Source organism: Eucyclogobius newberryi, unplaced genomic scaffold, assembly GCF_026437365.1.
Source record: "Eucyclogobius newberryi isolate DKJ021-1_F unplaced genomic scaffold, fEucNew1.0.hap1 SCAF_17, whole genome shotgun sequence".
Classification (NCBI taxonomy): Eukaryota; Metazoa; Chordata; class Actinopteri; order Gobiiformes; family Gobiidae; genus Eucyclogobius; species Eucyclogobius newberryi.
In genome coordinates this window covers 18,650,886-18,721,798 of record NW_027315801.1, presented here as the reverse complement: position 1 = coordinate 18,721,798, position 70,913 = coordinate 18,650,886, and the positions used below count along the sequence as shown (strand labels likewise).

General features: G+C 44.8%; 5 protein-coding genes across 6 annotated transcripts in view; 3 read left to right on the top strand and 2 right to left on the bottom strand.

Annotated features, from left to right (window-relative positions):
* The window catches only part of LOC140362427 (tumor necrosis factor receptor superfamily member 14-like), a 29,404-nt gene extending 14,736 nt beyond the window's left edge, over positions 1 to 14,668 (top strand). The window contains exons 6-7 of one of the 2 annotated variants that reach the window (XM_072448534.1): positions 4,341 to 4,428; positions 13,421 to 14,668. In XM_072448534.1, the coding sequence (XP_072304635.1) occupies positions 4,341 to 4,428; positions 13,421 to 13,520 (188 nt within the window). In that variant the 3' untranslated portion in view covers positions 13,521 to 14,668. Of the gene's footprint in view, positions 1 to 4,340; positions 4,429 to 4,610; positions 4,811 to 13,420 lie in introns of those variants that run through there. The other variant, XM_072448533.1, reaches the window with a different exon arrangement.
* A 7,722-nt stretch (positions 14,669 to 22,390) lies between these two features.
* LOC140363024 (tumor necrosis factor receptor superfamily member 14-like) lies at positions 22,391 to 45,983 on the top strand. The gene is made up of 7 exons (XM_072449333.1): positions 22,391 to 22,492; positions 22,902 to 22,987; positions 33,497 to 33,581; positions 35,110 to 35,235; positions 37,751 to 37,909; positions 45,514 to 45,601; positions 45,784 to 45,983. Exons 2-7 carry the CDS (start codon positions 22,964 to 22,966, stop codon positions 45,965 to 45,967), a joined length of 666 nt encoding a protein of 221 aa, XP_072305434.1. The 5' UTR covers positions 22,391 to 22,492; positions 22,902 to 22,963; the 3' UTR covers positions 45,968 to 45,983.
* A 1,994-nt stretch (positions 45,984 to 47,977) lies between these two features.
* On the top strand, positions 47,978 to 57,754 carry LOC140363023 (tumor necrosis factor receptor superfamily member 14). Its single transcript, XM_072449332.1, has 7 exons — positions 47,978 to 48,088; positions 48,252 to 48,344; positions 49,980 to 50,105; positions 50,975 to 51,136; positions 53,876 to 53,960; positions 54,813 to 54,943; positions 55,448 to 57,754. The coding sequence occupies exons 1-7, from the start codon at positions 48,058 to 48,060 to the stop codon at positions 55,507 to 55,509; spliced, it is 690 nt and encodes a 229-aa protein (XP_072305433.1). The 5' UTR covers positions 47,978 to 48,057; the 3' UTR covers positions 55,510 to 57,754.
* A 38-nt stretch (positions 57,755 to 57,792) lies between these two features.
* pex10 (peroxisomal biogenesis factor 10) lies at positions 57,793 to 66,654 on the bottom strand. Its single transcript, XM_072449331.1, has 7 exons — positions 66,313 to 66,654; positions 66,173 to 66,253; positions 64,581 to 64,768; positions 63,487 to 63,699; positions 62,745 to 62,917; positions 60,769 to 60,898; positions 57,793 to 59,225 (listed from the first exon to the last, which is right to left on the bottom strand). Exons 1-7 carry the CDS (start codon positions 66,422 to 66,424, stop codon positions 59,157 to 59,159), a joined length of 966 nt encoding a protein of 321 aa, XP_072305432.1. The 5' UTR covers positions 66,425 to 66,654; the 3' UTR covers positions 57,793 to 59,156.
* A 4,230-nt stretch (positions 66,655 to 70,884) lies between these two features.
* gon4lb (gon-4 like b) overlaps positions 70,885 to 70,913 on the bottom strand; it is a 35,326-nt gene continuing 35,297 nt past the window's right edge. Inside the window, exon 29 of the mRNA XM_072450214.1 lies at positions 70,885 to 70,913. This exon is cut by the window's right edge and continues 770 nt beyond it. The gene's annotated coding sequence lies outside the window, so the exon portion shown is untranslated.

Sequence of the window (70,913 nt, the reverse complement as noted above, 5' to 3'; positions counted from 1 at the left end):
TGACCCACAGACGTGTGTGTGTCGCTACAGCGTGACCCACAGACGTGTGTGTGTCGCTACAGCGTGACCCACAGACGTGTGTGTGTCGCTACAGCGTGACCCACAGACGTGTGTGTGTCGCTACAGCGTGACCCACAGACGTGTGTGTGTCGCTACAGCGTGACCCACAGACGTGTGTGTGTCGCTACAGCGTGACCCACAGACGTGTGTGTGTCGCTACAGCGTGACCCACAGACGTGTGTGTGTCGCTACAGCGTGACCCACAGACGTGTGTGTGTCGCTACAGCGTGACGACACTAAACACACAGAATCAGTCCAGGAGTGTTCCATCGTAGAAAAGATTCAGTTGTTTTGTCTCTCATCCAAGAGTCATTCTCCATGCGTGGCTCTAGTCTCAGATACTTATCCTACTCCAGTAAGCCCCGCCCCCACCCGGAGTATCTCCTGATAATAGCCTTTACTGTTCTACTGTTCTACTGTTCTATTGTTCTATTGTTCTATAGTTGGCTGGCTGCAGCTTCTCATCACTGATGGGTACCTGGTTAGTATTTTGTAGATTTTGTTGCCCGCAGGCTTTGTCAGACAGGAGAGGACAGGAGAGGACAGAAGAGGACAGGAGAGGACAGGAGAGGACAGGAGAGGACAGGGTGAAATGGGGAATGACCTGCACTTTAGATCAGGTGAGCATTTCCCCCCTGAGGGCCATATTTGAATCCAGGCAAGGGCCGGAGCCACGATCATTAGTGATAACAGTGACTCAATACTTTTTTAACCTTCATTTAACCAGGAAAGTCCCGTTGAGATCTGTTGTTGTTTCCTTCTTGTAATCTTTATTAGGGACAAGTCGAGACAGTATGTTCCAAAGCTGAAACTAGTTTTAAAAACAGGCGGCTGGATTAAAACCTAGGACCACATAATGCCCAGGGGCCTCATTTATAAAGCCTGCGTACATGTGAAATATGTGCCCTGTCCACACACTGCAGAGCTGACACGCCCCACACACACATCCACGTGTATGCAGGGGCGGAGCTTAAGTCCCATCACATAGGGAGCTGCCCTTAGTGTGAGGGCCCTTAATATTTAAATGTGTTTATAATATATTTTATTTTTTAGTTAAAGCAAAATATACTAGAGAAAAAAATGATTCTTATTTGCAAGTGAAATGTATTTACAGGTGAAGAAGCAACGATTCAGTAACTGGGCCTTCATCAGGTAAAAGTTGCTGAAACGTTGCCTCTTCACCTGTAAATATATTTCACTTGCAAATAAGACAGTGTGCGGGATTTTTCCCCCCTAGTACATTTAGCGTCACACACGCCTTTTTCCTATGCACCTGCTGCAGAATCTGATGTGTGGCGCCCCGCCCTGATATCTAAAGCAAAATAAAAAGGCCGTGGCTGGAGAGCCGCGGCGCGGTCAAATGGCCTCGCAGTTTCAGGGACCGCGACATTTCCCTTATAGCCCGTTATAGCCTCATGGCTAACCCTAACCCTCACGGTGTTCCCTCCTTACAATGATCCGACCAACACTTCTTGACCAAAATAGAATAATATGTCAGCCTTTGATTTATTGATTTATTTATGAATAAGCATTTTCCCTACAGGCCGATAGTGTAACAACACCTAAACTACAGGCCGATAGTGTAACAACACCTAAACTACAGGCCGATAGTGTAACAACACCTAGACTACAGGCCGATAGTGTAACAACACCTAAACTACAGGCCAATAGTGTAACAACACCTTAACTACAGGCCGATAGTGTAACAACACCTTAACTACAGGCCGATAGTGTAACAACACCTAAACTACAGGCTGATAGTGTAACAACACCTTAACTACAGGCCGATAGTGTAACAACACCTAAACTACAGGCCGATAGTGTAACAACACCTAAACTACAGGCTGATAGTGTAACAACACCTTAACTACAGGCCGATAGTGTAACAACACCTAAACTACAGGCCGATAGTGTAACAACACCTAAACTATAGGCCGATAGTGTAACAACACCTAAACTTCACTTTGGGATAATTACAAAATGGGTTGAAGCTGAAAAGACGTATTTTTTTCGTCTCTCTCTAGACCCCCTCCCCCCCAAAAGACGAAAGACTGGCTTCACATAAAATGCTAACGCGTTGATAAAACGATAGTAGCTTGATAGACCCTGCTCACCTCTAGTGAATATCTCTGAACATCCTTTAGTAAGTTTACATTTATAAGTTATGAACTCTCCAAATAATGTCACCTGTCGCACATGTTTGTTTACTCAATCCACATGGTCCAGCGCGGGGAGCGGGGCGGGTGCTCCCTGGCGCTTGCCACGGCGCGGGGAGCGGGGCGGGGCACGGGCCACTGCGCACCCGTGATCACAACGCACCGTGCGCGCACGGCCCACTGCGCGTACGCACCCCCATGCTCCACGCCGCATCCGCCGCCTAATGTTGGCCTAATGCTCGTTGCTGAGAGAGTTTTTTTAGCATTTCAAAACAATTACTGCCACAACGATGTATTGAAGCTTCAAAGCAACAAAAAGACGAAATGTAGGTTCCCCCCGTCTTTTCAGCTTCAACCCATTTTGAGATGATCCCTTAGACCAAAACCTATTTAGACCATGACACAATCCCAGACTGTCGGGACCAGAGGAAATAAGCTGAGGTTTAGCGTGAGGAGAGGCCAGCACAGTGCAGTGACCAGTAGCACAGTGCAGTGACCAGCAGCACAGTGCAGTGACCAGCAGCACAGTGCAGTGACCAGCAGCACAGTGCAGTGACCAGCAGCACAGTGCAGTGACCAGCACAGTGCAGTGACCAGTAGCACAGTGCAGTGACCAGCAGAGTGCTCACAGATAACACTTTTTCACATCCCAGGCAGAGGATGGAGAGGAACATTTGGAGTTTAGACCATTAAGACCACAGAGGAATTAGCGGGCGAAGAAAGCCATTCAAGTTTATGTGTGCAACTTGCTCATGCTTCATACAGTAAAAAATATCAATTAAATAACTCAAGCAGAACTAAGTCACTTTGACAAAAGCTCTGTAAAATAATTGATCAATGTCTTTCTTTTCTTTAAAACAGATTAAACACAAATAATATGACACTTCAAACATCTCAAAAATACATTTAACATCATAGGGAATTACAAATACATTTAAGATAAAGATTTGACTTAGTTCTCCTTTAAATGGACACAAACACGATCGCTTCTGTGGTAATGACTTCACATTTTAGCCGCTTTATTCACTCTGCCTTCATTATTTTGTTCTGTTTTTACTGGCTTTAAAGTCTCCTCAGGGGCGGGGCCAATATCTAAAAAGCTCATAGGGGCCCACACCCACGAGGTGTGGAGGTCTGGAGGGGGCCCTTCATGACATTGGAGGAAGTTCCCTGAGCCTGCGTACCTCATCTCCAAACTGATGGGGTTTGAAAGAATTCAGTTAACATGTATTGAGTAGCGCTTAGAGTTGTTAAAAATCTATCCCCTGATATTAAAGTACACTTATTAATATTGTAGTGAAATTGGTGCTCTGCATTTGACCCATGCTGGGACAACCTGTAAGAACATGCTAGGCTGAGTTTGGTCAGGACTTCCTGGCTGGAGGATTACCCAGAATCCTGGTGAGGTGAGGCTCGAGTTCTAACTATTTCAGTAGCGGTTTGTTGTTTGATGTAAAGCTCAGTGGGAATTCAGGCGTAATTGACAATTTTTTCGCCGATTTGAGAACTGAAGCGGAAGTGCACATGTGCACTCCACCTGTGCGACTTAAACAAGAGCATTGAGCTAGAAGTGCGTTTGTTTATTAGCGCGACGGATTACATCATCTCTCGTCTCCGTAGATTTCCGTCTCTTCTGAGCTCGAACTGTCTTTCTCCGTCTTCATTTTGTCCCGTACACTGAGGGAACTATATTATGATAGATCAATGCGCTTAGACACAGGGAAACATGCTGCTCCTGGGGACGAGCCGACGAGGCTGCAGGTGAGCAGTAGGTGCATTCTATGATTGATACGTGGCAGGACTAATCGGCCGTCCACACCACGAGGAAATGACGCCTTTAATGAATCAAATATGAAAAATTTTGATCTTTCTCTTTTTTAATCATTCAAATTTATTTATGACATTTACAGAATAGTTTTCCAGTAGTAAAGGGCCGCATGTGATCAAATGAATGTTCTACTTATTTTGTTGACAATTATGTTTTTCTATAGAACTAAACACATCAACATAAATGTTTTTTTCATTTTGGTATTGAAAATACTATCTATCTTTTTTTCTTCTTAATCAAGTCTGTTTCACGCCACAGAAAGGGTCTGATGTGACCTCCCAGCTGTGTCTTTACAGGCAATGCCGCTGCAGACACTCAGTGCTCTCCGTGTTCTGAGGGAACTTTCTCAAATGGGACTGTGTTCGTCTGTCAGCCGCACACACTGTAAGTTCAATATTACTTCTGTGTTAGAAAAGTACAAACTGCTGTGCTGCTCGGTGGTCCGACATGTCCTCCTTCTCTCACATCCTCCATCTCACACTCTCCTGTCTAATAAAGCCTATGGGCCACAACATCTTCAAATAAAAGAAAAGTACAAACTGCTGATTGTGATTTTGCTGTTCCAGGTGTGAGCAGAACGACAAAATTACAATAAAAGAGGGAACTTCAGACTTGGATACGGAATGTGCAGAAGGAAACTCAAACATTTTAGTCATTGTACTTGTATTGGTACTCGCCATCGTTGGGGCTGTCATTGGGGCTGGTGTGTTCATTTATAAAAAATATAAAAAAAAAAAAGGCGTCGTATGAACCACCTTAAAGCAGATGTGTGTATTATTACAAATAATAAATATGTTATACATATTCAGTTTTTTTTTGTACATTTAATTTGTATCCTGACATTGTACCAATTTTGGAAGATTATTTATGTTGTCTTGTGTCTGTCGTCTGTTAATAAGTCTTGTCAGATCATTGTGGATTAAGTTTGGGAGTTTGTGTTCCATTCTTTTGGACATAATTGAGGTGTATAAACGATAGTCCACATTCAGAATAGAAATTAGTCTATATGAGGCACAGTCCAGTCACTCCTTCCCTTCTTTTGGTGTCAGGGATATGATGGCTTATTCTAGGAGGTTCTGAGTCTTCTTAAGTGTCCAGTTCAAAGTTGTTGAAAGCAAAGAAGTGTGTCTTTTAGAGCTGTATACCACTCTGAGGTGTGTCTTTAGAGCTTTATACCACTCTGAGGTGAACCCATCACTCCTGGAGATTTATTGGTCTATAATCTTTTAATTGCACCTTGTATTTCAGCAGCTATTTTTTATTTTGCTCTTCTGACTGAACAGGCAAATTGAGGGTGTCCGGAAAGAAAAGTATATCATCTCCTGGAATATTAGAAAAATGTTTTTATAGAAGGATTCAAATGCAGATTGAATTTGGTCTTGTTTGGTTAAGATTGCATTACTTTGCCGACCCAGTATTTTAAAAAATGTTCTTTAATCTTGTTGTTTACTAAGTTTCCAAGATAGTAATTTAGAAAATGTTATACATCTCATAATATCTTTGTTTGGCAAAGAGCATTTTCTGAACTCTTTTATGTGAGGTGAGGTCATCAGCGTGTGAGGCTAATGACCTCATATCACTGTGTGTCTTTTAGAGCTTTATACCACTCTGAGATATGTCTTTAGAGCTTTATACCACTCTGAGATATGTCTTTAGAGCTTTATACCACTCTGAGGTGTGTCTTTAGAGCTTTATACCACTCTGAGGTGTGTCTTTAGAGCTTTATACCACTCTGAGGTGTGTCTTTAGAGCTTCATACCACTCTGAGGTGTGTCTTTAGAGCTTTATACCACTCTGAGGTGTGTCTTTAAGAGCTTTATACCACTCTGAGGTGTGTCTTTAGAGCTTTATACCACTCTGAGGTGTGTCTTTAGAGCTTTATACCACTCTGAGGTGTGTCTTTAGAGCTTTATACCACTCTGAGGTGTGTCTTTAGAGCTTCATACCACTCTGAGGTGTGTCTTTAGAGCTTTATACCACTCTGAGGTGTTTCTTTAGAGCTTTATACCACTCTGAGGTGTGTCTTTAGAGCTTTATACCACTCTGAGGTGTGTCTTTAGAGCTTTATACCACTCTGAGGTGTGTCTTTAGAGCTTTATACCACTCTGAGGTGTGTCTTTAGAGCTTTATACCGCTCTGAGGTGTGTCTTTAGAGCTTTATACCACTCTGAGGTGTGTCTTTAGAGCTTTATACCACTCTGAGGTGAACCCATCACTCCTGGAGATTTATTGGTCTATAATCTTTTAATTGCACCTTGTATTTCAGCAGCTATTTTTTATTTTGCTCTTCTGACTTAACAGGCAAATTGAGGGTGTCCGGAAAGAAAAGTATATCATCTCCTGGAATATTAGAAAAATGCTTTTATAGAAGGATTCAAATGCAGATATATATCTTTGTTTGGCAAACAGCATTTTCTGAACTCTTTTATGTGAGGTGAGGTCATCAGCGTGTGAGGACTCCCCTTGCATGATTTACCTCCAGCTATTTTAGTTTCTCCTGCTAATTGAGCTCTTTCTCTGAAAACTGAAGGATTTTCAAGTTGAAAAAAGTCCATGACATGAAGGCAAAAATCACAATCAAATGTCTGTAGAAGTTGGTGTTCAGTCGGCTGAACACCAGCAGTTGTTTTGACATTGCGCTCAATGGAAAAAAGCTTTATCTGCCAAGGATTCTTTCACTGCAATTCCAAATGACTGGCTACTTGAGTAAAAGTACAGATACTAGTGCAAATAATTAGTCAAAGTAAAAAGTAAAAGCATTTCATACAGATTTTGAGAACTTTTAAAGTGGTAAATGTAGTCATTTTAATTCAGATTAACTTCATAGTGAATTGTGTATGTATATCTGTGTTTGCGCAAAGCTAGGGCCTTGCATGCATGTGCTAGAAAATAAGCAAAATATATTTTACCAAAATATTTCAGTCCAGTTAAAACATGTAGTGGAGTAGTATACTTGACCTCACATGTACGGAAGTAAAAGAATCCACAAGACCCACGTCCCAGCAGACCCACGTCCCAGCAGACCCACGTCCCAGCAGACCCACGTCCCAGCAGACCCACGTCCTAGCAGACCCACGTCCCAGCAGACCCACGTCCCAGCAGACCCATGTCCCAGCAGACCCACGTCCCAGCAGACCCACGTCCTAGCAGACCCACGTCCCAGCAGAACCACGTTGCAGGCATCGTACAGTATTTCTGAAGCTGAAGACATCTTGCATGGCCCAGCTTGTGTGTCCAACCACTGGAGAAGTAAGAAGGACAGAAGTGCAAAAATGTAACATTAAAGTAAATTTTTTTGCATATTCTGGTGACATTTTTTTATTTATGGATATTAATCATTCTATGCTGTTACTACTAGATCATTTATGGGTAGAAGAAATGCGAATAAAAAACGGTCCAACACTCTTAAACTTAACGACGTTTATGCTTCACTGAACGAAACCACGTTTCCAAACCTCTGGAGGGCGTACAGAAGATGCTGGTCTTGTTCTGCTCGACCTTCATATGAGACTAAACTTACACCAGACTTTGATGCACTGGCAAAACAGGGAGATCAACAACACTGTTTCCACTGTTCCCCGGTCAAATTTTAGAACCCAATGTGGCCCTCGAGTCAAAAAGTTTGAGGACCACTGATCTACTCCAACTGTTTATATCATCAAGATTTAAATTAATGTTGGACAATTGGGACGATCTGGACCAAGCTGTCGTTACAACAACAATAATACTAATGGCACAGTATGAGTAAATTTGTCTTCGATCTTAAGTTATTATCCAATTGAATCAATCCTTAATCGCTACTGTGTGAGGATATTTGTGTCGCCGCACAACCTAAACATCAGCACTGGATTATCAACAACACATCAAAACATCAACACATGTATAATTTATTTCATCAACCTTTACTTATTTACCCCAATCATTTATTTATCCCTTTTAACATTATATTATAACTCTTTTCACCACTCCTCTCAGCAATGATTATGTTGTCTTCACAGCGTTGATATGTTGTGATGTTTGGCTCCAGCGTTCTCCTCTGATATTCTCCATGTCCATTCCAGTTATTGTCCATGTCCATTGTCCCTTTTAACAGCATTTCAGCAGCGTCCTGGGAACAAAAATAACTGAACAGTATCTTGTATCTTGCAATCTTTTCATGTAAAAACATCCTCTAAAAAGTAATTTTATTTTTTTTTGTGAACAGAATATAGATATATATAAATAAGTGTGATAATATAATGGTTAACCAAATTTAATTTAAAAAAAAAAATAATGGACTGTATAAAACAAAAACAATAGAAAATAAATGTAAAAATGTATGTAATGTAATGTAATTTACTCCTCCCTTAAACCAGAACACTCCTTCTATGTGAGTGATAGGCTAACCATCATTCATGATCATGTGCATGCATCCCCTTTAAGGAACCATCACCATGAATGATAACTCCTGTTGAGTTAAGCTAATTGACTATTAACTAATTATAAACCCCTTTTCCATTTTAGTTGTTGATGTAATAGCCAATGTTATTGCTGTTATAATAGACAACTTCATCTTTGGTGTTGTCCTAGTTAATGTTGACATCAACGTTGACTCTCACTCACAGAGTCCTCTTGTACTTAATCATTAATGTAATGTAATCATTAATACAAATATTTCTAAAAAGCACCAATCTATAATTTTGTCTTCACCTATAATTTTCTAATGTAAAACGCCATTCCTAATTTCTTCTAATCTAAATATTTCTTCCATTATTATAGAGAATATATCTTCTCTGATTATTTCCTCTTCAGCATTTTCCCTTAATTCAAGATTTCCCCTTCTTAGTCACTACTAAATTTAGCTTCCTATTTGGTTTTGGACCCAGTTATCAAATCAACTTCGTCAGTGGAAGTTGCTTAAACCCTTAGTCTAGAGATTAATTTCTGTTGTAATGTCACCGCTCTTTTCCCCATTTCAGACTGATTTGTCTGCAATGTCTGTTGATAATTTCTCATCAAATGTACCATCATATCTTAACATCTGTTTGCATCTCGTTCTATTTATTTATTCTAGCTATTGCTATTTATTTTCCCAATTTTTTCTTGCAGTATGGTAACTTCTTCTGAGACTTTGTCTCTTTATGGCACATTTCTTGATTCAGTGAATAATTATCATGTCATCCTTGTCTTTAAATGATCGTCCTTTATAAATCTTGTTAAACTTCAGCCAAATTTTCTCCCAGAATTTTCTTCAAAATTTTAGACTCTGTTTTAGTCCCATGGGCAGTCTTTCATCAATTGTAATCTTCATGAATCACTCCTCCCTCTCGGATCTTCAGGCATCTCTTAAACCTCAAACACCAGGCCCCTGTAAGGGTTTACCAGGCCTCTCTGTCATTGGGCCGGTCCGTTGTATCTTCCTCCGAACCCGCTTCTGAAACCTCCTCTGAAGTCTCCTCTGAAGCTTCCTCTTTCTTTCCTGCACTCACGGACGTAATGGCCAAGCCGTCCGCAATTGTAACATTCTGCTGAAGATTTCTGTTGATTCTGGTTGAACCTTCCTCTATTTCCTTTATTGAAATTACCTCTGTTGTAGTTTTCTCGGCCTCTATCTCCCCAAGATTGTTGCTGGTTAAAGGCTGGTTTGGTGAAGACAGTCTGTGGTCTCCATGACCCTGTCTGTGGTGGCAGGTTCTGAACCTGGGTTCAGAACCTGGGTTTGGTTGTGTTTGAGGCAATGGCTGGTTCACTTGAGGATGATTTTGTATCACCATCGCTTGTCTCTTTTCTTTCTTCTTAGTGTCAACCAAATGCACTTGATCTAGCTTTTCCATCACCTCTTGGTCTTGTACCTTTTTCCGATATAGCTCCACGTGATGAGCTATGTGGTCTGAATAACCACTATTTGTCATGCTTCCAAGGCCAACCACTTTTGCCAGTTTATTTTTTACTGATATCGGCAAGCCTTTTTGAATTTTAGCTCGCAGAATTGATTTCTCCATTTGATTCAACTCTGGATTGTTGCCTGTGACATTTCTCCACACCTGATGAGCTTTTGATACGAATGCTCTTGGATTCTCTTCCTGCCCAAGTGGTTGAAGAATGATCTTGTCTGGATGAACGTTTGTTGGAAACATCTCACACATTGCTCTCCACATTGCTCCTTTACAAGCAACGAACAGCTCTGCGTCGTACACTGCTGTATTCGCATATTGGTTCAGTCCTGCTTTGGTCAACACTTCTTGCATCCCTGCCATGCCAAGAATAGTTGCTAGTAGTCTCTTCATATCTCCCATTGCAGCTTGTGTCCCCACTAGCATCTCCTCCAGTTTAGCTATCCAGGGGTGTGCCCCCTCTTGAAGTATGGGCAGCTTTTCCATCAAATCCGACATATCGACATTTTGCCATGGTTTGTATTCCAAATTTTGTCCTTTTATTATTATTGGGCACATCTTCTGGTTTATTCCCTTTGTCACTGTTCTGTCGCGCAGTTCATAATGTGAAGGCTCTGAGAACGAAAGTCGATGTTTACTAGATGCTTTCGGACTGTTCTCCATATTTATCCAGGATGTTGAATCAGAATCATCACTCTGATCTTGAGTCTCTTCATTTGAATCCGATCCATCTTCTGACTCTTCATCGCTGTCTTCTGTTCCAGTGTCATTGTTCTCCTTTTGTGTTTTGTATGTCACCTTTAATGACTTCTTTCCTTTCTTCTCCACGGCAGCCAAAACTCTCTTCACAGCTGGATCGTATTCATTTACTGCTCCTTCTTCTTCATCACTTTTGTCATTTTTGGTGGACAATTTTCTTTGTCCCACGGTTTTTGAGCTTGTCTTTTTCTTCTTCTTTTTGTTTTTGAGTTTTGGATACATTGTTACAGTTGTTGTAGCTTTACCAGTCTCTATTACTTGTTCATTTTCATCTTCAATTTTGTATCTTCCATCTTGAGTCATCACTGGAAGCTGTGGATATTCTTTTGCAATATCCTTTAATTTCTTGTAAGGTGGAGGCATCTTCACTGTTGCCTGCGTATATGAGGATGATCTATTGATCTCTTCCATCAGCTTGTCCACTTTTGGCTTATCCTTCTCCATTTCCATCTTTATTTTCTCCCGTTTCTCTTTGTTGTTCTTTAGCCATTTCTCTCCTTCGTTTTCGAACAATTGCATCACTCCCAATTCGATTCTTCTCTTCTCTTTGCGTCTTCGTCCAATTCTTCCTTTCTTCTGGTCGACTCTGTATGTTGTAAGATAAGATAAGATAAGATAAGATAAGATAAGATATTCCTTTACTGTCCCACATGGGGAAATTTCATTGGTGCAACGCAGGTAGATACAGAGGTAGATACAGAAGAACAGATCACTTATAGGAAGTCTGAAAAATACGTAATCAATACTTGTAGTATTTTGATTACGTCCACATTCAGAGTTCCTTCAACAAGAGGGTTGTTTTTCAGCACCAATCCCACTGGAGTGATCAGTCTTGATGTCGCCATTATGCTATATTTTTTAATTATTTTATTTTGATTTATTTTATTTTATTAAATTAATTTACTCCAACGTAGTGTTTTCTCTAACACTTCCCAAGTTATTTAGCTGCTTGGTAAAAACTTCAAAGACCGTTTGCCAACCTCAGCGGATGTGAAAGAAATTGGTGTCCAATGTCAATCAAAAATCAACATTATAACTAAAGAGTAGAAATAAATCCAATGTCTATCAAAAAACAGTTATTTTTATCTAACTAAAGAGTAACAATAAACAATTTCAAAATTATACCTTATCCAATTAACCTTAAGATATGAGAAAATCAAAGCTATATTTTTATTCAATTGAAGTTAAATCTCAGCAAAATCTCAGGATATGCAGTGGACCAACTAGAAATGTAAAATTCTTAATTGTAGAAATATGTCTTATCTTATGGACAACACCAAAAATCAGAAATCAGTTCAAAGTTATTTTCTATCTGACTTAACAATACACAATTCCAAATTGTACCTCATTCGATTCAAATTAGGATATTGTGACACTGGTTATTCAAATTAGGATATAATAGGACCAACTTAATTCAAAAACTTAACTCACAATGGATCACACCAGTGCAACAGTTCTCAATTGTAAAGATACGCCTTATCTTATGTAGTTATGTGTAACCCCCAACGATCAGTCATTGCCAAGTTTTTGCATAACAGAAGTATGTGATTATAAATGTGTAATTACACAGTGTTTTTTAATGCAAGAGTTTGTGAATAGAAACAAACTGGCCTTTTCCAAGGTCTTCTCCTCCAGTTGACTGCTTGGTTTCGTCAAACTGTTCCGCTTCGTTTCCTGTTTCCTTCTGTCACACTCCGATCTCGTATGTTGTCCCAATAACAGAAAAGAAAAAACAGTGATTAGTTCACATTAATCCTTTGCCAATTCAGGTTATTTCAAACAGTTACCATAACATCATTTTCATCATGAATAATTTTCTTAATCATCCAATAAGGTATCTTATTTTTGTGATACCATTCATTCATTTTTTCTATTTTCTCGTTAATTAACGTCTTTTGATTTCCAACTTCCTCTCTTTTATTATTAATCCTATAATAATAAATTGAGTACAGCCTGTGATAAACAAACGGTTTTCTTTCTCTCCCCTGTTTCGCCCTGTTCTGCCTCACACACATGTAGGAGGAGCCAATAGCTCCGCCCCCAATAGAGTTCCTCTGCTCAGTCTTCTTCCGGTCCACTGTCTGAGCACTTCCGCTGTTTTCTCTCCGCTCTGTCTTTCTTCACACCCTGTAGGAGGAGCTAAACTCCGCCCCCGATTTTCTAAAAGCTGTCTCAAACGCGGTCCAGTTGTCCCCCTTGAAACATCTCTTAACAGCCTCCACAGAACGAAGAAAATGAAATAAAAATGACCAACAAAAACGACTCTACACTCCGGATCAGCACTCACACAAAGACAACATCTGCTGCTCAACTTAAAGTAAATTTCTTTTTTACTCAAAGTTAAACTTCAACGTTTCTTCAAACTTGGAAAGACTATCTCTGTCCTTTGTCAGACCGCACCCTGAAAACACTCCGCAAACAACGAAAAAACGCACGAAGACAAAATAACCTTCAAGTTCCAGCCTCAAAGATAACTAACCAACACTCTCTGGATTCACACACACAAAGACAAACAAGATAGCTATGTCTTATAACCAAAAACCCGCAAAATCCCACATAAAAACCAACAAACAAACAACAAACTCAAGTAACGTAAAACTTTTTGCATGCTTTTTAATCTAAACTTTAAACTTAAACGTTTCTTCAAACTTGAAAAAACTATAAACCTTTTTACTCTTTTTAACACACTATAACATAATTTCCCCACTCTGCTCCTTTCCTCTCTCTCCTTCCCCTCTCCGCAGCATGCATTTACGCACACACACTACAAGAGAGCAAACGGAGAGCGAGGGAGGGGCAGATGGCTTTAATGAAGCCTGCGTAAATTCAGCCTGGAAGACCTAACTCCATCCATCTACATCAAGGCCTCCGTGGAAGGACCCCTCTCCCCAGCGCCATCATCGCACTCAAGCGGCGTCCGCCTGTCCGTCTGTGAGAGTCAGATCCCTCACTTCACCATGGACTCTCCCAGGTTTCTGCGCTTATCCCAAAGAGGTTATGCAGTTTTTCCTGGCCAAAGAAGTAGGGTGAAAGGTCAGGGGGCGTCTGTACCATGGCCCTCGCACCTGCTCCTCATCCCCAATCAACGCTCTCAAGTGACTCCTCCCCGCTCCAATCGGCACAAGGCGGCCACATTTAAGCCCTCAGGCAGATGGCTCGGCCGCTCAAACCGTACTGCGACCCACCACCTCCCCAGCTCCTCCTCTACATTCCCCTCATCCTCTGCCTTCTCTCCACATCTACCACCACCAGTCTCCAGGCTCCGAGGGTAGACATCTAATACAAATAGATCATGGAGTGCCCACGATTGCAACGTCTTCCGCCGGGGTCTGAGCGCCAAATAACTCTCGAATAAAGCTTGCTCAACAGTCCATTCTCGTGGTCTCTTTGTCTCTCCAGGGTGAATTGCTCTTCAAAGACAAACTTTAACCTCCATCTTCTAAATCTGGTTCCGAAATGCTTCTTGGAAACGCATAACATCACCTAACCACCCGTTATACGTCTCCTCAGCATCCTCCTTCAATTCATTTTTTCAATTTAACTAACAAAACTTCATTTCAACTTTAAACTTAAACCTTTATTGTCTAAAATCTGGTTCCAAAATACTTCTTGGCAGACGTATCATCACCTAGGTACCACAAATTGACAACTTAAAACTGTGGCCACAGACTTTTTTTGTCTATACTTCTCCTGTGGATATTGATCAAATTATTGTCAAGTCTGTGTCCTACTTATCATGAGTCAAGACGATCTTGCTGCATATGGGTCACAATGAACTATTCTGTGTATTTTAACTATTCTGTGTATTTTCTAATCATCTGTGGACTAGTCTAAACAATCTTAAAGCGGACGTCATAGCGAAGGTCAGGCCATGTTTATCAGACCCAAGCAACAGCAATATAAAACACAGCTAAATCTTGTGAAGAGCCGAATCTCAGCTGCAAGACGAACAACATGCCGCTGTTTTGCCTGTTTCTCCCTGTTTTCATCAAATAAAGAACTTGAGAACGATCTTCGCCTCTCGCAGTCTGTATAGACTAAACTTCGACACTCCTCAGTATCCTCCTTCCATTTATTTATACCAATTCAACACATTTGAGACGCGTTCCCCTTCTCCACACACCTCACAGAACATCTCCCGCACACCAGTTCTTTTCGGGACAGGCATGTAGGACAACAGCACTCACACAGCATCAAACCAAAGGTCGAAAGGTAAAAACTCACCCTAGGCCAATGATTTTCTGCTGATTAGAAGCTTAGATCCAGTCTGCAAATCCGTCCTGATTTCGTGGCGCCATTTGAGGTGACTCGATTGACGTTCCCATGGGGTGGTGTGTGGCAAGAAGAAGTCGCGGACACTGACTCTTGTACTTTCAAAGGTGTTTATTACAGAAATCGCCGTGTCAGATCACAGGACAGAAAACAGCCCCGGGTCTCCAGATGATCAGAAGAACCCCGTCTCTGGGCGTACCTCGCCTTTTATATGTCTACTTACACAAAGACCTCTAAATAATAACTTGACAGCTATGATATCATCCATGTACAAACGGTTTAGCCAATAAGAGAACAAGATGTAAAGAATATCCATATTTGGGTAAGACCAGAGGAAAGTTACAGAAATGAGATCATACGTATGTACAGATGTTCAAACATATATTTCCTTCCTCGGCTTATCGCTTCGCCTGTTGCTCGTCCTAGTCATAAATTAACACAGGCGCCGCTGTCACACCACAGACTGTAGAATAGTTAAACAAACCAAGGGGGATACAGAGAACAAAATGTACGAGGTCAGATACTTCAGACGGAAATCTGAAGAGAAGAGAGATGATCGTCCTAATAAACAAGCGCACGTGTACAGCGGGGCTGTTACCATTACGAGGTTTGATGGGAGGCGGCCTCTTGGAAACAACTCTGCACAGTGGCAAAGGCGGTTAGCGCTGTTGCCTCCCAAGAAGGAGATCATGGGTTTGATTCCCGGACCAGACCCACATCACATGATCTCTCTGGGTGGAGTCTGCATGTCCTCCCCGTGTTACCGTGGCGTCTCTCCGGGTTCTCCAGCTCCTCCCACCATCCAAAGACATGCATGTGTGAGGCAAAATTGGTGACTCTAAATTGGCCCTAGTGAATGAATGTGAGAGTGAATGACTGCCTGTAATGTCTATGTTTCTGCCTAAGGCCCAAAGTCACTGGAATAGGCTCCAGTCACCCGTGACCCCGAAAGGGAACAGGCGGTAGAAAATGGGTGGAATTTTTTTTTTGTACATTTAATTTGTATTCAGACATTGGGCAGGTTTTTGAAGAAGATGTGGGCAAATGGTTCCAAATACGAAGCTAACTGGAGAGATGTTTGACCATTGTAAAGATTTGTATATTTGAAAATAGTTTTGCACTTTATATAAATAAGGCCCACTAGCAAAATCAAAAGCTTTCTCTGCATTCAAATTAATTGTTAATCCAGCTTTGTTGTATTATTTTTGTATGATGAGTCATTATGTGTAAGGATCTTACGTTTGTCATCTATGAATAAATCCTGTCTGATCATTGTGGATTAAATTGGGAGTATTTGTTCCATTCTTTTGGACAGAATTGAAGTGTATACAGTATACTGATGTAGTGGTGTGGCGTCGAGCGCCACTGCATTTTATCCAATCAGCTGTAGGGGGCGCACTATAAAATGGGTCCGCTTTCCCTTACCTGACCTCTCCCCTCTCTGACGTCACATCCGCCGTGCAGCGCTCGTTGCTAGTAGCAGAATAGTGCGAAGTTGTGATGCGCCGTGTTGGAGCGTCAAGCCTGCGGTTGCAAGGCGTAAAGCCAGCTGAGAGGGCATTTCGAAAGAGGAAAAACACGTCCGAAATGCCCTCTCAGCCTTTGGTTACCCCGTTTAGGCCCTCAACAGAGTGAAGAGTACCAAGAAGCAAGACAAAAGGGAAACTGAACAGAGAAGGAAGTCTCTGGCCTGTCGGAAAAACTGCAGAGAATTTTTAGACAACACAAAGTCCCTCTTTATTTTAAACCAGGAAACACTTTAAGACAAAAACTGGTTCACCCTAAGGACAAGTTGCCGACTCAAAAACAGAGCAATGTAGTTTATTCGATCCAATGCAGTGAAGAAAGTTGTAAAGAACGTTACATAGGTGAGACTAAACAGCCTCTACACAAGAGGCTCTATCAGCACAGAAGAAATACAAGTTCAGGACCATAGAGCGCCGTGCATCTCCATCTTGAAGCCTCTAATCACTCGTTTGAAGATGGTGAGGTGAAGGTTTTAAGCAGGGAGAAAAGATGGTTTGAAAGAGGAGTTAAGGAAACTATTTTTGTTAAAAAAGAAAAACCTTCTTTAAACAGGAATGGAGGGCTAAAATTCAATCTTCCTGTAGTCTACAATGGTATACTGAACCCCTGGAGAGGTAGAGGACCAGGACCAGGACATTTAGATGCTAATCAGGTACTCAGGGTGGGTGAGCCAGGGTCTCACAAAGACAAAGGGGGTACTAATAGCCCATTAAAGGTTTGAATAGTCTAGCTCAGTAGACACAAAGAGGGTAAGTTTCTGTTGAAACAAACAACTCTTTCCACTTCAGAAAGGCTCCTCCCAATGGGCTGGACTTACCACAGAATAGTACAAATATCGGAGTTCTCGACCTAAATTCTTTTATTGACAATGACTCTTGGATGAGAGTTGAAACGTCTAATTTTTCTAACTTAGTCCGGATGACTACAACTGAAGCTTTTTCTACAATGGAACACGCCTGGATGAATGAGGGATTACACCGACATATTGTGTGTAATGTGTTTATCTGTACTCAGAGCCCCGGCGCTGCCGCCTCCCCTTTTTCTCTGGACCGCTTTTTCTTTTGGACCGCCTTCTGCACCGTGTTACAGACACCTTTTGTTTGGACCGTGTTACGGACAGCTTTCTCTGGACCGTATCGCGAACAATCGCTGTCTGTACATCATCACTGTGGCTGCGGGTCGGCTGCAGTTGGCCAAACTTTTGGAACAGGAATGGGATTGAATGTGTGACTCATGTGAATCAATTGATTTAAATCATTGCAATTATAAATAAATTAATATAGTAAATCTATGCCTCAGTACTATCAATTTTGCTCACCTGTGCGCCTTATTTTAGCCTATCCATTTTAGGTCCTGAGCCTTCTCTCAGGTGGCGTTGTTGGTTTTTAATTATTATAGTTTACGAGTACAATTGTCCTAGCATTAACCCTCGCCTGCCACACTGAGTTTAGAGAAACGTTTTTGTAGAAGGATTCAAATGATTGAATTTGATCTTGTTTGGTTAAAGTTATTATACTGCATAAGATTCCCGGTCTTGCACCTCTAAGTGCCTCTGTACTGTCGCAAAACGCAAATATGCTAACACTGCGAGTGTGCGTGTGTTTGAATCAGTCGACCTGTGGCCACTGGTGGAGGTTCACAAGAAAACAAAAAGGAGATAAAAAACTTTTTCTTGTCATACCAGCTAGGTATGTGGTTCTGTATGCAGTTTTTTGTACATTTTGTCCGGGCTTTATGTATAGTAAAACTAAAAACGCCCAATAACCATATTGAGCACACGAGCATGAATGATAATGGACAATAGCATTCATTGCCAAAATCAGATGTTATCCCGTCTGAAGAGTCCCCTTCAGTCAGAGGGAGAAGAAGGAAGAGGGGGTAGGTGCAGGGGCAGGGAGATGTGAACTCCTGACGACTGCCCTGGAGAGTACCACGATGGACGTACACATCCGAGATGCAGAGGTTTTTCTGTGTGGAACAACATCTTGCAGTTGATGACGACCCAGGACCTGGTGTAGAACAGCGTGCAAACCGGCATACAGCTTAGATATTCCATGCTGCTGTGTTTGGAGAACAACGGTAACTTATCCAGACACGATGGGACAGTACACACAAGTGAGACTTCTTCTTTGACTCCACTGAATAAAACTTTTGATTAATCCAAAGTCGTATTTCTTATTACTTTCATAAATGTCACTGCAAAGTGTATTGCTAAAATTAATGTCCAGTATTATACACCCCAATCACTTACAAGGCATAATCTTACGAATACAACAGGATATTTTACTAGACATGAAACTTTATTTTTTTTAAAAGAGCCTTAAAAATGCAGTCTTCTGTATGTGGGCCCACTGCTCCCCTTGTCTTGTGCCATGCTGTGGGTACCTCAGAAGTCCAAAAGTCCAAGACCCCTGGGATCATCCTCCCTAAGGCTTCTTCTTCACAGAATCAATCAATCAACCTTTATTTATAGAACCCTTTACAACACTCTACGTGACCAAAGAGCTTCACAATAAAATCAAGGCAGTACAAAACATAAAACTAAGTAAAAACAAACTGGACAAAATAAAGTGTAATTACATTGTGTTAAAAGCCAGTCTGAATAAATAAGTTTTTAGCCTTGATTTAAAAAGGTTAAAATCTGTCATGGTGCGCATGTCGGGGGGCTCATGTCGGGGGGCTCATGTCGGGGGCTCATGTCGGGGGCTCATGTCAGGGGGCTCATGTCGGGGGCTCATGTCAGGGGGCTCATGTCGGGGGGCTCATGTCGGGGGGCTCATGTCGGGGGCTCATGTCGGGGGCTCATGTCGGGGGCTCATGTCAGGGGCTCATGTCAGGGGCTCATGTCGGGGGCTCATGTCAGGGGCTCATGTCAGGGGGCTCATGTCGGGGGCTCATGTCTGGGGCTCATGTCAGGGGGCTCATGTCGGGGGCTCATGTCAGGGGGCTCATGTCAGGGGGCTCATGTCAGGGGGCTCATGTCGGGGGCTCATGTCGGGGGCTCATGTCAGGGGGCTCATGTCAGGGGGCTCATGTCGGGGGGCTCATGTCGGGGGCTCATGTCGGGGGCTCATGCCGGGGGGCTCATGTCAGGGGGCTCAAGTCGGGGGCCTCATGTCGGGGGCTCATGTCGGGGGGTTCATGTCGGGGGGCTCATGTCGGGGGCTCATGTCGGGGGGTTCATGTCAGGGGGCTCATGTCGGGGGCTCATGTCGGGGGGTTCCTGTCGGGGGGCTCATGTCGGGGGCTCATGTCGGGGGGTTCATGTCAGGGGGCTCATGTCGGGGGGTTCATGTCAGGGGGTTCATGTCAGGGGGCTCATGTCGGGGGCTCATGTCGGGGGGTTCCTGTCGGGGGGCTCATGTCGGGGGCTCATGTCGGGGGGTTCATGTCAGGGGGCTCATGTCGGGGGGTTCATGTCAGGGGGCTCATGTCGGGGGGCTCATGTCGGGGGTTCATGTCGGGGGGTTCATGTCAGGGGGCTCATGTCGGGGGGTTCATGTCAGGGGGCTCATGTCGGGGGCTCATGTCGGGGGCTCATGTCGGGGGGTTCCTGTCGGGGGGCTCATGTCGGGGGCTCATGTCGGGGGCTCATGTCGGGGGGGCTCATGTTTCAGAGTCTGGGACCAGCAACAGAGAAGGCTCAGTCCCCCCAGTGTTTAAGTCTGACTCTGGGGACGTCCAGTAGAAGTAGATTTTTTTTTTAATCTTAGAGCCCTGCTTGGGTTTCGGACAGAAACTCAGCCAGATAAGGTGGTGCCAGGCAGTTTAGAGCTTTGAAAACAAAAAAGTAAAATTTTGAATTGATGACGTCTGGTTTGTTGGTTAGAAAATGCGCTTTCAACGTTTTGTTCGAGCTGAAGGCGACTGAGGGCGACTGAGGGCGACTGAGAGACACAGATATAAAGTGCATTGCAATAGTCTATTCTTGAGCTGATGAAAGAGTGGATAGTCCTTTCAAGGACTTTCACGATTCAAAATGTAAAATTATTATCAGAAACGATCGGTTTTATCACGGAAGACAAGTTATCGAAATGAGACAGTTCTGGAGCTCAAGAATGTGACTCTACGTCTTGGCCTCCTTCAAAGCATACACACTCCAGTTTATTGACTTTACATTGTAGTACCATTTGTACCTGCAAAATAAATTGAATTTTGTTGCTGGACATTATATTTCTACATTAGAAAAGAAAGTTCAAAATATTATTTTTTTTGTCCATCTTTGTTGCGTGCAAGACCTCGGCCGTTATGGTAGTTGTAGTCTATAGCTGCAGTTGTAAACTTTGGGGCTGTAGGCATAGTGCTTTACAGCATACATGAGTATGTGATTCTGAAGGCTCTCCAAATCAGAGGTTATTCTGGGAAAAGTGGTGGAAACTTAGAGTAATTTGAAACAAAATATAATGTCTAACCTGAATAACGTACCTACATGTGAGAAGTAAGAGCTGCAGAAGTGAGGTCCTACACAGTCCCACCCGGATTAACCCACCTCTTAGTACCATCATTATGATGCCATAGCTCTAGACACTATACATTTAGACAGAAACGCAGTTTGACCAGGCGTTGCGTCGTCTTGAAATCGACATTTCTATTCAGATGATGCAGGGGAAGAGTACAATACAGTACAGTTCAACTAAGTTCAATATGCTTGCCCGCTCTGTTGCGGTGCCCTCGCTGCGTTGCCCGCGTTGTTGCCCTGCTCTCCGTCGTTGCCCTGCGCGCGCGTTTTTTGCAACACAACACATGATGGCTGAATATGATTGGATAAAAGATCCACCATAAAGACCAGCCCTCCAAATCTCAACCTGGGGCAGAAGCAGTGCAACCAAGAGGAAAGCCATGAAATGAAGAGTATAACTCTTACTCTGGGGAATCATCTAATGCATATTTGTGGGAAAATATATATATATGTATGTATATGTATATGTATATGTATGTATATATATATATATATATATATATATATATATATATATATATATTTATATTTAAATTATATTCTGATTATATTTATGCCAGCAGAGAAGGCCTTGCACATTTATTGTGTACCTTGAGTTGCTCCTCAGTTTCAGCTTGTTGACACATCATCATCATCAACTGACCCAAGGCCAAAGTGGAGATTGGTCCTTCCCTTTTGCAGCCTGAATGAAAAAAGGTTCACATCCATCCAACTTCTTATGCTTCCGGATCGCAGGGGCAGCAGTCTAAGCAGGGACTCCTAGACTTTCCCCTCTCCAGACACTTCCTCCAACTCCTCCGGGGGATCCCGAGGCGGAGGTCTCCTTTTGCGGCCTTCATGACGCACTTCACATGATGGTTAAGAAACCTCATTCTCAGCTTTATGTCTTGTTTGGCCCAGGTGATGTGCTCTTTCTATTGTAATGGGCAGGACCATAACTCTGGTTCTGGAACAATCAAAATGAACAATTACTTTGAGTTTTAAAAATATTTCAAAACTCAGACACAAACAAGCCAAAATACTGCGTTTGGATGAGAATCTGGCTCTGGATGGAGAGATCATGTACAAGCGACAGCTGAGGCAAGTTGATTCCAGGTGATTTAATTTTTCTGGACACGCTGGGATTCAGTTATCTGGCCGAACACAGTTCAAATGAACAACATAATAAAAACATAATTTTAAAAAGTAATATAACGATAGTCCAACATCAAGAATTAAAATGAATGGTCACTTGACTGACTCTGCTTCACAGACAATGTTCTATTATATCTGACCAAACCACAAATCTCCATGAGACATTATAAGACACTATTTCTTTAAAAAAAATGGTCTGGATACAAACTAAATATAAAAAAAAAAAATTCAATTATATATTTGTGATCCAATCCTCAAGAGGGCGCCAATGTGTTACACACATGGATGGAACTCCCCCAATCACATACAGAGAAGTGTCTTTGATCGCGCCGCGGCTCTGTAGCCACGGCCGATAGATCCATGTTTTCTGTACTAACAAAAGTGAAAGCTAAAGTACAACACGGATTCTGGCTCCTCTTCCACTGTAAGATCTGGGCTACATTTAATCTATTTGTATTCGTTCGTTTCAGTCGTTTTAGCTTCATCATTTGAGAAACGTTTCCTAAAAGCGAATGGTGCATTCCAAGGAGAGCTGTACTTGGATAAGGATTATAGAATCTGTGGTCAGAAGTTATCGGCAGCCGAAGTGGGAAAATACATAGCTATCCAAGACCTGGTTCTAAAACGCGTGTAATTCCTGTATTATATTAAGAATTGAGATTTGTAATCTGTATAATAATTCATGGTGTACTGTATACTTTTGACAGTAATACTATATTCAACTGCGACATTTAAGCTCTTAAGTGAAAGTGAAACAAATGTAGATGTTATAGATGTGTATCTTTTAAATGACATATATGTATATTTTAATACATGATACATTTATATTTCAGATTTGATGTTCAATGTTTCACAAAAGGACTTTACACCATGAATACGACTTTCCTTACGCAAGATGAAGAGAGTCATTGTTTTCCTGGTAAGATATTGTTGTATCGTGTTTTGGCTGGAGCCATGGGTTTGGCACTTCCCTTGTCTGCGGGGTACGACAGAGTATTACGACAGAGTATTACCACAGAGTATTACCACAGAGTATTACAACAGAGTATTACCACAGAGTATTACAACAGAGTATTACCACAGAGTATTACGACAGAGTATTACAACAGAGTATTACCACAGAGTATTACCACAGAGTATTACCACAGAGTATTACCACAGAGTATTACAACAGAGTATTACCACAGAGTATTACCACAGAGTATTACCACAGAGTATTACCACAGAGTATTACGACAGAGTTTTACGACAGAGTATTACAACAGAGTATTACCACAGAGTATTACCACAGAGTATTACAACAGAGTATTACAACAGAGTATTACCACAGAGTATTACAACAGAGTATTACCACAGAGTATTACCACAGACTATTACCACAGAGTATTACCACAGAGTATTACAACAGAGTATTACAACAGAGTATTACCACAGAGTATTACAACAGAGTATTACCACAGAGTATTACCACAGACTATTACCACAGAGTATCACCACAGAGTATTACAACAGAGTATTATCACGGAGTATTATCACAGAGTATAAGGGCCCACCAAAAAAATAAAATGCGCAGCACATTATTCTCGTAGTGTGTGTGTAGGTGTGTGTGTGTGTGTGTGCGCACGTGTGTGTGTAGATGTGTGTGTAGGTGTGTGTATGTGCACGTGTGCATGTAGATGTGTGTGTAGGTGTGTGTATGTGCGTGTGTGTGTGTGTGCGCGTGTGCATGTAGATGTGTGTGTGTAGGTGTGTGTGCGTGTGTGTGTGTGCGCGCGTGTGCATGTAGATGTGTGTGTAGGTGTGTGTGTGTGCGTGTGTGTGTGCGTGCGTGCGTGTGTGTGTGTGGTGCAATACAAATTCATCAAACAATATAATTATCTCAACATTTCCCCCTGTTGAGCTGGCCATACGGGTCATATGGCCATATGGGTCATACGGCCATAAGGGTCATACGGCCATACGGGTCATACGGCCATACGGGTCATACGGCCATACGGGTCATACGGCCATAAGGGTCATACGGCCATACGGGTCATATGGCCATACGGGTCATACGGCCATAAGGGTCATACGGCCATACGGGTCATACGGCCATAAGGGTCATAAGGCCATAAGGGTCATGAGGCCATAAGGGTCATAAGGCCATAAGGGTCATGAGGCCATAAATGTCAGCTCACAACTTAGGGTCCTTCACAGGATTAAGCAGCAAGTTTCACATCTCCCCCTGTGGGTGTGGCCTGTATAAGGTCGTACTAATCTTCTATATGTGCTTCTAACCCAATCTCCCGCTCATGTGGCGCTTTACACACATTGTGTATTAGGTTTTTTCTAGCAAGTCTATGTGTAATCAAAATCGAAATGATCCTAAGGCACGTCTTCTTTTATCAACCTGAAAAATGTAGAAACATGAAAATACGAAATATAACATCGTATGGTGTTTATATCGAGGACCTAATCTGATATTTATGCTCTCAAGTCTTCTTCATCCTCTTCTTCGTAGTCTCCATTCTCACTTCTTCTCAGTTTTCAGCGTAAAGACTCACAACAGGAGACAACAAGGACACAAGTGCACATAGACAACAAGTACACAAGTGAACATGGACAACAAGGACACAAGTGCACATAGACAACAAGGACACAAGTGCACATGTATCTGACCACTTGGAAGGCAAGGTAACATATAAAGTATTTAGTCCACAATACCACCAGACATCAGCTCTAGGGTCCTTAAATGTAAAAACAATATTATCATCATCCTCTGTTGGTTTAGATTCCAGTCACATTTAAATATGGGAGTGTCTACAGAGCCGCGGCACGCGGCCGAAACTGCTAGGCTATTTTGTGCCGCGGCTCCTGAAACTGCTGGGCTATTTGACAGCGCCGCGGCTCTGCAGCCACGGCCTTTAAATATAACATCTCAAAGTTTTCTATTTACAAAATATACAAGTTTCACATCTAGTTTCACATCTAGGCGTGACTCAACTCTTCAAGGTCCCTTGTAACAGTATTTAATGTCCTCTCAGTAGGATTATCCACTAGTCTTACTTGTCATTTATGTCATTTATGTACTCTAGTGCGCTTTCACTCGTCTGTGTCATTAACCCAATGTTTAAGTGTGAATTGTGTCACCCGCGAGACCTTCAGAGGATCTGTCCGGCGTGGTTCATCTTTCACCCTCGAGACCTTCAGAGGATGTGTCCAGCGGGGTTCATCTTTCACCCTCGAGACCTTCAGAGGATGTGTCCGGCGTGGTTCATCTTTCACCCGCGAGACCTTCAGAGGATGTGTCCAGTGGGGTTCATTCCAGTGTCTGCTGAACATCTTCCTCACGTTGTCTCCTTGATCTCTGCTTGTTTGGTAGATGTGGCTGGATCTTCTTGTGTAACTTCTGGAATTCTATGAGACAAACACTCGATACTCTTTTTAAGATCAGACGTATCAAAAACATCAGCAGTTTTATCATCAACTTGGGTTTGTTCTGTAATCATAAAATGACCCTAAGTGGAAGTGTCAGCTCTTAGTTCCATTCCATGCGGCAGTAGAACATCTGTGTGGGATTCATGCCATGTTATCTTACATTTTAACAGGGACAGAATGTCCCGTCCCAGGCTAACCGGGCATTCTGGGTAAGAGTAAGAAGTTGTGTGTGAAGGTCACGATTACATGGTCATTTAGTGACATGAGAACACAATCCTCATTATTTGATCGAGCACATTTCTGTTTGATACCGGAAAACCCACAACTGTAGTTGTCTTCTCAGAGGCAAATGTAAATGTGGCTCTGCTACACTGAGCTCCTGTGTCCACCATCAAACCATGGACCTGATTTCCAATGTTGATTTTAATGATGTGAGCTGGCCCCCTGCTGCAGGGGGGTCCCTGCTGTCAGGGGGGTCCCTGCTGTCAGGGGGGTCCCTGCTGTCAGTGGGGTCCAGCTCACATAATAAAAATCAACATTGGAAATTGGAAACATCATTGTTGGGTTGCCTCCTTGAGTGTGAAGCACAGGTGGTTGATGCTGCGTCTGTGTCATTGGACGCATCCAGTGACGTGCGGTGAGGTTCAGGGCAAGTGAGGAACCAAAAAAAAAAATTGGGACAAGCGGGAGTTAAACACAATCTATCTTGTTTTCAAGGCCGTGCCGCTAACCATTAGACTATGTGTTCATCAAATGATAAAAGCGTTTTTAGATATATAGCTGCGTCTGAAACAACCCGTTCAGCTCCGGTGTAGCTCTTCCTTTAGTTATAACCTCTTGCTTTGATTGAAAATCCAGATTTGCGAAACGTTTTAACTTGGAAATGTAATCGTCCATATTGTCCAGATTCATCCATCCATCCATCTTCTGCCGCTTTATCCGGGGCCGGGTCGCGGGGGCAGCAGTCTGAGCAGGGACTCCCAGACTTCCTTCTCCCCAGACACTTCCTCTAACTCCTCCGGGGGGATCCCGAGGCGTTCCCAGGCCAGCCGAGAGACATAGTCTCTCCAGCGTGTCCTGGGTCTTCCCCGGGGCCTCTTCCCGGTGGGACATGCCTGAAACACCTCCCGAGGGAGGCGCCCAGGAGGCATCCGGAACAAATGCCCGAGCCACCTCAGCTGGCTCCTCTCGACGTGGAGGAGCAGCGGCTCTACTCCGAGCTCCCCCCGGGCGCCCAGCCACACGGCGGAGGAAACTCATTTCGACCGCTTGTATCCGCGATCTTGTTCTTTCGGTCACTACCCAAAGCTCATGACCATAGGTGAGGGTAGGAACGTAGACCGACCGGTAAATAGAGAGCTTTGCCTTTCGGCTCAGCTCCCTCTTCACCACAACAGTCCGATGCAGCGACTGCATCACTGCAGCCGCTGCACCGATCCGCCTGTCGATCTCACGCTCCATCCTTCCCTCACTCGTGAACAAGACCCCGAGATACTTGAACTCCTCCACTTGGGGCAAGGACACCCCACCCACCTGGAGAGGGCAAGCCACCTTTTTCCGGTCGAGAACCATGGCCTCGGATTTGGAGGTGCTGATTCTCATCCCAGCCGCTTCACACTCGGCTGCAAACCGTCCCAGTGCATGTTGCAGGTCCGGGTTTGATGGAGCCATCAGGACAACATCGTCTGCAAACAGCAGAGATGAGATCCTGTGGTCCCCAAACCGGACACCCTCCGACCCCCGACTGCGCCTAGAAATTCTGTCCATAAAAATTATGAACAGAACCGGTGACAAAGGGCAGCCCTGGCGGAGTCCAACATGCACTGGGAACAGGTCTGACTTACTGCCGGCAATGCGAACACAGCTCCTGCTCCGGTCATACAGGGACCGGACAGCCCTGAGCAAAGGGCCCCGGACCCCGTACTCCCGAAGCACCCCCCAAAGGACACCCCGAGGGACACGGTCGAAAGCCTTCTCCAGATCCACAAAGCACATGTGGACTGGTTGGGCAAACTCCCATGAACCCTCGAGCACCCGATGGAGGGTATAGAGCTGGTCCAGTGTTCCACGACCGGGATGAAAACCACTCTGCTCCTCCTGAATCCGAGGTTCGACTATCGGTCGGATTCTCCTCTCCAGTACCTTGGAATAGACCTTACCTGGGAGGCTGAGGAGTGTGATCCCTCTGTAGTTGGAACACACCCTCCGGTCCCCCTTCTTGAACAGAGGGACCACCACCCCGGTCTGCCAGTCCAGAGGCACGGTCCCCGAACGCCACGCAATGTTGCAGAGACGTGTCAACCAAGACAGCCCTACAACATCCAGATACTTTAGGTACTCAGGGCGGATCTCATCCACCCCCGGAGCCCTGCCACCGAGGAGTTTGCGGACAACCTCAGTGACTTCAGCTTGGGTGATGGATGAGCCAGCCTCCGAGTCCCCGGTCTCTACTTCCTCTTCGGAAGACGTGACTGAGGGATTAAGGAGATCCTCAAAGTATTCCTTCCACCGTCCGACGACATCCCCAGTCGAGGTCAGCAGGCCTCCACCCGCACCGTAAACGGTGTTGGTGAGACACTGCTTCCCCCTCCTGAGGCGCCGGACGGTTTGCCAGAATTTCTTTGGTGCCGACCGATAGTCCTCCTCCATGGCCTCCCCGAACTCCTCCCAGGCCCGGGTTTTTGCCTCTGCGACAGCACGAGCCGCGGCTCGCTTGGCCTGCCGATACCCCTCGATGACCTCCGGAGACCTACAAGCCAGAGTGGCCTGATAGGCCTCCTTCTTCAGTCTGACGGCATCCCTTACTTCCGGTGTCCACCACCGGGTTCGGGGGTTGCCGCCACGACAGGCACCGGAGACCTTGCGACCACAGCTCCGAGCAGCCGCATCAACAATGGAGGCGGAGAACATGGTCCACTCGGACTCAATGTCCCCAGCCTCCCCCGGGACATGGGAGAAGCTCTCCCAGAGGTGCGAGTTGAATACCCTACTGACAGAGGGCTCCACTAGACGTTCCCAACAGACCCTCACAATGCGCTTGGGTCTGCCAAGTCTGTCCGGCTTCCTCCTCCGCCAGCGGATCCAACTCACCACCAGGTGGTGATCGGTTGACAACTCTGCCCCTCTCTTCACCCGAGTGTCCAAGACACGCGACCGGAGGTCTGATGACACGACGACAAAGTCGATCATTGACCTCCGGCCTAGGGTGTCCTGGTGCCATGTGCACTGATGAACACCCTTGTGCTTGAACATGGTGTTCGTTATGGACAATCCGTGGCTAGCACAGAAGTCCAATAACTGAACACCGCTCGGGTTCAGATCGGGGAAGCCGTTCTTCCCGATCACCCCTCTCCAGGTGTCACTGTCATTGCCCACGTGGGCGTTGAAGTCCCCCAGTAGAACAACGGAGTCCCCGGTCGGTGCACTGTCCAGTACCCCTCCCAAGGACTCCAAGAAGGCCGAGTACTCTGCACTGCTGTTCGGCCCGTAGGCCGCCACAACAGTGAGAGACCTGTCCCCCACCCGAAGGCGGAGGGACGCGACCCTCTCGTTCACCGGGGTAAACTCCAACACGTGGCGGCTGAGCTGAGGGGCTATCAGCAAGCCCACACCAGCCCGTCGCCTCTCCCCGCGGGCAACACCAGAGAAGTGGAGCGTCCAGCCCCTCTCGAGGAGATGGGTTCCAGAGCCCAAACTGTGCGTGGAGGTGAGGCCGACTATATCTAGTCAGTATCGCTCAACCTCCCGCACAAGCTCAGGCTCTTTCCCCCCCAGCGAGGTGACATTCCATGTCTCCAGAGTTAGTCTCTGTGTCTGGAGATCTGGTCGCCGAGGCCCCTGCCGTCGACTGCCACCCAGATCTCTCTGCACCGGCCCCTTATGGATCCTCCTGCGGGTGTTGGGCCCACAGGAGGGCGGCCCCACGTCGCTCTTTCGGGCTGTGCCCGGCCGGGCCCCGTGGGGTAAGACCCGGCCACCAGGCGCTCGCCATGGAGCACCCATCCCAGGCCTGGCTCCAGGATGGGGCCCCGGTGACGCCGATCTGGGCAACGTAAACTGCCTTGTTCTTGTAGTCATCATAAGAGGCTTCTGAACCGATCTTTGTCTGACCCGTCACCTAGGACCTGTTTGCCATGGGAGACCCTACCAGGGGCATGAAGCCCCCGACAACATAGCTCCCGGGATCATTCGGGCACTCAAACCCCTCCACCACGTTAAGGTGTCGGTTCAAGGAGAGGTATTGTCCAGATTCTACATACAAAATCATAACGAAGATTGCGCACCTGTCCACACACGAGCACCTGTCAGCACCTGTCCACACACGGCTCAGGAGCGCCCTCTTCCATGAGGCACATGTACTGTTGCCTCGCTGAGTGAACTTTTACTGCGGTCTTATAATGAATCTGTCTAAAACACATTTCAGAAATACATTTCATATATTATCGAGAATATTGAAGCACAGAGCTCATGGTCAGGCGGTTTTATTTGTTATAGACAGAGGGAGAGAGAGTGACACATCATTTGCATTGCACCAGCTCAGTTTGTGAGGAGTGTGTATGTGTGTGTGTGTGTGTGTGTGTGTGTGTGTGTGTGTGTGTGTGTGTGTGTGTGTGTGTGTGTGTGTGTATGTATGTATGTGTATGTGTGTGTGTGTGTGTGTGTGTGTTTGTGTGTGTGTGTGTGTGTGTGTGCCTCCTCCTTGTATCTGAACAGCAAACATCCGAACATTTTGATATTTTGATTTGACAAAATATTGTTCGATATTGGATTCAAACGGAAAGTGGGTTTATAATACATACCAGCTGACAAAATATTAATATTTTTTTATATTTTATTGAAAAAAAATATTGACAGATTGATTGCCCTGCCTCCCGCCCGTGGGGTGGGCGTCCGAGCAGTTTGTGTAAGGCTATTGTGAAAGGACTTTCTCCAGTACTGTCCTCCCACAGAGTAAGTACTCGTGTATAATACTCATACTGTAAGTACTCGTGTATAATACTCATACTGTAAGTACTCGTGTATAATACTCATACTGTAAGTACTCGTGTATAATACTCATGTGGATCTTCCCCTGATCTTCTCTTAGTGTTTTGCAATCTGTTGCAGTTGTGTCCACTGGAAATGTGTTTTTGAAAGCACCTCAGAAGAGTTTTGCATGTTTAGAAAATGGTTCATGGTTTTGAGTCGGTTTCTGTCGGAGTTAACTAATTATTCATAATGTTTCTGATGTCCCCACACGCCGTCTTCCCCAAAGTCATTGTTTTCAATAAACTATTCATACATTTATGGCCTCCTTTCCGTGGATAAAGTCAGTTTCACATGTGTCACGTCCTTCATGGTGTATGGAGTCCTTCATGGTGTATGGAGTCCTTCATGGTGTATGGAGTCCTTCATGGTGTATGGAGTCCTTCATGGTGTATGGAGTGTATTTAACCTGAGCTCAGTCAGTCGTAGTGATCAAGGGCGTTTGTGTTGTAAAGTCATGGTTGTCACTACTTTCATCAGAGTCCTCGCTCACCACTGTCTGTATTTGCAGGGGAGTCTCACTGCTCCTCTGCTCCATGTGTTGGGTTTGAGCTTCCATGGGGTCTATTGAGATGTTGTTCCCAATAATTTGCTAACGTTCCAGATTGTGGTTTCACCTGTTTTCTGCCGCCCCGGTCTTTGTTTTGCTAAACTTCCATCAATGAGTGATTGAACTTGTGGAGTAGATTATCCTTCTCACGCCGTAGTTTATTGAGTTCATTGTCGCTTCCACTCAGGTCCTCCTGACGCCCGGATTGTGTTTGGCACAGCCAAAAAGTGATGTTTTACGCACACGCTATCCTCCATACATCATCCATATATCATGGCATGAGCTCCAATACATGCGAGCACCCAACACCCGAGTACATCATTTCACAGGTCCAGGACCTGACATGGACACTGCACCGGGAAATGATTGTTTTGTGATGTCTAAAAGGCTCACATCATAAAGATCGACATCTATTGTGGCCGTTTGTATCAACTCTTAACCAAGTCAAGCACCATTTGCGTCCTGGCAGTGGTGTGTGTGTGTGTGTGTGTTTGTGTGTGTGTGCGTGCGTGCGTGCGTGCGTGTGTGTCAGTATTGACTTGTCAGATTGGCTTCATAGCTTAATACACAGTTACACACTGTACACACACAAAACAACAAAACAGAGCTGTTACTGGACTGTACCATTATGCAACACTGAGGGGGCGTAACATGGTGCTGAGATTATTAACGAGAATAAAGTCATGAATTAATTAAATTATTCTCGTTAAATAACGAGAAAAATCTTGTTAAATAACAAGATTTTCTCACTAATTAATGACTTTATTCTCGTAGTGCCCTTATACTCAGTCACAGCCGGGAGATTAAGAAGCACAATAATAAGTGGTTATCCAAATTAATAATGCGCAAACAACTCATTTACATGTCAACGTGGGTCCAGTAAACATAATGACTTTACAGGAGAGAATACATAGTGTAAACATGTTTGTAGAAAGATCCAAATGACAAGTCTTGTTGTAATATTATGGTACATTACTATTGTATTACTGGAGTGCCGACAAACGTTGACCTTGTAGCTCATGATGAGGTAAAGTCGGCCCCTGGTGGTGCGGTTGTGGTGCGGTTGTGGAGCGGTTGTGGAGCAGTTGTGGTGCGGTCGTGGTGCGGTCGTGGTCGTGGTCGTGGAGCGGTCGTGGTGTGGTGGTGGTGCGGTCGTGGTGTGGTGGTGGTGCGGTCGTGGTGCGGTCGTGGAGCGGTTGTGGAGCGGTCGTGGAGCGGTCGTGGTCGTGGAGCGGCCGTGGTCGTGGAGCGGTCGTGGTGTGATCGTGGTGCGGTCGTGGTGCGGTCGTGGAGCGGTCGTGGTGCAGTCGTGGTCGTGGTCGTGGAGCGGTCGTGGTGCAGTCGTGGAGCGGTCTTGGTGCGGTCGTGGTGCGGTCGTGGTGCGGTCGTGGAGCGGTTGTGGAGCGGTCGTGGAGCGGTCGTGGTCGTGGAGCGGTCGTGGTCGTGGAGCGGTCGTGGTGTGGTCGTGGTGCGGTCGTGGTGCGGTCGTGGAGCGGTCGTGGAGCGGTCGTGGAGCGGTCGTGGTGCGGTCGTGGTTGTGGAGCGATCGTGGAGCGGTCGTGGTCGTGGTGCGGTCGTGGTGCTGTCGTGGTCGTGGTGCGGTCGTGGTGCGGTCGTGGTCGTGGTCGTGGAGCGGTCGTGGTGTGGTGGTGGTGCGGTCGTGGTGTGGTGGTGGTGCGGTCGTGGTGCGGTCGTGGAGCGGTCGTGGTGTGATCGTGGTGCGGTCGTGGTGCGGTCGTGGAGCGGTCGTGGTGCAGTCGTGGTCGTGGTCGTGGAGCGGTCGTGGTGCAGTCGTGGAGCGGTCTTGGTGCGGTCGTGGTGCGGTCGTGGTGCGGTCGTGGAGCGGTTGTGGAGCGGTCGTGGAGCGGTCGTGGTCGTGGAGCGGTCGTGGTCGTGGAGCGGTCGTGGTGTGGTCGTGGTGCGGTCGTGGTGCGGTCGTGGAGCGGTCGTGGAGCGGTCGTGGAGCGGTCGTGGTGCGGTCGTGGTTGTGGAGCGATCGTGGAGCGGTCGTGGTCGTGGTGCGGTCGTGGTGCTGTCGTGGTCGTGGTGCGGTCGTGGTGCGGTCGTGGTCGTGGTGCGGTCGTGGGGCTGTCGTGGGGCTGTCGTGGAACAGTCGTGGTGCGGTCGTGGTCGTGGTGCAGTCGTGGTCGTGGTGCAGTCGTGGAGCGGTCCTGGGGCGGTCGTGGAGCGGTTGTGGTGCGGTCGTGGTGCGGTTGTGTTTGTCAAACGTTACCTCAAGTAAGTCATTTAAATTGTTACATGTCATTTGATGTTTATTTTATTTGAAGGAAATAGGGGTTTGGTTCACATCGATTTTCCACAATGAGAACAGCCCTCTGTCCTTTGTGGATCATGTTTCAAATAACAGAACCTTTCATATTTTGTCTCAACGATTGATTGATTGATTGATTGATTGATTGATTGTCTTGTCAACAGATCCTGATTAAATTTGGGATGAGCCCCACCTGTCATCGAGCTGAATACCAGATAGGACAAGAATGCTGTCCTATGTGTCCACGGGGTAAGTCGTCTTTAACCCCCTTTAACCCTTTAGAGGGCCTTCATAAGGGGCATGCATATATTTTCCATATGAGTCTGTTGGATATGAACAGATGATACGTCTACATGACATCACAGCTGCAGAAGGCCGTAGTTTCTGCTCTTTGCCTCCTGAAATTCACTCCCATCTCTGTGACATTCCCGATTGATGATGTTTCTTCCTTTTATTTTTATTTCATTTTCTATTTTGATGTTATATAAAAGGAACAAATCAGAAGAAATAAAACAAAACAGGAGGAGAGAGGGAAAAGTTATAATCCAAAGGAAATAAAAAATAAAATGTCACTCAAATGTCACACAGGCACATGTCCCTGATGTATGGATCTCACCTGTCCCACCGTCATCTCACCTGTCCCACCGTCATCTCACCTGTCCCACTGTCATCTCGCCTGTCCCACCGTCTGTTCATTTTGTCCATGTTTAAGTTCAAAGTCAGTTTTTCTATTTTACAAATGTACATTATTTCAGTCCAGTTCTTCACAGCTCAGTTCCCATCACCCATTTCTTTATTACTCTAGCCTGAAGTACATTCCACAGGGTTAGGGTTCCATGAATCACCTCCATCGCTGGAGTCAGGCATCCGAGGTACAATGTTTTAAAGTCCAATAGAATATCGGTGTGAAGACGATCCGCAGTCAGCAGATCCCAGTGAGTCACAAACATGTGATTTTGTGTTTTTTTCATCAGCAAATGTCACAATCTGATTGTCTTGGTATCTTTTAAAGCAATCATAGTATGTGATTTTTACAGTTTGCATACAACATGGGGGTGCACGGTGGCAAAGGCGGTTAGCGCTCTTGCCTCCCAAGAAGGAGATCATGGGTTTGATTCCCGGACCAGACCAAAATCACATGATCTCTCTGGGTGGAGTCTGCATGTCCTCCCTGTGTTACAGTGGGTTCTCTCCGGGTTCTACCACCGTCCAAACAAGCATGTTGTAGGCAAAATTGGCTCTATGGACAGGTGTTAAAAATTAGCATATTCTGCTATAACACTTAAAACATTGGATCTGGTTCGTCCAATGCTATGTCCTTAAATAAATAAAATAAAATCACACATGCACACGATGAAAGGTTAGAGTGACCATAAATTTTACTCGAGTAGAAGTACAAAGTAGTGGTCCAAGCAATTACTCAAGAATAAAAAATATTTGGGTAAAACTACAAAAAAATTAACTATTTGTAATTTCTCATGTGTAATTTGAAGTAAGTTTATTAATGCACAAACTCTTATATTTTCAAAGGACACAAAAATGAGAAAAAGTAGATTCTATCTGAAGGGACAGTGCCAGAAACACTAATGTTAGAGTCATTTCATATTGTCAACATAACACTTTTGTCACAGTGGGAAGAGGAACCAAAACTAAAAGTACTGTTACTATGTCAAAAACATTACTTAAGTTGCAGGAAAAGTACAATTTCATGGCATAGTTATAATTGTAACTGAGTGCTACGCAGCTTTGTGATTTAATGCTAAATGTGTTTTACCAGGTACTCGTGTAAACAAGCATTGCACAGAGTTCCGCAGCACCTCATGTCTCCCGTGTGACAGTGGCACTTACATGGACGAGCCCACGGGGAGGACCGAATGTTTCCGCTGTCGAATCTGTGCCTCAGGTAACAACAGCCACAACACAGACATATCACTCACAGCGAGACAACTAAACACACTGCAAGGGCCAGGAGGAGATAGCCAGGGTTCACTCACTCAAGGGGGATCCAGGGTCTGGACACACCAGAGAAGTGATGAAAGAAAAGAAAATATTCTTATTACATGTCAAACTTGCACAGAATGACCTGACTGGCAAAAGACAGGTGTAAGTTATGGAGTTATGGAGCATGTCTTCAACATGAGCCTGAAGCTGAGGGTGGTACCACAGGTCTGGAAGACCTCCTGTCTTTTACCTGTGCCCAAGACACCGCGCGCCAAAGACCTCAACAGCTTCAGGCCGGTGGCTCTCACGTCCCATCTGATGAAGACACTGGAGCGGCTGGTCCTGGACCACCTCCGCTCCACCGTGAGCTCAGCCATGGACCCGCTGCAGTTTGCATATTGACCTGGCATCGGAGTGGAGGACGCCGTCATCTCCCTGCTGCACCGCTCTCTCTCTCACCTGGAGAAGCCTGGCAGCTCTGTGAGGATCCTGTTCTTCGATCTGTCCAGCGCCTTCAACACCATCAGCCGCTGCTCCTGAGGGACAAACTGGAGACGGCTGGTGTGGAGTATGACCTGGCAGAGTGGATCCTGGACTACCTCACAGACCGACCCCAGTTTGTGAGAGCCCGGGACTGTGTGTCTGACACTCGGACCTGCAGTGTGGGGGCGCCCCAGGGCACTGTCCTCGCGCCCTTTCTCTTCACCCTCTACAGTGCAGATTTCAGACACGACACGGACAGCTGTGTCCTGCAGAAGTTCTCTGACGACTCTGCCATCATCGGACTCATCACGGACGACGATGATGCGGAGTACAGAGGACTGGCGCAGGACTTTGTGGACTGGTGTCAGCGGAGTCACCTCCTCATCAACGCGGGGAAGACGAAGGAGATGGTGGTGGACTTCCGCAGACGCCACCCCACTGCCCCCTCACCAGTGAATATCGAGGGAAGGGACATTGAGAGAGTGACTCATACAAGTACCTGGGTGTTCATCTGAACCACAAACTGGACTGGACTCATAACACAGACGCACTGTACAGGAAGAGCCAGAGTCGGCTCTACCTCCTGAGGAGACTCATGTCTTTTGCAGTGACAGGGCCACTCCTGAAGACCTTCTACGACTCTGTGGTGGCATCAGCCCTCCTGTACGGTGTGGCCTGCTGGAGCAGCAACATCACCGAGAGGGAGAGGAGGAAGCTGGACAAAGTCATCAAGAAGTACAGCTCCGTCCTGGGCTGTGCTCTGGACTTGGTGCAGGAGGTGGCGGACAGAAGGGTCCTGGCTAGATTCACATCTGCTGGACCATGAGTGTCACCTCCAGCAGGACACTGTCCGCTCTGGAGAGCAGCTTCAGTGAGAGACTGATCCACCCTCGCTGTGTGAAGGAGAGATTTTGCAGGTCTTTCTTTCCTGCTGCTGTCAGACTTTATAACACACTGTTAGTCCTGAACACTCGCAATACTGACTTAACCATGTGCAATTGCATCACATTCATGTGCAATTACTGTGCAATTCATGTGCAATTCATGTGCAATTACTGTCATGACACATATAAGATAAGATCAGATAAGATATTCCTTTATTGTCCCACATGGGGAAATTTCATTGGTGCAACGCAGGTAGATACAGAGGTAGATACAGAAGAACAGATCACTTATAGGAAGTCTGAAAAACACTTTCAGTAGAAGATCTCCTATAAATAAATAAAAACTCCCATAGACAAATAAATAAATAAATACCATTGCATGTGATCACGACAGTAATTGCACATGAATATGTGTCACGACAGCACATAGGTTGCACATGAATTGCACATGAATTCCAACAGCAATTGCACATATGACAGAATTGCACATGGTTAGGTCAGTATTGCGAGTGTTCAGTACTAACAGTTTTTGTTATAAAGTCTGACAGCAGCAGGAAGGAAAGACCTACGGAACCTTTCCTTCGCACATCGAGGGTGGATCAGTCTCTCACTGAAGCTGCTCTCGAAAGGCGCTGGAAAGATCGAAGAACAGAATCCTCACAGAGCTGCCAGGCTTTTCCAGGTGAGAGAGAGAGCGGTGCAGCAGGGAGATGACGGCGTCCTCCACTCCGATGCCAGGCCGATATGCAAACTGCAGCGGGTCCATGGCTGAGCTCACGGTGGAGCGGAGGTGGTCCAGGACCAGCCGCTCCACAATATTCATGTGCAATTACTGTCTTGATCACATGCAATGGTATTTATGTATTTATTTTTATTTTTATCTTTATTATTTTTCCCCTCCATCCCTTGTTGGGAAATGGGAGGTTTTGTCTATAGGAGTTTTTGTTTATAAGAGTTCTTCTATTGAGAGTGTTTTTCAAACTTCCTATAAGTTATCTGTTCTTTTCCTCTGTATCTACCTGTGTTGCAACAATGGAATTTCCCCATGTGTGGACAATAAAGGATTATCTTATTTTATCTTATCTTATCTTAACAGAACTTTCTCCACAGGTTCTGGTCTGAGAGAGAAGGTTTCGTGCTCCTCCACCTCCAACACTCTGTGTGAACCTGAGGAAGGACACTTCTGTAAGGGGCCCCTAGAAGAGGGCAGCTGTGAGGCCTCTCAGAGACACAGGAGCTGTGAGCAGGGACAATACATCCAACAGCCAGGTAACCAAATGATATGAATTCAACTGATGCTGAACTGAGCATTTTAGCATGTTCCAGGAGTTTAGCTTCATCCACACTTCTCTGTAATTGTATTTATTGTATTGGGAGTTGATGAATCCCTCCCTGCGTGCTGTTTTTGAAATCTAGACTTTTTCACTTCAATCCTAAAGAAGTTTTTAATCTGAAAGCACTGGCTCAAGAAGCTAAACTTTATACCTCTCTGAGCTTAGCCCCGCCCTAAGGGAGGAGTTAAAGAAACTGCTCTGTCTGTGGTCCTGATGGCCTGAGCAAGTGCTTAGTCCTAGTGGCCACTAGAGGTGCACGCCACACAAACTCCAGATTTATAGAACCCTCTCCACCAACGCAGTACAAGGGCCATTTACAATAAAAATATGCAGATGGTACGAGATTAAAGTCATAACATTTTAAGATTAAAGTCGTAACAGCGTCACTGCAGCCGCTGCACCGATCCGCCTGTCGATCTCACGCTCCATCCTTCCCTCACTCGTGAACAAGACCCCGAGATACTTGAACTCCTCTACTTAGGGCAAAGACTCCCCACCCACCTGAAGAGGGCAAGCCACCTTTTTCCGGTCGAGAACCATGGCCTCGGATTTGGAGGTGCTGATTCTCATCCCAGCCGCTTCACACTCGGCTGCAAACCGTCCCAGTGCATGTTGCAGGTCCGGGTTTAATGGAGCCATCAGGACAACATCGTCTGCAAACAGCAGAGATGGAAACCTGTGGTCCCCAAACCGGACACCCTCCGACCCCTGACTGCGCCTAGAAATTCTGTCCATAAAAATCATGAACAGAACCGGTGACAAAGGGCAGCCCTGGCGGAGTCCAACATGCACTGGGAACAGGTCTGACTTACTGCCGGCAATGTGAACACAGCTCCTGCTCCGGTCATACAGGGACCGGACAGCCCTGAGCAAAGGGCCCCGGACCTCGTACTCCCGGAGCACCCCCCAAAGGACACCCCCAGGGACACAGTCAAAAGCCTTCTCCAGATCCACAAAGCACATGAACCCTAGAGCACCCAATGGAGAATCTAGAGCTGGTCCAGTGTTCCACGACCGGGACAAAAAAACGCTCTGCTCCTCCTGAATCCGAGATTCGACTATCGGTCGGATTCTCCTCTCCAGTACCTTGGAATTGACCTTACCCGGGAGGCTGAGGAGTGTGATCCCTCTGTAGTTGGAACGCACCCTCCGGTCCCCCTTCTTGAACAGAGGGACCACCACCCCGGTCTGCCAGTCCAAAGGCACGGTCCCCGACCGCCACGCGATGTTGCAGAGACGTGTCAACCAAGACAGTCCTACAACATCCAGATACTTTAGGTATTCAGGGCGGATCTCATCCACCCCCGGAGCCCTGCCACCGAGGAGTTTGCGAACAACCTGAGTGACTTCAGCTTGGGTGATGGATGAGCCAGCCTCCGAGTCCCCGGTCTCTACTTCCTCTTCGGAAGACGTGACTGAGGGATTAAGGAGATCCTCAAAGTATTCCTTCCACCGTCCGACGACATCCCCAGTCGAGGTCAGCAGGCCTCCACCCGCACCGTAAACGGTGTTGGTGAGGCACTGCTTCCCCCTCCTGAGGCGCCGGACGGTTTGTCAGAATTTGCCAGAGGACTCCACAAGACGTTCCCAACAGACCCTCACAATGCGCTTGGGTCTGCCAAGTCTGTCCGGCTTCCTCCTCCAAGACACGCGGCCAGAGGTCAGATGACACGACAACAAAGTCGATCATTGACCTCGGGCCTAGGGTGTTCTGGTGCCATGTGCACTGATGGATACCCTTGTGCTTGAACATGGTGTTCGTTATGGACAATTCGTGGCTAGCACAGAAGTCCAATAACTGAACACCGCTCGGGTTCAGATCGGGGAAGCCGTTCTTCCCGATCACCCCTCCCCAGGTGTCACTTTCATTGCCCACGTGGGCGTTGAAGTCCCCCAGTAGAACAACGGAGTCCCCGGTTGGTGCACTGTCCAGTACCCCTGCCAAGGACTCCAAGAAGGCTGGGTTCTCTGCACTGCTGTTCGGCCACTGCTGTTCGGCCCGTAGGCCGCCACAACAGTGAGAGACCTGTCCCCCACCCGAAGGCGGAGGGACGCGACCCTCTCGTTCACTGGGGTGAACTCCAACACGTGGCGGCTGAGCTGAGGGGCTATAAGCAAGCCCACACCGGCCCGACGCCTCTCCCCGCGGGCAACACCAGAGAAGTGGAGCGTCCAGCCCCTCTCGAGGAGATGGGTTCCAGAGCCCAAACTGTGCGTGGAGGTGAGGCCGACTATATCTAGTCGTTATCGCTCAACCTCCCGCACAAGCTCAGGCTCTTTCCCCCCCAGCGAGGTGACATTCCATGTCCCCAGAGTTAGTCTCTGTGTCTGGAGATCAGGTCGCCGAGGCCCCTGCCGTCGACTGCCGCCCAGATCTCTCTGCACCGGCCCCTTATGGATCCTCCTGCGGGTGGTGGGCCCACGGGAGCATGCATTTTGTTTTACTTTATTCATTAACAATTTTACATTAACACATTTTTGTTGCAGTGAAAATCCACTTGAATATTTTGATTCACTTGTGCAGCAGAAGGCACTCAAGTGAATGGTACTGTGTTTGTGGGTGTGTGTGGTGTTTGGGTGTGGTGCGATACAAATTCATCAAACAATATAATACTTGGCAATAGTGCAAAACACAGGATAGTTTAGAGATTGGACGGAAATGATTCAAATCCTTTTTATGGCCTCGTTTATGTGATGAGAAAACAAAAGCAGTTTTCCAAAGTAAGAGAATGTTTCAGTTTGGATTGTGAGCTTAAAAAACACGAGTTAAACAATTTAAAAATGTTAAACTCATAACCTTTTAAAAGATGTTAACATGAGTTATTGTTTGTTATATAGTGCTTTTCTACCTTCAAGCTCTTCACATCAAGGAACCACTCCCACATTCACACACGATTTACACAGAAGCAGGTTAAGCCTCTACACAAGAGGCTCTATCAGCACAGAAGAAATACAAGTTCAGGACCTCAGAGTGCCGTGCATCTCCATCTTGAAGCCTCTAATCACTCGTTTGAAGACGGTGAGGTGAAGGTTTTAAGCAGGGAGAAAAGATGGTTTGAAAGAGGAGTTAAGGAAGCTATTTTTGTTAAAAAAGAAAGACCTTCTTTAAACAGGAATGGAGGGCTAAGATTCAATCTTCCTGGTATCTATAATGGTATACTGAACCCCTGGAAAGGTAGAGGACCAGGACCAGGACGTTTAGATGCTAATCAGGTACTCAGGGTGGGTGAGCCAGGGTCTCACAAAGACAAAGAGGATTCTAATAGCCCATTAAAAGTCTGAATAGGCTAGCTCGGTAGATACAAGGGGGGAGTTTCTGTTGAAACAAACAACTCTTTCTACTTCAGGAAGGCTCCGCCCAATGGGCGGGACTTACCACAGAACAGTATAAATATCGGAGTTCTCGATCTAAATTCTGTTATTGACAATGACTCTTGGATGAGAGTCGAAACGTCTATTTTTCTAACTGAGTCCAGATGACTACAACTGAAGCTTTTTCTACTATGGAACACGCCTGGACGAATGAGGGATTACACCGACGATCTTATGTAATGAATATCAGGGTTCATAATAAGTTTTGTGGTGTGGATTGTTGGTACGACAGAGACAAGACTAATTCAGACCTGTATATAAACGTGTGAAGTATTTGAATCAAACAGAGACAAACTCAATTGAGCGTTGCACTGCAGCAGGACAAGTACAGACGGGCCCTGCAATTTAGATCAGGGCTGAGCATTTTCCCCCTGAGGGCCATATTTGAATCCAGGCAAGGGCCGGAGCCACGATCATTAGTGTAACAAATACTCAATACTTTTTTAACCTTTATTTAACCAGGAAAGTCCCATTGAGATCTGAGAGTGAAGAAGCAAAGATTCAGTAACTGGGCCTTCATCAGGTAAAAGTTGCTGAAACGTTGCCTCTTCACCTGTAAATATATTTCACTTGCAAATAAGACAGTGTGCGGGATTTTTCCCCCCTAGTACATTTAGCGTCACACACGCCTTTTTCCTATGCACCTGCTGCAGAATCTGATGTGCGGCGCCCCGCCCTGATATCTAAAGCAAAATAAAAAGGCCGTGGCTGGAGAGCCGCGGCGCGGTCAAATGGCCTCGCAGTTTCAGGGACCGCGGCATTTCCCTTATAGCCCGTTATAGCCTCATGGCTAACCCTAACCCTCACGGTGTTCCCTCCTTACAATGATCCGACCAACACTTCTTGACCAAAATAGAATAATAATATGTCAGCCTTTGATTTATTGATTTATTTATGAACAAGCATTTTCCCTACAGGCCGATAGTGTAACAACACCTAAACTACAGGCCGATAGTGTAACAACACCTAAACTACAGGCCGATAGTGTAACAACACCTTAACTACAGGCCGACAGTGCAACAACACCTAAACTACAGATCGATAGTGTAACAACACCTTAACTACAGGCCGATAGTGTAACAACACCTAAACTACAGGCCGATAGTGTAACAACACCTAAACTACAGGCCGATAGTGTAACAACACCTAAACTACAGGCTGATAGTGTAACAACACCTAAACTACAGGCCGATAGTGTAACAACACCTAAACTACAGGCCGATAGTGTAACAACACCTTAACTACAGGCCGATAGTGTAACAACACCTAAACTACAGGCCGATAGTGTAACAACACCTAAACTTCACTTTGGGATAATTACAAAATGGGTTGAAGCTGAAAAGACCTAATTTTTTTCGTCTCTCTCTAGACCCCCTCCCCCCCAAAAGACGAAAGACTGGCTTCACATAAAATGCTAACGCGTTGATAAAACGATAGTAGCTTGATAGACCCTGCTCACCTCTAGTGAACATCCTTTGGTAAGTTTATATTTATAAGTTATGAACTCTCCAAATAATGTCACCTGTCGCACATGTTTGTTTACTCAATCCACATGGTCCACGGCGCGCCGTGGCCAGCGCGGGGAGCGGGGCGGGTGCTCCGCCGCGCTGGCCACGGCGCGGGGAGCGGGGCAGGTGCTCCCTCGCACGGGCCACTGCGCACCGTGATCACAACGCACCGTGCGCGTACGCACCCCCGTGCTGCGCGCCGCACCCGCCGCCTAACAAAAATAAATTGATTTGATATGATTTGATTAATGTTGGCCTAATGCTCGTTGCTGAGAGAGTTTTTTAGCATTTCAAAACAATTACTGCCACAACGATGTATTGAAGCTTCAAAACGAAAAATATTACGTCTTTTCAGCTTCAACCCATTTTGAGATGATCCCTTAGACCAAAACCTATTCAGACCATGACACAATCCCAGACTGTCGGGACCAGAGGAAATAAGCTGAGGTTTAGCGTGAGGAGAGGCCAGCACAGTGCAGTGACCAGTAGCACAGTGCAGTGACCGGCAGCACAGTGCAGTGACCGGCAGCACAGTGCAGTGACCAGCAGCACAGTGCAGTGACCGGCAGCACAGTGCAGTGACCGGCAGCACAGTGCAGTGACCGGCAGCACAGTGCAGTGACCAGCACAGTGCAGTGACCGGCAGCACAGTGCAGTGACCGGCAGCACAGTGCAGTGACCGGCAGCACAGTGTAGTGACCAGCAGCACAGTGCATTGACCAGCACAGTGTAGTGACCGGCAGCACAGTGCAGTGACCGATAGCACAGCGCAGTGACCGGCAGCACAGTGCAGTGACCGGCAGCACAGTACATTGACCAGCACAGGGCAGTGACCGGCAGCACAGTGCAGTGACCAGCAGAGTGCTCACAGATAACACTTTTTCACATCCCAGGCAGAGGATGGAGAGGAACATTTGGAGTTTAGACCATTAAGACCACAGAGGAATTAGCGGGCGAAGAAAGCCATTCAAGTTTATGTGTGCAACTTGCTCATGCTTCATTCAGTAAAAAATATCCATTAAATAACTCAAGCAGAACTAAGTCACTTTGACGAAAGCTCTGTAAAATAATTGATCAATGTCTTTCTTTTCTTTAACAGATTAAACACAAATAATACGACACTTCAAACATCTCAAAAATACATTTAACATCATAGGGAATTACAAATATATTTAACATAAAGATTTGACTTAGTTCTCCTTTAAATGGACACAAACACGATCGCTTCTGTGGTAATGACTCCACATTTTAGCCGCTTTATTCACTCTGCCTTCATTATTTTGTTCTGTTTTTACTGGCTTTAAAGTCTCCTCAGGGGCGGGGCCAATATCTAAAAAGCTCAGAAATGGCAAAGCCGAATAGGGCCCCACACCCACGAGGTGTGGAGGTCTGGAGGGGGCCCTTCATGACATTGGAGGAAGTTCCCTGAGCCTGCGTTCTCTGCCTCCTCTGAGCCCCGCCCTCATTATCGGCTCATGTTGACATGTTCACATGAATCTCATTCATAAATCACTTTGCATTGTTCTTTTACGGGGACATGCAGACAATGAGGTGCACAGAGTTCTGATGTAGAAAACAAATTTGAAGTGTCAAGAAGTGCGTATGGAGGTTTTATAAATCTGAATATCAGTCGAATTTTACAGACTCTTTCATAAAAGAGGCCCCAGGTCTGCTTTAGACAGAATGCACCATTTTAGAAAAAGTCCAACCTGTACCTCATCTCCAAACTGATGGGGTTTGAAAGAATTCAGTTAACATGTATTGAGTAGCGCTTAGAGTTGTTAAAAATCTATCCCCTGATATTAAAGTACACTTATTAATATTGTAGTGAAATTGGTGCTCTGCATTTGACCCATGCTGGGACAACCTGTAAGAACATGCTAGGCTGAGTTTGGTCAGGACTTCCTGGCTGGAGGATTACCCAGAATCCTGGTGAGGTGAGGCTCGAGTTCTAACTATTTCAGTAGCGGTTTGTTGTTTGATGTAAAGCTCAGTGGGAATTCAGGCGTAATTGACAATTTTTTCGCCGATTTGAGAACTGAAGCGGAAGTGCACATGTGCACTCCACCTGTGCGACTTAAACAAGAGCATTGAGCTAGAAGTGCGTTTGTTTATTAGCGCGACGGATTACATCCATCATCTCTCGTCTCCGTAGATTTCCGTCTCTTCTGAGCTCGAACTGTCTTTCTCCGTCTTCATTTTGTCCCGTACACTGAGGGAACTATATTATGATAGATCAATGCGCTTAGACACAGGGAAACATGCTGCTCCTGGGGACGAGCCGACGAGGCTGCAGGTGAGCAGTAGGTGCATTCTATGATTGATACGTGGCAGGACTAATCGGCCGTCCACACCACGAGGAAATGACGCCTTTAATGAATCAAATATGAAAAATTTTGATCTTTCTCTTTTTTAATCATTCAAATTTATTTATGACATTTACAGAATAGTTTTCCAGTAGTAAAGGGCCGCATGTGATCAAATGAATGTTCTACTTATTTTGTTGACAATTATGTTTTTCTATAGAACTAAACACATCAACATAAATGTTTTTTTCATTTTGGTATTGAAAATACTATCTATCTTTTTTTCTTCTTAATCAAGTCTGTTTCACGCCACAGAAAGGGTCTGATGTGACCTCCCAGCTGTGTCTTTACAGGCAATGCCGCTGCAGACACTCAGTGCTCTCCGTGTTCTGAGGGAACTTTCTCAAATGGGACTGTGTTCGTCTGTCAGCCGCACACACTGTAAGTTCAATATTACTTCTGTGTTAGAAAAGTACAAACTGCTGTGCTGCTCGGTGGTCCGACATGTCCTCCTTCTCTCACATCCTCCATCTCACACTCTCCTGTCTAATAAAGCCTATGGGCCACAACATCTTCAAATAAAAGAAAAGTACAAACTGCTGATTGTGATTTTGCTGTTCCAGGTGTGAGCAGAACGACAAAATTACAATAAAAGAGGGAACTTCAGACTTGGATACGGAATGTGCAGAAGGAAACTCAAACATTTTAGTCATTGTACTTGTATTGGTACTCGCCATCGTTGGGGCTGTCATTGGGGCTGGTGTGTTCATTTATAAAAAATATTTTAAAAAAAAAGGCGTCGTATGAACCACCTTAAAGCAGATGTGTGTATTATTACAAATAATAAATATGTTATACATATTCAGTTTTTTTTGTACATTTAATTTGTATCCTGACATTGTACCAATTTTGGAAGATTATTTATGTTGTCTTGTGTCTGTCGTCTGTTAATAAGTCTTGTCAGATCATTGTGGATTAAGTTTGGGAGTTTGTGTTCCATTCTTTTGGACATAATTGAGGTGTATAAGCGATAGTCCACATTCAGAATAGAAATTAGTCTATATGAGGCACAGTCCAGTCACTCCTTCCCTTCTTTTGGTGTCAGGGATATGATGGCTTATTCTAGGAGGTTCTGAGTCTTCTTAAGTGTCCAGTTCAAAGTTGTTGAAAGCAAAGAAGTGTGTCTTTTAGAGCTGTATACCACTCTGAGGTGTGTCTTTAGAGCTTTATACCACTCTGAGGTGAACCCATCACTCCTGGAGATTTATTGGTCTATAATCTTTTAATTGCACCTTGTATTTCAGCAGCTATTTTTTATTTTGCTCTTCTGACTGAACAGGCAAATTGAGGGTGTCCGGAAAGAAAAGTATATCATCTCCTGGAATATTAGAAAAATGCTTTTATAGAAGGATTCAAATGCAGATATATATCTTTGTTTGGCAAACAGCATTTTCTGAACTCTTTTATGTGAGGTGAGGTCATCAGCGTGAGGACTCCCCTTGCATGCTTTACCTCCAGCTATTTTAGTTTCTCTTGCTAATTGAGCTCTTTCACCCTTTGTTTTTAAAACAGGTTTTGAAGAAAACTGAAGGATTTTCAAGTTGAAAAAAATCCATGACATGAAGGCAAAAATCACAATCAAATGTCTGTAGAAGTTGGTGTTCAGTCGGCTGAACACCAGCAGTTGTTTTGACATTGCGCTCAATGGAAAAAAGCTTTATCTGCCAAGGATTCTTTCACTGCAATTCCAAATGACTGGCTACTTGAGTAAAAGTACAGATACTAGTGCAAATAATTAGTCAAAGTAAAAAGTAAAAGCATTTCATACAGATTTTGAGAATTTTTAAAGTGGTAAATGTAGTCATTTTAATTCAGATTAACTTTATAGTGAATTGTGTATGTATATCTGTGTTTGCGCAAAGCTAGGGCCTTGCATGCATGTGCTAGAAAATAAGCAAAATATATTTTACCAAAATATTTCAGTCCAGTTAAAACATGTAGTGGAGTAGTATACTTGACCTCACATGTACGGAAGTAAAAGAATCCACAAGACCCATGTCCCAGCAGACCCACGTCCCAGCAGACCCACGTCCCAGCAGACCCACGTCCCAGCAGACCCACGTCCCAGCAGACCCACGTCCCAGCAGACCCACGTCCCAGCAGACCCATGTCCCAGCAGACCCACGTCCCAGCAGACCCACGTCCCAGCAGACCCACGTCCCAGCAGACCCACGTCCCAGCAGACCCACGTCCCAGCAGACCCACGTCCCAGCAGACCCACGTCCCAGCAGAACCACGTCCCAGCAGAACCACGTTGCAGGCATCGTACAGTATTTCTGAAGCTGAAGACATCTTGCATGGCCCAGCTTACTCGCCGGACATCCATTTGCCTGTATACGGTTTATTTTATTTTTTATTACAGCCAATATATTTGATGTTCTCCAACAGATCAAATGCTGTGATTCATCTCCCACCTCTACATCTGCTGATGCTGCAGGAATGGCATCAAACTCCTTTAAATTCCCACCTAGATATTTTTTACCACTTGTTTGTTAGTTATTCTAATGTTTATATGTTTGTACTTTGATGCAACACTTTAATTGCCCTATTTATGAAAACATAAAAGATGTTCTTCTGGGTTGATTGGGTGTGCCTTCCTTGCACACTAGAAGAGTTATTGTTGGCTCTGACTCACGTGGTTAGAAGTAAACAGTGCGGTTTGGCGGTGTATGTTTAACCTGCGGTGGTTTCCCTCGTGAGCCTTGAATAAATCCGATCTAAATGTATTTTTGGTTTTAAATTAAAAGTATCTTAATGTGAAAGGCGGAAATGACGAGGACCGTGTCGTGATGTTGTTTCACTTCTCCAGCACATTTTAGCAGGCCTAATGTCATATAATGTTTTGGTCGTTAACGTTAGGCTTCATAGGTAAGTCCCCAAAAGTCCTGGCTGAACCGGGCGCGTGTCTGTCCGTCTGTGTGAACGTTGTGAACGTTAGCCACGTTAGCCACATTAGCCACGTTAGCCACGTTAGCCACATTAGCCACGTTAGCCACGTTAGCCACATTAGCTAAGCTGTTCTCCTCCCCAGGTTCCGTGAGCTTGTGTCTGCTGCCCGCGCTCTGCTGCCGTCCCAAAGAGTACCAGACTGAGGACGGACAGTGCTGCCCCGTGTGCGACGAAGGTAAACCCAGTGGAAACTCCCGTCAAAGCCACATCCTCCCCCGGCTCTACCTGCGCCGTGGCCCCGTGTGGAACCGCAGCAGGAAATGGGGTGACATCGGGGTTGCGAATGACGTGTTTTAGTCAAACCTCGCACTGCACTGGCTAATGACCTCATATCACTGTCAAACTACTTCTTAAATACATGCTCATTAAACGGTCTGTGACACTAGCCTTCTGCGCCATCTTATTTGTTCTGTTAGCATGGCGTTTATATAAGCCGTGGCCATGTTCCTCCTGCTCGTCCAAATGTGGAGGCAGTATGAGTCTTGCCCATGGACACAACGGCAGTATTGTCCCCATTTCTTCTGCTAAAACCCTAATCACAACAATACCGTCTGCCATAAAGCCCTCACTGCACTTGATTCTATTTGTCTGAAACAGTGAGGCCTCCTGCCTTCTGTAACATGATGTAGTGTCACACCCTGTGGTCATGAGGCGGCAGTTCCATGTTTCAGCAGATCTGATCAGTGTGATGCGTGATACAGCCTGAGCCTGCACCGGGCTCCCACAGCACCGGGCACCCACAGCACCGGGCACCCACAGCACCGGGCTCCCACAGCACCGGGCTCCCACAGCACCGGGCACCCACAGCACCGGGCTCCCACAGCACCGGGCACCCACAGCACCGGGCACCCACACTCCGGTCTAGAACACCTCACCATATCATGATCATCATTCTGACCTGTGGACCTGGACCCTCCCTCAGCTGCTCCCGTGATTTAAGCCCATACAAAAATAATTGGACTTTTATTTAAATTAAATGAATTATGACATACATTGTGTTGTATTTTCCATGCAGGGCGGTTTAGATTATCCTGAGTTTCCATTATGTTGAGAATTAATTACGTTGAGGGACCATCTTACAGAGTAATACTGAGAAGAGCGTTGCGTAATTAAACTAAGAGAAGGATAAATTATGAACAGCTGGCTCAGGAGCGTGTCCGGGCTTTTTAAACTCAGGACGGTCCAAGTCTTTAGGGTGACCATTTAAAGAACAACTGTGTAAATGAAAAAAATAAAACATTAAAGGCATTTTTTTTTCTTTTCATGTTTAATGGCAGTTAATTTTTATGGCATTAAAATTAAGTATGGTTTTAACATTCTATTTCCATGAAAACATGCAGGTGACTTTCCAAAGTTACACTGTCACTTTTCAGTTTTTTTTTTTTTAATTTATTGTTGATAAATAATTTGAAATGATTATAAATATGTATGTATTTCCCTTATTTTGTCATGAATTTGGTGTAAAATGACACACAAATCCTTATTTACCCCCAATAATCTGCCTCATTCCCTTCGGGGTCATTTAAAGCTAACCACTGACAATATTATATTATAACTGGATACCAAGGTTATTCAGTTAATCCCTAATCATGATTATTCCGGTCACAATATACAAGAAAATTAGTTGCGTGAATTTATTTTAGAAGCAAAATAATTCCCTGTAATTCAATGGTAACGTTTTATAGTTGTGAATCATTTGAGATTTGATGTTTTTTCTCAAAATAATCATAAGACTAATGTTTTCTTGTGAAATCCCTTATGAATGATGGTGTGTGTGTGTTTGTGTTTGTCTGTGTGTGTGTGTGTGCAGGCACTGTAGTCACCAGACACTGCACTGTGGACGTGGGCACCAGCTGTAAGCCCTGTGCCAACGGGACCTACATGAACGAGCCCAACGGATGGAGAGAGTGCTTCCGCTGCTCCATCTGTCACTCAGGTACAGTCCAGACCTTTCATCTGCAGTCACAGAGCAGACCGTGTGCAGTCACAGAGCAGACAGTGTGCAGTCACCGTGTGCAGTCACAAAGCAGACCGTGTGCAGTCGTAGAGCAGACAGTGTGCAGTCACCGTGTGCAGTCACAGAGCAGACAGTGTGCAGTCACAGAGCAGACAATGTGCAGTCGTAGAGCAGACAGTGTGCAGTCGTAGAGCAGTGTGCAGTCGTAGAGCAGAGTGTGCAGTCACTGTGTGCAGTCACAGAGCAGACAGTGTGCAGTCACAGAGCAGACAATGTGCAGTCGTAGAGCAGACAGTGTGCAGTCACCGTGTACAGTCACAAAGCAGACAGTGTGCAGTCGTAGAGCAGACAGTGTGCAGTCACCGTGTACAGTCACAAAGCAGACAGTGTGCAGTCACAGAGCAGACAGTGTGCAGTCGTAGAGCAGACAGTGTGCAGTCATAGAGCAGACAGTGTGCAGTCGCAGAGCAGACAGTGTGCAGTCACCGTGTGCAGTCACAAAGCAGACAGTGTGCAGTCACAGAGCAGACAGTGTGCAGTCGTAGAGCAGACAGTGTGCAGTCGTAGAGCAGACAGTGTGCAGTCGCAGAGCGTGTGCAGTCGCAGAGCGTGTGCAGTCGCAGAGTAGACCGTGTGCAGTCACAGAGCAGACAAAGAGCACCACCAGTTATTTAGATTGGTCCCTAAACCAGGACTTACAGCAGAACTAACCCAGAGGTGGTAGGTCTGTATTACCTCCGTACAATGTACAATGTATATAAAAATACTATTTGTCTGAATGTCTGTGTAACCTGTCCTGCCTGTTCATTGTGTTTGCAGTAAAGCAGTTTCCCTTGTGTTGTGTTCAGGCAGTGGTCTGTTGGTGCTGCGGCCCTGCACCTCCAGCAGTGACAGTGTGTGTGGAGCTCGCTCTGGCTTCTTCTGTCAGAACTTCAGTCAGGAGTATGGAGGCTGTGAGGTGGCCCAGAAACACGCCACCTGCTCCCCCGGCCAGAGACTGCAGCAGCCAGGTCAGGCATGCACACATTCAACAGAAAAAAACAAATGGACTTCATGTGTTAACTGAGGTTTGTGAGCAAGACCACGCCTCTATTACCCAGGAGCCTTCTTATACCAGCATAAGGCCTCAGTCACCGCTTGACGTGCATTACTGCCACTTAACCAGTCTCAAATGGTCCATTAAACAGAACTTAACATCAACCCATCATAATCTGATACTGACATGTCTTGGCCCTTCTCCGGCCTCTGCCAACCAGACCATCCAGCTGTGCGCTCCGTGATACGTGCAGTGACCCGGTCAGCTCGCCCGAACATCAATCAAGCCTCGAAATAACGGGCCGGACACGGTCAATGACCGGCGCAAAAATCAGTTTTGACCGACTCCAAAATCAATGTTCCGGACACAATGACCGACGCAAATTTTTCGCCGTAATATGTATTTTTAATAGGCAAAAACAGCGCGGTGAACATGCCCAAAGCGATTCCTATGCACAAACTCGGGCGCGCTGTACTACAGACCACGATTATTGCTGTAGGAAGGAGGAAGGCAGCGGAGCGCATGTGCGCGGGCATTTCCATCGCTTAACTTTCGTTTTGACCTACATGCCACTTCGCAGTCTTCTCGCTTCTCATTGGCCGAGCGGTGTCTGTGATCTAATGTCGATGAAAGCGGGCATCTGATTGGCCGCTGCATTCGGTTGCATTCGGTTGTACTCGGAAATGCCCGGTCTAATTTTGCGCCACAAGTGATATCGAGGTTGGCGGGCGTCAATCTCTTCAGTTCGCAATTCAGTCTTTTTAAAGTTGTTTGAAACAAAAGCTGTAATTTTGCACATTAGGGACAATGTCAATGTGGAAGAATCCAAGGGCCCCAAGAGCCCCGCCCCCTTTGGAGTTGTTAGCATCGGGGCAATGTATATATGTTAGTAGTTTATTTTGTAGGCTGTGATTTTATATATTCCACAAGATCTCCTTGTGTCAAATGCTGTAAACAGTATTTCTTTTGTATCTAAGAAACATTATTATATTAAATTAAACAGTATTAAACATCATGATCTCTGGTTTATATGAATTCAGTATTTGTGCTCTTCATATCAAATAACAGCTAAAAGTACTTTAAATTGTTTTACATGCTAATAACCAGGTTTAAAACAACGCATTTATCTTGTTCTTATGACGCCGCGATGCCGCGCGCGCTTGTGGGCCCCTGAAATTGCTGGGGGGCCCCTAACTTTTTTACGTAGGGGGCTCCCCTGGCCCCTAACTTTGAAAATCTATTTCTCAGCCTGTAAATGATAAAGAGACATGTTGATAAAAGTTCATTTTTCATTAATTATGTTATTCTGTTTTCCTTTCCTTGTGACCGATTCAGAATTAGCCATGACAGGTACCAAATGATCGGTACCTGTCATGTTGACAGGGACGTAAAAATAATTATTTCAAGGCTTGCATCATTCCACTTTTGTCATAACCGCAGGCCTCAATATCCAGAGCCCAAACACCTCAGAGCACCCGTCTGTCGCCCATCAGCTCCTCGGAGTCCAGACCTGTCTCCTCCCGGGACTGGGCTCCTCGACACACGGGGCTGGGCTCCTCGACACACGGGACTGGACCGTGGTCGGCCTGCAGCGTGAACTTAGTACGACAAAAAATCTAAGCTGTATTTGACTCATGCTTCAGCTCCACTTCCGGGTTCCCTGACAGCAGAGCGTCATCCGTTCACCTGGCGTTCTGCAGCGGCAGCCTGCCACTCTGGCGCCCCCTAGTTGGAGCCAGGTTGCGCAGGTTGCTCACTCATCCAATCTGAATGTCTCTTCTCTTTTCCAATGTCTTTAACCAGTCCAACTCTCAGCCGCTGCTATCCACCGCAATTTCAGTTCCTTTGAATTCCGTTACGGCAAAACTTCCTTAGCAATGCTTTTCCAATATTTCTCTAGCTGCTCCTCTTATAATTGTAAGAATTTGTTACACCATTGATCTGGCCCCCTGCCACCCCTGCCTAACCTCTGATCTTCTCAAACGCTTCATACATGCACTCAGTTCAGGACAACGCTCAACCTAACAATCGTGCACATGTTCTTGCTCGTCTTCTTCGGGTTCCTCCAGTTTTTTAAATTCACTTCTTTGAGATAATTCATCCACGTTATTGGACCGTTTTTCCCGCGCTCATATTCACACAAGAGAAGATACTGATCATGGCAACTGTGTCCGACTCCTTTTATTTATTCCTCCTGCTTCCTCAGCCCTTTGAACCTGAATTTATCACTTCATGCCTTCAATTCACTGCCAACGATTCCATCTTCCTGACTGAATAGGGCAATAGCTTCCAGTTGTTTAACGTATAACGCATTTGCTATATATAATATAGCAAATTCCCTTAACGCACAAATTCAATTCACATTGAATTAAAAGAAAATATATATATATATATATATATATATATAAGAATAAAATAATATATGAAACAATCAATTATATTACATTTAGTTTTGTAACGCCCAAAATCACACCAGTAGTTGCCTCAGGGGGCAGTGGTTATTCAGTGTAGCCCTCCTCATGCGCGTGTCCAGCACTGACTATTCCATCAGCTCCATAAAGTTTGGATTCTGCTCCAGGATATCTGGCTGAGTGTGAGTGTGGTGGGGATAATATAGAAAACATGTGTCTGGATTTGAACTGGGGATCTCCTGCTCACGAGCAGAGTAAAGGATAAAGGTCTGTGTGGTCTGAGCTGCTCTTCTTTCTTCTAGGCACCAGTTCAGCTGACACTGTGTGTGAAGACTGTCCAGAGGGACACTTCTCCCCCACCGGACTCAACTGCACGGCCTGGACCATGTACGTATGCAAGACAATAAAAGACCATTTCAAACTAATCTTGACTTTCAACAGCATCTGAGCGAGGGCGCAGAGAATGATGACAGTTCACAGGCTTGTTCATGTCCTGGGCATTCATTTCTTCTGTTTTATTATAGTGTAGCCAAATTATACATCTGATTATATTACGTTTATTCCATAACTCTAAATGGAATATTCCTCTATTTAAAATTAAAAACAGAAATGACAAAAGTTAAATTATGCCTGTTTAAGTCTTATATTTCCTTTATCCTTAAGAGTTGGAATGCCAAATGTGGAAGTGTTTAACTTTCTCACTGCGCAAAGCTCAAAGTCACTGTTCTGTCATAACTTTGTGGCAGAGCAAACATGGACCCAGCACTGAGAACTTCTAGTCTGACATGTTCTGTCAAGTTCTTGATTTCCCTTTGTGTAGGACCATGTTGCTACCTCTCAATCTGGTTTTCCTATGAACATTGTTAAAGGTCCCATAACATGCAAAATCGAGTTTTCAGAGCTTTTAACCTTCTTACATTGCTATTTGTGCTTCATATATGTACCCAGAGTGTTTTTTTGATTGATTCCCGCAGTGTTTAGCTATATATAGCGTCATAAGGGCAAGCACGCGTCACCATCTCCCCTCTCCAACCCTTATTATTATCAATTATACACTTAGGATAGACTACGAAACGTGAAAAAAAGCATGTTATGGCACCTTTAAGTCTGTTTTTCACTGTCGCCTTCGAGGCAACTGCTGTTGTGATTTTGGGCGTTCCAAAAATGAATTGAATAGAATTTTGGATGTATTTTGCGTGAGTGGAGTTTGCTGACTGCATTGCATGTGTGTGTCCTCAGCTGCTTTGAGAGTCAGGTGGAGGTGCGGGCCGGGAGCAGCCAGGAGGACGTGCTCTGTGGAGGAGCCGTGTCCCGCTCACATTTTATCCTCAGCATTCCCTTTGTGGGCGTTCTAATCATTCTCATCCCTGGTTAGTGCATGGACAGCTTACTTTAGGGTGAGACACTGCAGATACAGAAACCATCCATTCTACTTCTAAAGATATTGATTCTTTTTTTTAAAGGAAACTGTAACACCAACACTACATGTTGTACTCTTTTTGATGTTTATTTCCTGTATCGCAAACCTGGCTCAATAGACACATTTCGACTGGCCTTTTAATTGGAGTGTGTCCATGTGTCCAGAGGCTTAGCTCTCACTTCAGACAATGGACAGTGTCGGGCCGAGTCGATCAGCTGCAAAGGGAAACATGCCATATAACAAAGCATTCAAAAGGCTTTAAAACACTGTCTGGGTGAAAAGCTTAACTCGCAATTGTTCAGATTATGTTTGTTATAAAAAGATCAACAGATGAAGTTTCAAATTTCTAGAGTTCTGAGTGTTTGTCCCTGCAGTGTCTCACCTTCATTTTGCATCTTAATACATAACATTTCTAACTTGTGTCACTAACTGTTGGAGATGCTCTGTGTTACAGTGTTGTACAAGTTAAAAGGACAAGCTAACCCCAAACGTGATCAGAACAATGCACAACTCTAACTGTGGCTAACTGATGCTAACTGAGGCCTTAGACTAACATCCTGCTAATTCTCAAGTCTGGACCCCGATGAGGCCAGAGAGACTGGAACACTGACTGGTTTTTATACCAATACCATTCTAAATGAAGAAATTCTGAAGAGGACCACTGTAGATAAAACTTTGTCTGAACCCGATTTTCAAACCTGTTTTATACCGTGAACCGTGAGTGAAAGTGTTTTATAAGTAGTTCTGTTCTGTTGGTAGTGCTCTGTAAACACGCACGCACGCGCACACACGCACACGCACACGCACACGCACGCACACACACCTTTTTGAGAATTAATTAAAATGAATTATTTATTTCCTTCAATTTGAATTGGGCCAATTTCATTTGCAGGCATTTAGATAAGACGCCAGTCTTCCCGTATTTTGGACGGGGTATTTTCGAGTGCAGGGACGGCACACGGCGTAATGTCAGACGGCGTTAAAAGCACCGCTTTATTTAAAAGCGCCGCTTTATTTAGTAAAAGCGGCGCAATACGCCGTTCCTAAGTGGCGGAGTGTGATCATAATTTTGGCTTTCCACATTCGGCTCGTTCTTTCTGCGAACAAAATTATTTGGATGGGGTGTTTTCAAATCCTATCCAAAAGCCTGATTGTAGGTTTGATCCTCTAAAACCTGCAGGTCAAACTGAGCTGGAGACCGGTCAGTCTATGGTGGCATCAACAGTTTGACCATCTCTGTAATGACTGGGCATATTCTCATGACAAGGTGACAAACACAGCATTACTGTCAGTGTAAAGGCCCTAACCCGAGAAAAGATGAAGATGCTTCAACATTAGGGGATTTTCAGTGTGGATATTTCTTTCTAAAATATCCTCCATGTTCACACCACAAATCTGACCGTGATGATGTCTGAAGATCATTGAAATGTCCTTTATTATGACAAAGGGTCCACATGCTACTACTAAACTCTCCCTTAGGCCAACACACATTACATTTGTATTATTTCAGTTTACTCTTCTGTTTAAGCTCCTGACTTGATAAATGGGACCCACATTTTACAAAGTGGTAACCATTACAACGATGTTAACCAGTTTCTGTTTTTGGTCTCAGCCTGGATGTAAATAATGCGTTATCAATGTTAATGTGGATGTATTTGTTTGCTTCTCAGACTCTGACCCTTTATTTATTATTTTATACTCCAAAAGGAATTTCTACATAAGATATTTGTTCTAACTTGTGACCAAACATATTGACACCATAACAGGATGATCTTATGTGAATGTGTACCGTTTTTCTCTCATGTACTGAGGATGAGATGACAACCCCAGAGCGCACGATAGTTATTCTCTAGAAAGTCCTATAAAAAGGTAATTTATGTTTAATGTGTTATTAATTGTCCACTCACAAGAACCTCTGTAAATCATCATAGATTCATATTTGTTCATTCCTCTTTTGGCTCTATTTAAACATCTACCCCTGCCCAACATTAGGAGGGGTCAACTCTTGTATAGCATTAGATTACTGCCGGCTCCTTATTATAACGAGCCCTAAGAAAACTACTAAATGACCATTATTTGAATCCTGTTACTATGGAAATATAATCACATTTTCATGTATATTTGGTATGATTTGAGAAACAAGTTAAATTTGTCATTTGTAGTATTTATCACTGAATTCACTCATTTTCCCCATTGTGCATAATAGGGAAAAACAAGTACGCCCCAGACAATGAGAAATACTATCAAAACATGGTCATTTCACCTTCTTTCGTTTGTTGTCAACACAAATATATAAGGGGGGAATCTAATCATTTCCGAACATTTAACAGATGTTGCTTGTTCTATGCGCTTTGGCGCTTTGAAAAATGAAAAAAATAAAATTGCACACAAATGATTTTTAGGCTGTAACATATTGATAATAGGATCAGATTAATACATTTAATTTCATGTTTAGTATTTTTTTCATTTTGAGCAGACACAACAGGAGTTTAGTTTAGTATTAGTTCACATTTCATAAAGTATACGACTATGCAAAACAGATGTGATCGTCAAATACCAAACTAAAGCAAACTAATGTGAGGACTAAGTCACAACCGAAAGAGAAAATGTTACCAGCAACACACCAAAATCTAATCCAATTATTGGGTTGTTTGATAATTCTGCATATGTGATTTTTACTGGCCATGTAAAAGGTGCCCATTGATGACTGAAGCAGCTAAAACCAGGCTCAAAGCTTTCCTTCTTCTGTTAATAAAATACAAGTTTGAATAAATGTTATCAAAGTGTTTTTATTGTTCTCTACCACAGCTTCCTCTGACTCTTGTGTACTTCTACTTCCTTTAGTTCCACCAGGCTCAGGTCTTGTATTACAGGTCTTATACTGCAGTAGATTATACATTTGTTTGTACATATATTTGGAAGTATCTCAGAACAATATAAGGGCTGGTTTAGACTTGCTTAAAATATGCTGGTGATCTGAGAACATTTCATTTAATGATCTCTATTTCTATTCTAGAAGATTCTTTTCACTTACAAAACAGTATACCTCTAGAATAGTCATTTAAACACAGAACTTCTCAATTTTAACATGATAAATGTATTTTAAGTTAAGTACTTAACAAGTTTAGTCTGAATACATTCCCATTACATTTTAGAACTCTGGTAGTGGCTTTAGTCCTGGTAGTCACTTTGCCGATGTAAAGCGACTACCGTGACTAGTCGCGTTAGTCCTGGTAGTCGCTTTAGTCCTGGAAGTCGTGTTACTCCTGGTAGTCGTGTGAGTCCTGGTAGTCGCGTGAGTCCTGGTAGTCGCGTGAGTCCTGGTAGTCGCGTGAGTCCTGGTAGTCGCGTGAGTCCTGGTAGTCGCGTGAGTCCTGGTAGTCGCGTGAGTCCTGGTAGTCGCGTGAGTCCTGGTAGTCGCGTGAGTCCTGGTAGTCGCGTGAGTCCTGGTAGTCGCGTTAGTCCTGGTAGTCGCGTTAGTCCTGGTAGTCGCGTTAGTCCTGGTAGTCGCGTTAGTCCTGTTAGTCCGGTAGTCGTTTTAGTCCTGGTAGTGGCTTTAGTCCTGGTAGTCACTTTACCGGAGTAAAGCGACCACCGGGACTAGTCGCGTTAGTAGTGTTAGGCCTGGAGTCGCGTTAGTCCGGTAGTCGCGTTAGTCCGGTAGTCGCGTTAGTCCGGTAGTCGCGTTAGTCCGGTAGTCGCGTTAGTCCGGTAGTCGCGTTAGTCCGGTAGTCGCGTTAGTCCGGTAGTCGCGTTAGTCCGGTAGTCGCGTTAGTCCGGTAGTCGCGTTAGTCCGGTAGTCGCGTTAGTCCTGGTAGTGGCTTTAGTCCTGGTAGTCTCTTTACTGGAGTAAAGCGACTGCCGGGACTAGTCGCGCTAGTCCTGGTAGTCGCTTTAGTCCTGGTAGTCGTGTTAGACCTGGTAGTCGTGTTAGACCTGGTAGTCGCTTTAGTCCTGGTAGTCGTGTTAGACCTGGTAGTCGTGTTAGACCTGGTAGTCGTGTTAGACCTGGTAGTCGTGTTAGACCTGGTAGTCGTGTTAGACCTGGTAGTCGTGTTAGACCTGGTAGTACCGTAGTTGTAGTTCTGTGTTGGGAGTTGGCTCTTGTGTGAAAAGTCTTTGCGCAGAGTCTTCAGATGAAAGTCGGCTCTGGGAGGGAGGATCTAGCTGTAGTTGCGGAGGTAAACCAGTCTGTGTGGATGAAACTTCTCTCTGCACAACGGACACTCCGCCTGGGGCCAACACAAGCCAACGACACTTCAGTCACTAACCCTTCGGTCGCAAACCCTTCGGTCGCAAACCTGTGGTCTGTGGTACGTTTCATTTCTTTCATTTGAAATGATCAAAAGTGTGTGTTGTCTCTGTGTTGTGGTTGGTTGTATTGTGGCTGTGTTGTGGCTGTGTTGTGGTTGGTTATGTTGTGGTTATGTTGTGGCTGTGTTGTGGTTGGTTATGTTGTGATTGTGTTGTGGTTGGTTATGTTGTGGTTGGTTATGTTGTGGTTGGTTAGGTTGTGGTTGTGATGTGTCTGTGTTGTGGTTGTGTTGTGGTGGTGTTGTGGCTGTGTTGTTGTTGTGGTTGGTTATGTTGTGGTGATGTGGTTGTGTTGTGGTTGTTTATGTTGTGGCTGTGTTGTGGTTGGTTATGTTGTGGTTATGTTGTGGTGTGGCTGTGTTGTTGTTGTTGTTGTTGTGGTTGGTTATGTTGTGGTAGTGATGTGGTTGGTTATTTTGTGGTTGGTTATTTTGTGGTTGGTTATTTTGTGTTGTGGTTGGTTATGTTGTGGTTGGTTATGTTGTGGTTGGTTATGTTGTGGTTGGTTATGTTGTGGTTGGTTATGTTGTGGTTGGTTATGTTGTGGTTGGTTATGTTGTGGTAGTGGATGGTTATGTTGTGATGTGGTAGTGATGTGGTTGTGGTGGTTCATGTTATGGTTATGTTGTGGCTGTGTTGTGGCTGTGTTGTGGCTGTGTTGTGGCTGTGTTGTGGCTGTGTTGTGGCTGTGTTGTGGCTGTGTTGTGGCTGTGTTGTGGCTGTGTTGTGGCTGTGTTGTGGCTGTGTTGTGGCTGTGTTGTGGCTGTGTTGTGGCTGTGGTGTGGCTGTGTTGTGGCTGTGGTGTGGCTGTGTATGTTGTGCCAGTGGTGTGGTTGTGTATGTTGTGCCAGTGGTGTGGTTGTGTAGTTGTGGCTGTGTTGTGGTTGGTTATGTTGTGGCTGTGTTGTGCCTGTGGTGTGGTTGGTTATGTTGTGGTTGATTATGTTGTGCCCGATTATGTTGTGCCCGTTTATGTTGTGCCCGTTTATGTTGTGCCCGTTTATGTTGTGCCCGTTTATGTTGTGCCCGTTTATGTTGTGCCCGTTTATGTTGTGCCTGTGGTATGGTTATGTTGTGCCTGTGGTATGGTTATGTTGTGGTTGTGTTGTGCTTGTGCTTGTGGTCGTGTTGTGCTTGTGGTCGTGTTGTGCTTGTGGTCGTGTTGTGCTTGTGGTCGTGTTGTGCTTGTGGTCGTGTTGTGCTTGTGGTCGTGTTGTGCTTGTGGTCGTGTTGTGCTTGTGGTCGTGTTGTGCTTGTGGTCGTGTTGTGCTTGTGGTCGTGTTGTGCTTGTGGTCGTGTTGTGCTTGTGGTCGTGTTGTGCTTGTGGTCGTGTTGTGCTTGTGGTCGTGTTGTGCTTGTGGTCGTGTTGTGCTTGTGGTCGTGTTGTGCTTGTGGTCGTGTTGTGCTTGTGGTCGTGTTGTGCTTGTGGTCGTGTTGTGCTTGTGTTGTGGTTGCTGTAACCTTGTTGTGGCACCACTCGGTAATGCACTCCCAGCAGAACAGGTGACCACAGGGGGTGGACGTGGGGTTCCTCCTCTGCTCCAGGCACAGGATGCAGTGAGCTCTGGAGCCGTCGGGCCTCGGGTCAGGGCTGGAGCACGTAAACACAACACAGAGATAAGAACCACACACATGGAACCACAGGAGGGTTCTCATCACAAACAGTTCACTTTCAAAGCAACTACGGATGTTTTCACACTGTAGGAACACTTTGCAGTTCTTGTTACTTTCTTCAGACCTGATGCCCATAATAGGAACTAGGGATTGGGACCACACTTTGGGGTACTTTCTAGTCAGACCAGGAACCTTTGGTGACACATGTACAACACTGACTTTGCTGGGAAACATTTTCATTAATGATCAGACTAAACTGGCCAAACTGACTTGGTCACAGTAGCTTCAAGAATACTTTTGAATGCTTTTGTGCCTCACAGTTCTACAGTGATAAAAGGAGTAGGATTAAGGGAAAAAAAGCGTACCGTATTTTCCGCACTATAAGGCGCACGTAAAACTCTTTAACGTCCTCAAAAGCCGTCCTTGCGCTTAATAGTCCGGTGCGCTTAATATATGGTTTATTTCTGGTTGTGCTTACTGACCGCGAAGATATTTTGTGTGGTACACGGTGTATAAAGAAGATTTGAGACACGAGACGCCGATGCGCGACTATATTTACAGTACTCCGGAACCGGAAATCCCAACAACATGTGTACAAAGCATTCTGGGAACAGTAGTCTTCTGCTACACGCGGCACACGCGACATAACGTAAACAACATTTTCAGTCAGGCACAACGCAGACACCTACCGGTGTCCCAAGAAACTTGGCCCAAGATGGCTCCTGCCAAGAGACGATTGGATCTGTTATATTATTGCAAGAAATGCGCTTACGGGCTAAATTATATTATATTATAGGCCGGAATCATCACTGAACTGCCGCATGGGTCCGAGATGCGGCATCACAGTGACCAAAGGGATTTTAGCACGGAGCACTATCGGCGTTTTGGCTGCTTTTACCATTATGCGCCCCAGCAGACGGGACACACGGGACAAAGTCTGTGCGAAACCAGGACAAATGCACCGGGACACGTTACGTAAACAATCTGGGCTGTCCCAGGTAAATCAGGACGTCTGGTCATAACTATGCGGAATGTACTTCGGCTGCATTTGAAGGATTTGATGACGAGGAATGAACTGAAAAAGTGAGTGTATTGTGTTCTATTTTACGTGTTGCAACTGAACGAGGCTGGGAGTTGTTGTGAATGTTGGCATATTATGCCAACTGTCTTTTAGCGATTTCAGACTGTATTGTATTTTACGTGTTGCAATTCAACGAGGCTGTGAGTTGTTGTGAATACGCTAACGTGTCTTTTAGCGGTAGCAGAGTGTGTTCTGTGTTTGTATTTTACTTGTTTACAAGTGATCTTGAATGAGAATTGATTTGGATATGCTAACGTGTCTGTTAGCGGTAGCAGAGTGTGTTTTGATGTTGAACAATGTTGATCTGAATGAGTTGAACGCGTTTAATAAAGTTCAACTGATTCTGACTTATCCGTCTGTTTTGTTTATCTTATGCGCTTTATGTATGGACCAGTACACATGGTACACAGATAGCTGATGGTGCGCTTAATAATCCGGTGCGCCTTTTCGTGGGCAAAATACACACAATACAGATGCTAAAGCAATTAAGACACTCTCAAACACTGTTGCTGCGTGAACACGAGCAAAGGGGACCGCCCAGGTGGTTCTTCTGAGTAAGTAGGGACTGTTGGATTATAGGGACTTGTTACAGTTATGTGCAAAAACACCTATACACACCCACTTAATGGTCCATTATATCACCTGTTCTCACCTATTCTGGAGGTTCCTGTGGCGTTCTCACCTGTGTGTGAGGTTCCTGTGGCGTTCTCACCTGGGTGTGAGGTTCCTGTGGCGTTCTCACCTATGCTGGAGGTTCCTGTAGACTTTCCACTCGTGTCTGGCTCTCTGTCTCTGTCTGAAGCTGTGGAGCTGCAGTACCACAGTGAGAAGCAGCTGAAGCAGGGACAGCGCCCCCAGCAGGCGGTAGCTGGTCCTGATGGTGCCGTCGTCCTCAGAGGGACTCATCACTCGCAACTGCAAAGACAAAAGTAGATTTAAAGGAACCATATGGAGCCTGTGGTTTTAAGTCCCTACAGTCAGATCTGGGCCCGTTTGTGGTCAGGCCATGGCTCCTCGGCTCCTCCTTCTCCAGGTAGGGTGTGAGCAGCAGATGTGATATACACCACTGTTGCCTAGCAACTATACTGTAACCAAGGGCCAAAGTCCATATAAATGACAATAGTTATGATTTGACAAATAATAATAATACCTGATAAAACCTTTATTTTGATAAACATTGTTTAAAAAGGTCCAAAAAAGGGTCAGTTTTGTGTAAATTGTATTTGGGATGCAATGTCACTTATTGATGACATCACAGAGGGCTACTGCTCAGCACATCTTCCTGTAATTGTTTTATTTCTCATATTTTCATCTAAAATGGACACATGACTGAAGTTAAACTTTGATAAATATTTATTACAAAAACTATCAATCCAAACTTAGTCATGATTTGAAAAACAGGAGAAACTGTCATAAGCACTTGAAGTTCCACAGGTAAAGCTAATAGTGACTAACACATTGATTTGAAAGCACATGATACTCACGTAGCTGATGCCGGCCACTCTCCTGGACATGTGGTAGAAGGAGCCGCTGAGGTAGAACAGAGCTGTGTGGAGGCGCTGCAGGAGCTCAAGGGCCTGGTGGAGGACGTGTACGGCCGGGACACAGGCGCTCCTCTGGGCTGGAGTCAGGACGCTCACTGACCTGCGCACACACCTCCGCAGATGGCCCTCCACTGCCCACAGGCTCGACGACCCCTGGAAGACAGATTTAACCTTTCTTTACGTTTCTTTGAAGTGTACAACAAATAAGTATATATTGAAATATACCGGTACTTCAGTAGTACATTAGCGCACTCATTTAAAACTTTTTGGGGAATTTGGAATTGATTCAAAGTTGTTATGACCTACATATTATCTTTTTAAGACTCAATAGCCTCCTGAACAAAGGTCATCTTTCTTTCCCTGTAAACCTTAGAGCAGTGGCCCTACATTCAGTGCTGATCTGAAGTAGGCCTTCACAATATATTAATAAAAGTGTTGGGCACATGACTTCAGACTCTTATCTGATCTAAGAACAATTCTGTTTTGCACAGTTTACATTGTTTATTACAACGGGGAGCTTATTGAAATGTTTAAATAAATGATCTTTGTTTACATCATGTCTTCATCGTTCCACTCACCAGAACCATGTCTTAAGCCACATAAATCTAAAGCTAAAATCAAAAATAGCTTTCGATTTAGGAATGTACTTGTTACGGCAACATAATGAGACGGACTCATTTAATACAATTGGATAAATTCCTGACCTTCTTTTCTTTTCCAGTTTAGCTTCGGTTAGGTGTTTATTATGGCACATTCTGACTAGTTTACTAGCATTTACAAGCTACTAATGATTTACTATTTAGTTTTGATGCAACAAACCTTGGCTGAAATGTTTACAATGGCAGAGCCAAGTTAAGCTTCATTTCATTTAGTCTTTGGTGTTTGGCCAAAGCTCCACGAGCTTTAAGGCAGATAACGTTCAAATACATAGGTCACGCTCTACACTGAACCATTACAGTAGTTCAAAATATGACAGTATTTTTCCACCCCAAACCCAAACACACATGTGGCGCTCCTCTCTGGTCCCAGCGTACCTGTCGAGGGGCGAAGCTGGTGTCCGGGTCCAGCTCTCGCTCCACACACTGCAGCACTCGCTCCAGCAGGTACGGCACCAGGCTGTGGCACAGGACGACCCCGGCACGTCTGCCCAGGGACGGGACACGCCGCTGGGACGGGTCCACCTGTAGGACGTGCACATACTCCTCACCCAGCGTCTGGTAACCTGCACAAGCACCACAGAAGCATTATCTCTCCTCAGTTATTTATCCTGCTCCCATTTAGACTGCCCAAAACCGCAAATTCATTCAGAATTTAAGGTTTCAATTCAGAACTTTCCTAAATAATAGATGCATTAGATTTAAGCATATGGAGTAGAGCTGCAACTAACTATTATTGTACTAATGAAACTATTATTTGTACTGTACACTGAGCTTATTGAAATTAATTATCAACCAAATAAAGGGGGAAAGACTGAAGGCTTCTGGATGAAGAATATTGTTGAATTGATGACTCATGGCATGTTTTGGAGCCTGTGTTCGGAGCAGTCAGTGATTATCCCCTTACTATATCAGTTGACAGTTATTTCAGTCGACAAGTTAAAATTAACCATTAAATAGAATTTGTGAATAGTCTCTTCTTTTTTTCATTTTATAATGCCGCCGTCTTTGTTATAAAAGGTCTTTTTGCATGTGTTTTAGTCTAGTATTTAGTATTGTCCAAAGAAACATCATTATACAGTTGTTTTTTTTGGAGTCACAATAATTCCATAAATCTTTGCAGCACCACACTTTCACTTTCACCACGGTCTGCCACACGTCTTGAACCTTTAGTGGGAGACATAGTAGTTAACACTGACAGACGGGTATCACGACACTTTCATTTACTAAGCAGAGATTAAAACAGACATGTCCAAACTAAGGCCCGGGGGCCAAATGTGGCCCTCAGACCAATTTTTGTCGGCCCTCCGGCTTCCTGCTAAGATGGTCCAAACAACAAAATGTAGTAGTTTTTACTGTAAAGTTGGAAAGATTAAAGCATTTTGATGTTATACCAACATAATATTAATGTTCCAAGTCTTATTAAAAGGTGTGGAGGCATCAAAACTATGTCAAATGCAAAAACATCAACATTTTCGGGTTGTTTGTGGCCCTATTAAGTTTCAAAATGCGACCCTCTGTGAAAAAGGTTTGGACACCCTTGGATTAAACATAAACCACCAGGTCAAAGTGCATTGTCCTAAGCTCACAGCTGTCCCCTGGTGGTGGACAGGCAGGCTCGGACAGGCAGGCTCACAGCTGTCCCCTGGTGCTGGACAGGCAGGCTCACAGCTGTCCCCTGGTGCTGGACAGGCAGGCTCACAGCTGTCCCCTGGTGCTGGACAGGCAGGCTCACAGCTGTCCCCTGGTGCTGGACAGGCAGGCTCACAGCTGTCCCCTGGTGCTGGACAGGCAGGCTCACAGCTGCCCCCTGGTGCTGGACAGGCAGGCTCACAGCTGTCCCCTGGTGCTTGACAGGCAGGCTCACAGCTGTCCCCTGGTGCTGGACAGGCAGGCTCACAGTTGTCCCCTGGTGGTGGACAGGCAGTGACAAAGCTGTCCCCTGGTGGTGGACAGGCAGTGACACTCACCTGAGAACGTGGTCAGAGTGTAGTAGGCCAAGTCCGTGAGCAGCTCCACCTCTCTCCTCCAGTCCAGCCATCGTTTGGACCCTGACAACACAAGCATGTTAAAAGCTAGTTAGAAATCATAAATAATAAGTCATTTTCACCTGCGACCGTCTGGAAAGCTTCGTTGGCGTTGTTTCTCAGGACACGTTGATAATAATCGTCCTTCTGACTGGAGCGGATGAGCTGGGACTGGTTTGCGGGGATGAGAGGCATGTTACCCGGCAGAGGTCCAGCACATCTCCGCTCTCACGCAAACTCTGACTCCATGTGTCACGTACAGGCCGGTCCTTCAGGTCTGCTGCTTTCAGGACATGTTCAAACCATAGTCACCTTCAGATAGTTTTCACGCTCTTTCCGTAAATTGCCCAGATAATCCGGGTGATAAAGAAACTTGGAGCGTTCCGTTGTAAACAAACCAGTGGACACTGACACAGGAAGTGTCCGTGCTGTGGGGCGCGCCCTCGTGAGGCAGGAGAAGGCTGCGCAGGCTTATGCGTCACAGGAAACACACCCATCTAGACCTGGACCTTCAAAATAAGACTTTACATCAATTATTTACCCTAAATCTGATATTTTATCCAGGCACAACCAATATAAGTGTGTTGCAGTTATTGTCAAAATAATCACAACATTTTAGTTTTACTATTTGCTAATGCTAACTGCTTCTATGAATAATATAAATAAGGCCTAATTCTGATAATAATATATGAATAAAAACTTCTGACCGGGGGTACCTAAAAGGTTATGTTTTATAGTGTTATTTTAGCTTGTTTTTGCACATCTTGTAGCTTTCATTGCATTTTGTATTGCCTTTGTACAGTATTTGTGCAGCATTTTGGGCCATTGTGGTCTTGGATTAAATTAAACTTGACTTCCAGTTCACACCATTATTTTAAAAATAGCTGTTCCAATTTTTCCAAAGGTGAAAAGTTTGTTTTTGGTTTCTATAAAGACTCAGCTCCTCCTTCACCACAACAGTCCGATGCATCGCTGCAGACGCTGCACTGATCTTGATCCTTCCCTCACTTGTGCCTTTTGGTGAGGAGCATTTCTGCTTTGGATGGTGTTTTGAGTACCTTCAAAAGTCACTAGAAGAACTTCCGGAAATGAAAAACCATGCTGTAGTTGTGTCCTCACAGACGTGGCGAAACCTTGCTCATGGCTGACGAATATCATATGGTAAATCTTGAGTAAAAAACACTTTGCCTTTGTACTGGAGGTTTCTCTGCTTTTGCAGCCCTCATGACGCGCTCCTTCTCATGGTGGTTAAGGAACGGCATTCTCACGCCTCATGGTTTATCCTCTTCTCATATTTTCTGGCCAGTCAATGTGCTCTCTCTGTGGTGATGTGTGGGACCGCAACTCTAGTGTCTTGATCAGTCTGGAGAAAGCTTTTGAGATAATTATATTGTTTGATGTATTTGTATTAACACACCCACCCGGTGTGTTAATACAATACCCCCCTCTTCACCCTCTGAGACTCCCACGAGTCTGAGCTTGTTTCTGTAGACTCTGGATTGCTCTTCATAAACCTCGTTCTCTGCATGCAGTTTCAACACCTCGGCTCCAAGCTCTTGTAACTTCTCCGTATAGTGCAGGGGAATTTTGACGCTCAGGCTGGGTCGCGGGCCGAACATAACGTAAAACACAAAACTATGAAATAAATAGCTTTATATAGCCTACGCAGTTTTGAAGCAATTACTGGATCGATTTAAAACAAATTACAAAACATTTGTTCTCATAAACTGAAATGTATTTAGAAAAACAAGTGTAATTTCACCAATACTATGCTTCAGTTTATGTGCATCACAACTTCAGAGTTGATCTACAGTTCTAAACAGAGATAAACATTTGACTTTATAACAATATAAACTTCTCAAGATCTAAAAAACCTTTTAAATGTACTAACTAACATTTCCACGTCTGTGTAGTTATCTGTACACCTGAACTGACACGCCACTAAACTTCTGCTCAAAAGTGCTTAAAGTGCACTTCTCCCATGGCAGCTCACGCAGCAGTGCAGCAGAGCCCCGTGGGGGAGGGGCGGCCACCGACGGCATTGTGGGACGCGTAGTTTTAGCGATAAAAACGGTTACGGATGTAACTACGGTTCTATGAATCGATTTAAAAATAAATTTAAAAAATATATATGTATATGGGGTGCACGGTGGCAAAGGCGGTTAGCGCTCTTGCCTCCCAAGAAGGAGGTCATGGGTTCAATTCCCGGACCAGACCAACATCACATGACCTCTCTGGGTGGAATCTGCATGTCCTCCTCGTGTTACCGTGGGTTCTCTCCAGGTTCTCCGGCTTCCTCTCACCATCCAAAGACATGCATGTGTTAGGTAAAATTGGTAACTCTAAATTGGCCCTAGTGAATGAATGTGAGAGTGAACTGTCGGGCCTAAGGCCCGAAGTCACTGGGATAGGCTCCAGTCACCCGCGACCCCAAAAGGGAACAAGTGGTAGCGGTAGAAAATGGATGGATGGATGTATATATATACATTTGAAATGTTCGGCGGGCCAGATTTGGTCACCTATTTAGAAGGCAAATGTTGGCAGAGGCCAACATTTGCCTTCTTAGGTGTTAGGTAAGTTAACACCTGTGCCATACCCAGAAGTCTCAAAATGTATAGAATTTTGAGACTTCTGGGTATGGCACAGGTGTAAACGGCTGCACAGCTATGCCTCTGTCAACATTTGCCTTCAAAATATCCCATCCTAGGGTCTTTGAATAAACATTCTGACTCCTGCTGACTATCAACTTTCATCCTCACAGTCTCACAGAATGCCCCACAATGGCACTACTTTACTACGTGTTGCTGTAATTAGATACAGCCCCATCCTTTTCTACCAGGGAGCACAGGAGGGCAGTATAGCCAAATGCATATTTTGAGACAAACTATAACATAGAGTCTTAAAGGCGGTATGGACGATTTTTCGGCGATTTGAGAACGCATGCACACTCCCCCGTGCGGACTGATACAACACACACGTGCGCTTGTTTCTTAGCGCAACGGAGCGCATCGCATCGCTCGTCTTCTGTAGATTTCTGTCCACTTCTGAGTCAGCTCTCATTGTCTTTCTCCGTCTTCATTTTGCCCCGTACACTGAGGGAACTATATTATGATAGATCCATGCGCTTAGGCACGCGGAAACGTGGGGACGAGCCTGACGCGGCTGCAGGTGAGCGGTAGGTGCGTTTTATGATTGATACGTGGCAGGACAAATGATTTATCCACTCCACGAGGAAATATGATAAAAAATTTGCTGAAAAAAATCGTCCATACCACCTTTAAATAGCATAAGCATGATAAATAAATAAATCATTCAATATTTCAGACACACAAAACAAACAATACAATAAAACCCTTACAACAGACAGAATGAACCAAACTATTTATTTGCAGTCCCTTACTTAAATTAATTTACAAAAATAAACTTCTCATTATGAGTTGTAACGTTCATTGTTACATGTTTTTCTTTTTCCGATTGGACACAAATTTCTTCTAAATTATGACAATGTTTGACAAAATGAAAAAAATCAGGCAGTACTTAATGATTCTGCATTTTTTTCCCTCAGAAGAAAAATCTAATTTAACGTACCTTTGCATTTCACTTCTCCAGCAAACCTTAAAATTAGTGACATAATTCTACAACATTGACATTTTGGAGTATTTTTTGTATTTCCCACTAAAACGCAGCAACTACGTGACAATACCAAAATAGAGGGACAATGGATTCTACTTCAGGACATTTGGAGGGACTATGTCTCTCGGCTGGCCTGGGAACGCCTCGGGATCCCCCCGGAGGAGTTGGAGGAAATGTCTGGGGAAAGGGAAGTCTGGGAGTCCCTGCTTAGACTGCTGCCCCCGCGACCCGGCCCTGGATAAGCGGAGCAGATGTATGAATAGATTCTACTTCAATAAAACAAAAACGACACACATTCAAGCAGTGTAATGGGGAAAAATCTATTTTAGAATCTTTAGCAGTTTGATAAATCAAATGAAAATACTTTCCCTTGAGATGGTTTTCATGGGAAAGCTTTAAAAGGTTTTTTAAAGGTTCTATATGGAATATTTGTCAATAAGTTATTGAAATAGAAACTATTAATACTTCATTCTTAATTCCTTTTGACCATTATTGTTTCTTATTAAAAGGTTGGCATATAACCATGTCTTTTCACCATATATGATTTGCTTCCATTCTTTTTAACAGATTTTTGTTACCCGTCAGCTTAATTAGACAGGAAAGGACAGGGTGAAATGGGGAATGAGAGCGGGGAAGACATGCAGCAAATCGTCGGGATTCGAACTCACGGTGTGCTGTGCGTTAACCACTCAGTACTGCTTCCCTTCCTTTTCTAAAGTAGCAACTGATTCTATGCCTGGAGGAACAATGTTCCCATAGATTCCAATCACCTGTTCATATTCCAATAGTTTGTCATTTATGAAAACAAACCCTCCTAAAGCTTTTTCCCCAGAGGGAGGGTTTTCTATGAATAAATACATTTCTTATAAATTGCTGTAAAATTCCATCACTTCTTTAGAGGATTCAATTGATAACACTCTAAAACTTCCTTGCACCACCAATTTGAACCATCTTTTATTAGACTGTGTAAAAAGGACAAATGTTTTTGGTCTTGTTTTTTTAATTTGCAAATACAGGTACAATTCCTTGTGCAAAACCAAATGTAGAATAT

Bases quoted from the DNA above. Each gene is read 5' to 3' on its own strand.
- LOC140363024 (XM_072449333.1), top strand. From the start codon at position 22,964: ATGAAGAGAGTCATTGTTTTCCTG. The intron at 35,236-37,750 runs GTAACAACAGCC...CTTTCTCCACAG, and splicing joins CTGTCGAATCTGTGCCTCAG to GTTCTGGTCTGAGAGAGAAG. The intron at 37,910-45,513 runs GTAACCAAATGA...GTGTCTTTACAG, and splicing joins ACAATACATCCAACAGCCAG to GCAATGCCGCTGCAGACACT.
- LOC140363023 (XM_072449332.1), top strand. From the start codon at position 48,058: ATGTTTTGGTCGTTAACGTTAGGCTTCATAG. The intron at 50,106-50,974 runs GTACAGTCCAGA...TGTTGTGTTCAG, and splicing joins CTGCTCCATCTGTCACTCAG to GCAGTGGTCTGTTGGTGCTG. The intron at 53,961-54,812 runs GTACGTATGCAA...GTGTGTCCTCAG, and splicing joins AACTGCACGGCCTGGACCAT to CTGCTTTGAGAGTCAGGTGG.
- pex10 (XM_072449331.1), bottom strand. From the start codon at position 66,424: ATGCCTCTCATCCCCGCAAACCAGTCCCAGCTCATCCGCTCCAGTCAG. The intron at 66,254-66,312 runs GTGAAAATGACT...TTGTGTTGTCAG, and splicing joins AGCTTTCCAGACGGTCGCAG to GGTCCAAACGATGGCTGGAC. The intron at 62,918-63,486 runs GTGAGTATCATG...TTGTCTTTGCAG, and splicing joins GAGTGGCCGGCATCAGCTAC to TTGCGAGTGATGAGTCCCTC.